The 69,704-nt window shown below is 40.3% G+C and overlaps 7 protein-coding genes across 14 annotated transcripts; 4 read left to right on the top strand and 3 right to left on the bottom strand.

Annotated features, from left to right (window-relative positions):
* The first annotated feature begins 6,016 nt into the window (after positions 1-6,016).
* On the top strand, positions 6,017-11,450 carry LOC111873923 (odorant receptor 13a). The gene is made up of 6 exons (XM_023869022.2): positions 6,017-6,896; positions 7,394-7,511; positions 8,107-8,206; positions 8,795-8,905; positions 10,277-10,432; positions 11,288-11,450. The coding sequence occupies exons 1-6, from the start codon at positions 6,017-6,019 to the stop codon at positions 11,351-11,353; spliced, it is 1,431 nt and encodes a 476-aa protein (XP_023724790.1). The 3' UTR covers positions 11,354-11,450.
* A 1,030-nt stretch (positions 11,451-12,480) lies between these two features.
* LOC111874323 (ubiquitin carboxyl-terminal hydrolase 35) lies at positions 12,481-26,942 on the top strand. Its single transcript, XM_023869720.2, has 10 exons — positions 12,481-13,124; positions 13,756-13,961; positions 16,681-16,904; positions 18,361-18,828; positions 19,759-19,917; positions 21,050-21,237; positions 22,043-22,225; positions 23,056-23,243; positions 24,349-24,617; positions 26,206-26,942. Exons 1-10 carry the CDS (start codon positions 13,024-13,026, stop codon positions 26,863-26,865), a joined length of 2,646 nt encoding a protein of 881 aa, XP_023725488.1. The 5' UTR covers positions 12,481-13,023; the 3' UTR covers positions 26,866-26,942.
* Positions 26,943-31,842: 4,900 nt separating this feature from the next.
* Positions 31,843-35,663, bottom strand: LOC111874355 (LITAF domain-containing protein). Of its 2 annotated transcripts, none has more exons than XM_023869799.2 (4): positions 35,493-35,663; positions 34,915-35,040; positions 34,303-34,459; positions 31,843-33,722 (listed from the first exon to the last, which is right to left on the bottom strand). In XM_023869799.2, the coding sequence occupies exons 2-4, from the start codon at positions 35,027-35,029 to the stop codon at positions 33,617-33,619; spliced, it is 378 nt and encodes a 125-aa protein (XP_023725567.1). In that variant the 5' UTR covers positions 35,030-35,040; positions 35,493-35,663; the 3' UTR covers positions 31,843-33,616. The 2 variants fall into 2 exon arrangements, with proteins under 2 accessions (XP_023725567.1, XP_023725576.1); XM_023869808.2 differs by lacking the exon at positions 35,493-35,663 and adding an exon at positions 35,253-35,449.
* Positions 35,664-35,925: 262 nt separating this feature from the next.
* Positions 35,926-49,813, top strand: LOC111874017 (nucleobindin-2). 2 transcript variants are annotated; one of them, XM_023869133.2, is made up of 10 exons: positions 35,926-36,094; positions 37,384-37,512; positions 38,181-38,291; positions 38,387-38,611; positions 39,120-39,293; positions 40,533-40,635; positions 42,072-42,252; positions 43,112-43,268; positions 45,180-45,284; positions 46,902-49,813. In XM_023869133.2, exons 1-10 carry the CDS (start codon positions 36,080-36,082, stop codon positions 47,616-47,618), a joined length of 1,917 nt encoding a protein of 638 aa, XP_023724901.1. In that variant the 5' UTR covers positions 35,926-36,079; the 3' UTR covers positions 47,619-49,813. The 2 variants fall into 2 exon arrangements, with proteins under 2 accessions (XP_023724901.1, XP_023724909.1); XM_023869141.2 differs by lacking the exon at positions 45,180-45,284.
* A 2,722-nt stretch (positions 49,814-52,535) lies between these two features.
* On the bottom strand, positions 52,536-57,330 carry LOC111873884 (glutamine amidotransferase-like class 1 domain-containing protein 1). Of its 2 annotated transcripts, XM_023868949.2 has the most exons (7): positions 56,867-56,952; positions 56,641-56,717; positions 56,294-56,399; positions 55,406-55,513; positions 54,508-54,605; positions 54,034-54,239; positions 52,536-52,836 (listed from the first exon to the last, which is right to left on the bottom strand). In XM_023868949.2, exons 1-7 carry the CDS (start codon positions 56,928-56,930, stop codon positions 52,812-52,814), a joined length of 684 nt encoding a protein of 227 aa, XP_023724717.1. In that variant the 5' UTR covers positions 56,931-56,952; the 3' UTR covers positions 52,536-52,811. The 2 variants fall into 2 exon arrangements, with proteins under 2 accessions (XP_023724717.1, XP_033611187.1); XM_033755296.1 differs by lacking the exons at positions 56,641-56,717; positions 56,867-56,952 and adding an exon at positions 57,249-57,330.
* Positions 56,968-62,532, top strand: LOC111873861 (nurim homolog). 5 transcript variants are annotated; one of them, XM_023868929.1, is made up of 5 exons: positions 56,968-57,051; positions 58,404-58,570; positions 59,332-59,499; positions 60,135-60,268; positions 62,243-62,532. In XM_023868929.1, exons 2-5 carry the CDS (start codon positions 58,457-58,459, stop codon positions 62,370-62,372), a joined length of 546 nt encoding a protein of 181 aa, XP_023724697.1. In that variant the 5' UTR covers positions 56,968-57,051; positions 58,404-58,456; the 3' UTR covers positions 62,373-62,532. The 5 variants fall into 5 exon arrangements, with proteins under 5 accessions (XP_023724697.1, XP_023724679.1, XP_023724705.1 ...); XM_023868911.2 differs by lacking the exon at positions 56,968-57,051 and adding an exon at positions 57,117-57,217; XM_023868937.2 differs by lacking the exon at positions 56,968-57,051 and adding an exon at positions 57,119-57,207.
* A 5,377-nt stretch (positions 62,533-67,909) lies between these two features.
* On the bottom strand, positions 67,910-68,574 carry LOC111873893 (COMM domain-containing protein 9-like). The gene is made up of 2 exons (XM_033755297.1): positions 68,454-68,574; positions 67,910-68,191 (listed from the first exon to the last, which is right to left on the bottom strand). Exons 1-2 carry the CDS (start codon positions 68,571-68,573, stop codon positions 68,048-68,050), a joined length of 264 nt encoding a protein of 87 aa, XP_033611188.1. The 5' UTR covers position 68,574; the 3' UTR covers positions 67,910-68,047.
* Between the last annotated feature and the right edge of the window lie 1,130 nt (positions 68,575-69,704).

Below are 69,704 nucleotides of genomic sequence, written 5' to 3'. Positions count from 1 at the left end.
TGAAGTGTTCGAAAATGTTCATTTACAATTACATGTATTAGTTTTTCGTGTGTCGCCTGTTTAGAAAAAATGTAGTTATCGTTGTAACACAGTACATTACAACAGCGCTTTTCGTTGATAATTTTCGATAATCCTAACCGCCTGTTTCACTAATTAATTCGGATAATTAGTGTTATACTGTACTTCAATTATACCACGATCGCTTCCTTTCATATCCCTTTCTATTCATCAGTCATCCTACCATTAGATGCTAATAGGGCCTCATCTGGATAAGACAGCTTCGCAAAATAAACCTCGTTAAGAGAATTTGTATCTTCTGCGATGTGACGCCGTGTGCTCTGGTACATCATCACAGACGTTTCGCAGTAGCGTGCTGTGTAGGCAGCACGTTCCTCTCAAACTGCGGGAAATCAGTCTGTGACCGCCTTTAGAAGCCCACGTCTCGCAGGAAGGCAGATCAGTGTATTCTGCACGCACTGGACGGGGTTCACGGTTTCCTGCCAAGCTACTGCGAGCGATGTATAAGCAGATGACATGTGCCACGCCGGGCTCGCAACAGTAACCGAGCCATGACGTCCATCATGGGAGCAGAGGGCACATGCCCCCGTGATCTCCGCCCCCTCTTCGCCCCGAACTGGTATCGGTCCGCGAGCTTCCACACAGCTTCCCCCTAAGCCCGAAGGCCGTTTGCGAATTTACAGCCCATCCAGGGGTGTAGCCCTGGATATAAAAGTGCCGGACCGTCTGGCACGCAGAAATTTGAAACAATTGTGACATGAAGTCTTCTTGTGTCTGCTTAACGGCGACTTTGCACCTTTACACGTGAAACTGAAGGACAGATCTCACGTACGTGAAGAGAATGCAACAGAGAGACAAAAACTTGCGGTGACGCCGTGTAATATGGTAGCTGCTAATCAACTTTTTGCAGAAAACTTTGACTTCCATCTCCATCATAGGAGAATAACCCGTGATATAAGGTGAAAGTGAGTGGTCGGTTTCACGCCCCGGCCGTTTTATCCCCGGTACCCATTGAACAGGAGACTGGGTGGGGGCCTCAGAGCCGGTCTAGACGACGCGAAAAATAGAAAAATGTTGCCCCTACGGGACTCTAACTCCGTCCCCTCGCTAACCAATGGGAGTGGCGTAAACTGAATGGGACACTGTGGCACAAGTAGAGAGGGGTAAGGCGCACTTCCTTTGTAGCTTATTTAACGACACTGGAAGGATCCCGAACTCTTGCACACTTTTACAGTTCACTATCATTCAGCCATTCAGCGTTGTGTGAGCTGAATTACTGACGGCGTCGGAAAACCATTTCGGAGGCATTGGCGGTAGGTGGGAGAGTAATATTAAAACGAATCTAAGGGAAACTGAAACACGGTTGGCAGTGCAGCCTCACTTCAGTGTCTCTCAACCCTCGACACCAGATGTCTCTGACTGGTTAGCGTTTTACTCGCGGGGTAAGGGCCCTCTGCGCCTGCTGAATAGACGAGCCGGAGAATTAGACGCGATGGAAAACAGAAAGATCTCTTCCCCCCCCCCAGGTCTCTAGTCACCTAGTCAGCGTTTCTCAGCCTTCTCTTTATAAGGCATTCCTTTAAAAAGTGTCTTTTTGAAGTAACCCAAACACCTAAGATTCTCTAAAAACCATCTGTATAAACGACTGAATTGTAACTGCTTGTTTGGAAAAAATTACGTACACGAAGTTCACTTGCCACCGTACTTAAAAAACGATACAAAAACTTAAAATGCAGACATTTCAGTTGCGTTCGCGTAAACCCCCCTCAAGAACATTCTCGCTTGCCCTAAAGGGTACGCGTATCACAGGTTGGGAAACACTGATGCAGCCCATAATGTAGTCACTAATCTGACTAAGCTATGTGGCTCATTGTTGCAGAAGCAGGGGATCTGAATTGTTCTTCTAAAATATTTTTGTTGCCACGTCACTCTCGTGCCTTGAGCAGGCAACCGTACGGATGAAACGTCACGTGTCTGGGGATGTCAGTTCCCGTCGCTTGTTGAAAGCAGAACCCGGTGACTCTGTAACAATGCGTTCAAGATCTACGTCACGGCGAGATGTTGATGCGACCGCAGTGTGTAATATGAACTAGATTCCGGTTGGTCAGGGCGCGCACTGGACAACCTCTGAACTCGCGGAACCGTATGTTCGTGCGGAGCGCTCTTCTGTCCGTCACACACAGGGATCGAGGATTCATCAACTCCGATTTTAGTTTTTCCGTTTGTGTTTTCGTGCGTAAGCTGAGGCCTTGCGCCGGGCCGATCGCCCATTCAAGGAGCCTACGGAAACGTCTAAAAGATTAATAGTTCCAGAAGTTATTTTGAATTGAATACGTTAGGGAAGAAGGGGCGGAGGGGAGAGGAGGATGAAATCCATAGACTCGCACAGGAAGGCTCTGTGTACATGGAGTCGGTCAGTGTATCACAGAAACCGCTGACTGTAAATCACGGTCGAGAATTTTCTTCCTTAAAGAAAGCAGTTCGTAGGAGTACGCAAGTAAACGCTTACCTTACGCAGTTACGACGCAGGCGCTGGAGAACTGTGACGGCTGCAGAGTTGGGCAGGCCGCGCGAACAGCGCCATGCTCCCCGAATAGAGGCTCAGCAGTGGGCCGATGGCCCACTTCCAAAAGACTGAGAAAACTTTAGACTTGTTTACCCATAACCCTGTTTTATTGATCAAAAACTTTCCTGTCTTCACTGACAGTTTGTTGTCATGCGGTTGCCATGGCGACGTTCTCTCTCCACTTTGTTTCGTGTCCATGGATACGAGAGCCACGTGGGGAGCTGACTGCGAGAAGAGTCACGAGATACTGGTGCTGATGTATCACATGAACTGGAGTGAACTGTTCTTGGTGACATGATCTGAAGCCTGAATTCGTACTAAACAATATTTAGAAATTTTGTTCTTATATTACCGTGATTCAAATACAAAGACAAATATTTTCATGCTGTTTACTGTGTCATACGAAACACATAAGTACTTTATGTGAATAAAATGCAGAGATTCCTGCACTGTTAAAGCGGGTGGCACACCTAATAATCATTTGAATCGTTACTGGAATCTGCAGTCAAATTCGTCATAATACAGTGAACAACATATCTCATGTATTACGAGTACATTGAATAAGAATTCCGTTTCCGCCGGATGCCAGTCATCAGATATTGACCGATCTAGAAAGTCAGCTCCACAATAAAACGACTGTCTTCAATTTGGGATGTCCCAACATGTAACATTCCGAAACCAGTCCGAGATATATCGACTTCTAATTCCGATAGCTCTATTCAGTTTACTCCCTTTATTTTCCTCACTCCCCCAAGGCGAAACAGGAGCCCTTGACAGCCCATCGTCTGAGAGTACGTTACCTCACATGCTAAAGTCCAGGAAGTGATCGGTTCAAATATGGGGCACGCGGTAGCGTAGCTGGTTGAGGCACTATGCTACAAGCCATAAGGTCGCGGTTTCGATTCCCGATGAGGCCATTGAATTTTTCAGTTGACCTAATCCCTCCAGCCCTGGGGTCGACTCAGCCTCTGATAGAATGAGTACCGGGAATCTTCTTAGGGAGAAAAGGCGGCCTGCGCGTAAGGCTGACAACCTCACCGTCATCTGTGAGCCGATTGTCTAGAAAATGTGGGTGCCTTTGCGTGGAAATATACAAATGACCATTTAGAGGCCTACGTTACCGTTGGATAAATGAAGAAATGGACAGAGCCACTGGTACCAGCTGTTCAGGCGATACTCCCGTTTCCTCCAGGGTTGATGTAGAATTATTTTCTGGGGCTACCCTGTTTGAATATTAGCCAAGTTACCAGATGTCCTGACTGCACTGCTAAACGATTTCATTTTCTGGGCCTGCCCTGAAGGAGCACCTTCTTATAGTGTTCGAATGCTGCTGGGGTGCTCCTTTGTCATTTACTATAAATGTTACTTCTCCGACATGTTTCTACCTTATAAGGTTATCACCAGGTACATACTCTTACGTAATTGCTGCGCTCTGCCCGTTTTAGGAGCGCTACAAGAAAGTGCACCTTCCAGGCTGGCCCTGTGAATCCTGTGTCAGACAAGGGTATATTGTGGTCTTGTAATTTGTTTATTGTGAGCTGGTCTTAGAAAATTAAAAAATAGATTGAGATCTTTAAAACTAGTGAGTATACTAAACTGATTTTGATTAGATCCCTATAACAGTTTTCAACAGTATCCGTTGACGATCAGACATGGNTCTGAACCTAGTTTTGTAGTATATAATTCAGTTTGAAAACGTTATACATATATTTTATAACCCATTTTCCAAAGAAAATTCATCAAGTATATTTGATGACCAGTAACAAGAAACATGAATCGGAACTTTTGTAATGTCATCTGCTGGAAGAAAATACTTTCAAGAAATCATAGCACAATTCATATCATATATTCATAAAAGTCGAAGTTTGTTGAGTCGTTAGTCTTGAAAAAGAGAAGACATATTTAATGTCTACCGAATGTTTCCATGTAATTAGCAAGCACAAAGAGCATAATACAAGAATACTTATTTGTGTTTGATGGCATGTTTCAACTCCAAAACTACACAACATATTTTGATGAAATTTGGCATTGGTAGCCAGCATTAAAAGTTGTCGGCAGATGTAATTCTACCTCAAATGAGTGCATTACTATTGCTACCCAAGGTGAAATCAAAAGTTCTTAGTTTATATTTTAGGGTTCTTACAGCAATGAATATAAAAATTATGCTTTTCTTGGATTTGAATCTGCTGCCTCCATCTTCAGAGTAGACTAAAGATGACTCATGATACAAAAAGGTCAATTTTCAACATGATTGTGTTTTGGTCTGTTCATTTTATAACCTAAAACTAATCAAGGATGGCAGGGTGTTAGAAAATCAGTATATTTCAGTTTGCCCCTTCTTAACCTATTGTTCACCATGGAAGTTCAAGATGTACTAGAGAGGGCTTCTCTCTAGTCTGAGCTTTGGAATGTTGACAGCTGGTGTTTTATTGTCAGTCCATCAGGCTGGGTCATAATATTTTCCATCTAAGTTTAGAAAACAGATTATTATACCAACCCCATATCAACTTGTTGGTTCAAATCATGGCCGCAATACCGGATGTCCTGGCTGAGGTTACACAGGTGGGAAGAATATTGCCCATGGAAAAATTCAAACATATCCCTGAGAAAATCGCAAAGGCAAAGAATACAGATAGACATTTCAACAGAACTGCAAATTGTGGTGTCAATAAAACCCAGAGACTAGATACAAAACCATAGCCTGTACACTGCAAACACCAGTCAAATTCTGAGGTACTGTGTCCAAAATTTGCTAGATTTGAGTCTGTCATGGTGGTGTGAAGGTTACTGTCTTTTGGGATGACACCATGCTAGATGGTTACCAGCATTTCGGAGGAATCTGCTGCCTTCATCTTCAGGGCGGAATACATATAGAATTTTGTATGAGAACGTTTGAAAACCTGAAAAGCACATGGAAGAATAATGGAGATTAATCTTAAGGAAGTAGGCTGTGAGGATTGAAGAGAACTGGCATTTGGCTCATGTTCATGTCCAGCGGTGGGTTTTGTCATTGGCGGTGTCAGACCTTAATGTTCCGCTATCTGAGAGGTCGTAGACAAACTTAGTTTTCTTTTTCTGTTTGGAAGTTCATAGGACATTACGGTGCTTATGCATGGGAAAGGAACATGTGGACTATTGGAGTTGTTACATTTTACACTGAATTCAGATATAAATTATTTAAATTAGGTGCTGGTATATTTTATGAGACTTATGATGCTTTTTCAGGTTATAACCTTGACTTGTATTAGAAGCAGAACACTGTAAGACTGTGGTAGCTTCTCTCCTATCTGATCAGATCAGCCATTAGCATTGGCAGGTAAAAACCTGGACGTCTGTGGTGAGATTCCTTTTATTTTACCAGATATTTCTGGTCTTTACAGAGATAGCAACAATTGAAACTTAGGTTTAATGATAGAGATACTTTCACAAAGAATGATTAAATTTCTGGGTGTGGAGGAACATCGTGGAGCAAAGGAATTGCTCGAGTTCAACCTCGACATGCTTCGTATTTTGGGAATCTGGAAATGGGATGTACCTCACTGGAGATTTCATCGAGCATTTGCATTCTTGACTATTATATCACTTATTGTGTTCAACTTGACACAAATTTGTGATGCATACATCTACATTTCAAGCCTAGACCATTTAACAAAATTACTTCTATCTACTGTAGTCACAGTCCTTCTTGCAGTTAAGAATATTTACTTAATTATTAGATCTAATGAAGCATGTGAACTTATCAATCAGCTACAAAACAAATTTTTCATAAACAAACGACAGCCCACACCAGAGCAGACTCTCATCTTGAACAGATATGCAGCAAGGGCAAAACTTTATACCATCATAAGAAGCAACATAGCACTCAGCATAATTACATTTTGGGTTTTATATCCAGTTAAAGAAATGCTTGAGGAATATGTAGACAAGTTTGATACCCCAGAGTATGGGATTGACATTAAATCTAAGAGCAACAAAACCACCATTCTGCACTTACCATTTGTTGCATACTACCCATATGATGTTCCAAACAATTTTCTTCTTTTTATTCTAACCTATTTATATCAGGCATTTTGTGGATATTCTGTCTTTATTGGAATGTCTGCTTGGGATATGCTGTTCGTTTCCATATTTATTCACACATCTGGACATTTCAAAGCACTGCAGCACGCTTTGATCCACCTGTCTGATGAGGCTCTTGGAGCGCTACAACGTGATGAGAATCAGCTTAAGCTGCACCGATTAGCAGAACAAACTGACACTGATGCCAGAAGTGTGTGGACAGTGGGACTTAACCCACAAAATCATATTGAAGGTAGTGTAAAAATGAAGCTCCTTCTCAAGTAGATGAATGATATTTTCCGGTGACATTCACCTCATGGGCATAAGACAGGGACTGTACATCCAGAATTTCTGTAGAACAGTTAGTAAATTTGAAGAGTAGAGTCTACAGGGCCGTGACATGCTGTGGTTCAGAAAAGGTCTGACATTTCAGAGGATCATATTACCATCTGCAGGCTCTGTTTGCTGTGTGCTTCTTTCTGCTTTTGTGCTTGGTTTTTTCTTTTGGCCCAGAAGTTTTGGACGATATGTTCCTCCAAAACATTGACCTCTCTCGAAACTACATGGCACTGCAACCCAAACCATGCTTTTCATAGTCACTGCTGTGAGAATCTCAAATGTAAAAGAGTTTGTAAATATATAAGTTATAAGGGATATTACTTTGATGCTTTAACATTGTGTATGTCTCTTATTCAGTGGATATGGAATGTTCTTTACAAATTAAGTTTGTTATCTGTGATAATTTTGCAGGTGAAGGAACTGAAAATGACAGAGGAGGAATGCAGGCAGAGATGATAAAACAGAAGCTAGAAGAGAAGATGCAGCACATTCTCAATAACTGCATCGAACATCACCAAGCCATTTTGAGGTGAGGCAGATGACAGATCTATAACCTATCAGATGTTAAGATCAGATTCTTCCCTGTGTGGAAACTGCAGAATACTGTAGGCTGCCATGGTATAGCACACTACAAGTTGCAAGCATGATCAATATACAACCACATTTTGATATGGGCTACTTCATTCTTATTGTCAACCTGAGTAAATGAATTTCAAGTTCAGGGACAAAGAAGTATATACTTATTCTACATTAAAGAAGGAGGCAACAGAGTTTTACCTAATTTCTATGTTCCAGCTGACAGTAGTCATATTTTAATTTCCCATTTCCAAAGGCACGGAAACTTTAGGTTTCATAAAAGCAGGAATTTTTTTTTACCTGCTGAGCAACAACCAACATTTCCAAGAAGATTCTGCACTATGGAGCTAGTTTCTGAGTTTTAAATCTCCAGATAAAGCAAATGAATGCATTACACTAAAAACTTCATCACATGTAGTATGCTACATCATTGTAATTGTCTTAGGTAAATTACATTGCATGTATTAGGGCCATATTTGCATGGTATTCTAACATGTATGCAAGGAGTTGAGCATGACATTGTGACATAGTCTACTAATATATTGCAGCTTTGTTATGAAACTGGAAGCTTTTCTGAAACCAGTGATGCTACTGCAACTTTTTGTCAGCATGGTCGCCTTTTGTGTGATTTGCTTCCAGATGTCAATGGTGAGTCTGATAATTGCACAACAAAATAAGTTTTCCATTTTATTTGATAGCTTGTATGAAATAAGCTGTTTTTTTACTGAACTGGATATTCAGATATTCATAACCAAAAACTGTGGCAGTTTCCTTTTCCAGGTCATTATTTTTCTGTGCAAGATGTGCTCATACTGACCATTTGTCTGATGATGTCATCTAAACAAGAAAAAACTTTCTTCACTAGTGGAAAATCATATTCTCACATTATGTTGACACTCAAAGTAAAAATACAAACATAAAATGTGATGAACTGTCTTGGCTCAAAATTCAGTTTACAAAACTGCGACACGATGCAAAAATATTGTGTTCAGATCTGGGATCTGTATACCAGAATTAACTGAAGGTCTATTTTTCCGTTGTGTTATCATACTCTTGTTGACTAGAATTATCACCAAGTAAGTCAGAATGCTGAATTCAAAATTCATTATTAAAATTTCACATCCATCATTTTTCTTGATGTTTATTTCCTCTAGATATAAATCTAATGTTGTCAGAATGTGATTAGTTTAATTTATCGAAGGCTTAAACTGCCTACAGTGTTGCTCTGTGTTTCAGATTCAGATCCATACTGATGCCACAAAATTCGTGAAGTTGTCTGTCTCGCTCGTCTCTGCCCTTATCGAGCAGGGGATGTTCTATTGGTTTGGAGGGAAAATGCTAGAAGAGGTAAGGGGACTTTGTGTATTACTGATTCTCAGGTTCATTCAGCTGATATTTTCATGACTGCATAATGGAACTTTCTTCAGAAGTTGTCTGATTATAATATAACAACTATAATGGACATGTACACTATTCTGGAGGCCCTGTCTCTGTCTTCAGGTGGAAGGAAACAAATTTCTCACCTGTTTTAGAGTCCATCAGCAAGTTGCAGTTTTATCTAAACCCTTCCATGCTATAAACACTGGATATGTATGTCTATTGACATGATAGGTTAGCTATGGTTATTGACTCTAGATGGCATTTGGTTGGGTGAATTGATTTATTGAACACTCACATGTCATAACTACAAATAATTATAACACTCTAAAGATGACTGTAACTATAACACATAAAATAAAGTCTTAAATGTCTGCTTCCTTAGTCACTGTTTGGTAACAAATTTTAGATGCTTATGTTATCATCAGACTACAAAACTGTTGAAACTGGTCCCTTCATTGCTTCAATGCAGCTCTCTGCCATGTTTTTTTTTTTCATTCTGCTGATATTCATAAAGTATTCTTGGAGTAAAAGAATTTGCTCTGTGGTAGATATCTCTGACCACCTTGTGGTCTAGTGGTCAAAGTTCCTGGCTACAGACTCAGAGGTCCCGCGTTCGATTCCCGTTGCTACCAGATTTTCTAAGAAGTAGTGGGTCTGGAATAGGGTCCATTCAGCCTCCTGAGGATAATTGAGGAGCTGTTTCAAGGAAATATCGGCTCAGGTCTAGAAAACCGAGATTAACTGCCATGGGGATCAGTGGCCACACCATAGCTCAAGCGGTTAGTCGCTGGCTTCCCACCGCGACAGCCCGAGTTCGATCCCAGGTCTGGCGAAGTTGGATTTGTGGTGGGCAAAGTGGTGCTGGGTCGGGTTTTCTCTGAGTACTTCGGTTTCCCCTGCCAATCTTCATTCCGCCAAATTCTCCATCATCATAATCACCTGGGGCAGGTACAATCGTTGGCCGCTGTTCCGAGTGGATCCAGTTGGACTCCACCCCCCACTAAGTGAAACGGCTGTGGGGATCCTTTGCGCTGACCACGCGACATACTCTATCAGCTAAAATTGGCACTAACTTCGCCTACAAGCAGCAGTCGCTTGGTCGGTATAGTTCGCTTGCAGCCTACAGGCCACAAAGTTTGTAGATATCTCTAATATTCCATGTTGTCATTTTGAGGTGATTAGTAGTCTGTAATCTTGTATCACTGTTAAGAGATGAGGTTCATATTCTAGGGATATGCATCCAAGTTTGTCGAATTTAAGCTTCTCAGTCAGATGTATGTTGATCAAAGTATGATATGTATAGGTGACCTGTGTTAAAACATCACAGTTATATTACAGAGTTTGAAGACCCTGAATGCTGCATATAACTGTGAATGGCACACTGCAAATAATAAATTTAGGAAACATCTTCACATATTAATGGAGAGAGCAAAGAGTCCAGTGAAGCTGACAACTGGAGGTTTCTCAACCTTGACTCTTGAAAGTTTTACTAAGGTATGTGCAGTTGGGATATTTCAGTCACTGAAGTGACTGACTCTAGACTGGAGTGTTGTACTTTTATTGCATGATAATAACTAAAAGTACAGATGACACCTGAAGGTGGTTGAATTTATTGCTGAATTGAGTGTTGGATTCTCACATTAGTGACTGTGAAAGGTATGTGACATAAGAACACGTGGTTTGGATATAGCCAGTTTTTTGGAGGAATATATGACCATCTTCGAGGTCAAAAAATATGCCAGGAAAGAAGCAGTAGAAGTAGTTATCAAGCTAAGCTGACTTGCCTGCCGCCTTTGCTGGTTTTTTGGTTGGCTTGCTCTTTGACCCTAAACATGGAGACAATATGTTCCTCTGAAATTTCAGGTTCTCTATGAACTACAGTGTATTACAACCTAAAAGACTGTATGTAATCTTCAAGTGAATTGCTGTTTCTTGGGTTTTGTGGCGAGTAATATAAGAAAAAGTGGATTCTCAAGATCAATCAATGATTAATGTAGAGAAGGTTTATTAAATGCAGGACTGTCAATAATACAAATAATGCATAAGTTAATCATATGTCATTAAATTTACATAACTTAACCCGGTCTATGAGTGTGTATGAGAATTTAATATTATCTTGCAAAACTTCTCTAGAGTTAACTTTCATTACCTTAACCACGTGACTATCTGAAGGTTACCATTATGCAAGGTACTGCATATCATGAGAGGAACAAGATTGCTGGAGAAGTAAATGTTAGAAAAGTAATGCACAACAAATTGGACATGATTATGGTGCAATGATAATTTAATGCCCACAGTTCTAACTGTTCTTTCCAGTCTCTTCAATATAATTCTCTTTTTAACTTGCAGGTAGTCCAGTCATCATACCACTACTTCACTCTGCTCAAGGCAGTGCACGATGAACATAGCAACTGATGCTTACAGCTGGAAAAAAAAAAAATTACAAATATTTATAAGTTCTGCAGTTTGAAGCAAAATTACTGTGATGAAAGTCTTATGGAGAGAAATGAATGCGGACTGATGACCCCACATGAGAATATTTATTACAATCTGTGTTAAAAAATTATTATTTGACATATGGCAAAGCACCTATTTAAGGTTTCTTTGTGGAACAAAGAATTTTAAAGTCAAACTGAAAAATGAAATAGTGAAGATTACCATCTTCTAAAATGTTGCGGCAGGTAGCCTTCTAGAATGTTACCAGCGTTTCAGAGAAACTTGCTGCATATATCTTCAGGCTACAAAGATAGAGACAGCACGTACCTCTAGAATAATAACATTCTACAAATTATATGATCTCACATCTCAGGTGACAGTAATTGTCATAGTTTCTGTCATGAGAACCTCAAACCTTAGTGAGGAAAATCTTAAACAAATGAAATTTAACACTAATATAATTGACTTTGGATCATTGAAACTAAATTTTAAGTTAGGAAAATCTTGATGTTTGAAGAAATGAAGTTAAGAACTTTCTCAAATGGCAATAGAACTGAAAATTTAGCCTTTGGCGAATCTTTGTGATCCTGTCTTTTTTCTTTCTTGAACCCCAGCCTTAATTTGGGAATTATAGGAAACTTACGTTGTACTTAATCTGGATATAACACATCTTGGTGCCAGTAAATTGAATTAAGAAAAAAAGTGAACACCTCTTAAGTTTTTCTTTTTCAGACACAAGTGAACCTTAACAGCACACTCATTCAATACATTTTTATCGTGGCATTCCAAAAACAAAAAAATGAAATCAATTCTACAGCTAACGTATTATGCATATATTACAATCTCAGTCCATACTATGCCAGTTGTGGAAAATAGGACAAGCCAAATGTTCAACCCCACCCCCCAACAGTTAGGTAAAGGAAATTACCAAATATTACCACAAATAATTTAAAGTANCCCCCCGCCAAAAGTCAGTTGTCGCTGTGAGGGAAATTAACCTCTGGCGTTCACATACTACCTCTACTAGCCTCTGCCAATGGTTTAACGATGATCCGTGCCCATGGATAATACCACGACAATGATCACGGAGGAAATCACGTCAGTGGGTATGCTGACAGTGACGACGGCGGCGACCTCGGCTTATATGAATGGTGTTAAGACCGATGGCTGTTCTGGAAAGTAATGCACAGTAATCCTCTAAAAATAGTGAGAAAGTGAAGTTCGTATTTGAATCTTCTGAGAGTGGAATTTTTTTGTGTGAAACAAATTGTAATGCATATGAGCAATAGTTAATTAGCGCAACGCACCCTCAAACAAACTGTTCGATTAAGAAGCCGACGAACATGAACGGAGTAGAAAAAAAAGAGAAAAGGTTTTTTGAGGCCTATACGTTGAGCATTAACGTAACCAGTTTCATCCTATATAATTTTACTGTATATGACATTTATATGTGTGTTGCTGTTGTATGAGAAAAAGGCATTTTTTGGCGGTGTTGTTATGGAATATATACTAATAGACGGATTTCTTTTCATGTGTGCCTCCCAAAATACAAATTTGACATAGTTTTGAATGGCATGACGTGGACTGAACCGAATTTTTCGTACAGATGTTGTTGCATAATGTTTTAGAACACATAAGTGTCAATAAACATGGCAGATAAAATGAAAAAAGTTTTAACAGCAAAAGCACTGCAGGCGATTCAAGAATTAGATCAAGAAGGTTGTGTTACCACCTTAGATATAGGTATAAGGTCTGTATTTTTTGCATACAAATTATTTATGTTAGTTCATAAACCTTGTGGAGATAAATGAAATTTAATACATTCAACATTTGATTTCATGAAATAACAAGCCTGCTCAAGAACTCTGTTCGGTTCCTCTTCTGTTACATATTAGTTTTGAATCATCATTAATTGTCTCTTTGATATGTGCAGTTGTGATTTGTAAATGATGAATTGGCAAGGAGGTTAAAAGAAACTACCTAAATGCTTGGTCAAGCTAGCCAGTCTCTGGGCTGAGATTTGAACCCAGGATGTCCCAGATATGAATCAGGATTACTGTAATAATTGTTAATGCATGTACTTCTGAAGCTTTCACAGATGAACTTTAGCTTCATGATCTGGTTTGATATATAAGGTGTTCATGACAGTGAATATTAGATTTATGGCCATGGTCTTCTGGGATGTTTCAGACAAATTTTCTGCCCCCATCTTTTACCCTGAAAATGGAGGCAACAGATTCCTCTGAAATGTTTGTATCTGCTTCCCACACTGCATAACATCACATCCCAGATGACTGTAATTTCAGTGATCAGATATGGTTACAATTCTGTTCAAAATTTGTGTACACTGTGTGTATATGATGGTCACAATTGGATTGTAGATTGGTTCTGGAGGGGTCCAGGTCAGCAATGATAGCAGAGGGATGGCAAATATTGCACCACTTGAAAGAGTTCCAGCAGAGGACAATAGCAGAGTTGCTGAATGTTGCCTTGATAGAGAAATTACTGGGACTTGAAACATCATCTCGTAATAGGGCAGAGGTGCCGACTCTTGTAGCGTGGAATTTGAGTGTCTTGTCCTCGCAAGGTATGTAAGGTTTTGTTCTTGTTGAGGTCAGCTCTTAAATCATACACAGACAACTAATGGAAAAATTTCAGTTTGCATGTTGCTTGTCTTAATTTATTCAAATGTATGGTCTAAATTGTATATTGTGTAAAGAATAAGCAAACTCATTATTCTTGTACAGTCTAGTGTAAGAAAGCCCAAGGGAAAAAAGTGGGAACTTCAGTTATGATGAGAGTCTAATTCTTTTCAGGGCTTTCATCTGAGTTCTGCATTTGGGACAGGGGTGGCATTGAACCAACAAGTGACTGTGCATTTTTCTATGGAAATGGGAACAGTGCTCATTAATTATGTACAGTATTTTTTTGCACATAAGAGAATCATATCAGCAGTTAAGAGGGTAGAGTTTGTTAGTGACAGGATATTGTACGTAATAGTAAGAGGCCACTGGTGTGATATCATCATTCTTAATGTTCATGCCCAAACAGGATAACATTAATGATGTGAAAGGCAGCTTCCGTGAGGAACTAGAATCTATTCAGCCAAAGAGAGTCTGTGTTATTATGATTTCAAAAAGCATAAGCCACGGTGTGATGAAGGATGTTCAAACTGTCATCATCATCAGTAATCTGTCAAGACGACAGGTCCACAGTCTCTTTCAAAACAATTCCTCCAATTAATGCGATCTAGAGCTTTCTCCTTCAAATGACAGTATCCTCTTCTGTCCCCAAGGTCATCCAGCATCTTCTTACGTCTTCTTCCTCGTCTTCTTGTCACTTCTATCCGCCCATCTATCTTTCCTTCGATAGCTTCTTTTAGAAGGCAGTTTCTGCGTAAAACATGACCAATCCAATTAGCCTTCCGTTTTCTTATTTCATGTAGGATATACCTCTGCTCACTGACTCTAATTAACACTTCTTCATTTCTCACATAATCGGTCCAACTGATCTTCTCCATTCTTCTCCAACGTCAGATCAAAGGAAATAAGCCAAGCTGCAGTGGTTACAGGTTCCAAGAAGACCTGTATAGAGGAATAAATTAATTTAAGAGGGGTTACTAACCTAGAAGGGGGGCATGCGGTAGCATAGTTGGTTGAGGGGCAATGCTACATGCCGAAAGGTCGCGGGTTGAAGTCCCAATGAGGTCATTGGATTTTTTTTTCAGTTGACCTAATCCTTCCAGCCGCACTAGGCCCTGGGATTGACTCAGCCTCTAACAGAAATGAGTACCAGGAATCTTCCTTTGGGGTAAAGGGCAGCCGGCGCTAAGGCTGACAACCTTACCGTCATCTTTGAGCCGATTGTCTAGACAGTGTGGGACCCTCAACGTCTCACAACCCTATGGGCCTTCAAGGCCTGGTACAGGGATAGCTTTTTTTTTTTTACCAACCCAACCTAATGGTAACTTAGTGAAGGATGAGAATGGTGATCTGCTTGCAGATTCCCACAACATTTTGAATAGGTGGAGGAACTACTTCTTCCAGTTATTGAATGTACATAGGGTCAGTGATGTTAGGCAGATAGAAATATGTACAGCTGAGCTGTTAATACCTGATCCTTGCCCTTTTGAGGTTGAAATTGCCAGTGAAAAATCGAAAAGTTATAAATTGCCAGGTAGTGATGAAATTCTGGCTTAACTGATTCAAGCAGGAGGTGAAATATTATAATTTGAGATCCATAAGCTCATTACTTCTATTGGGAATAAGGAAGAATTACCTGATTCAGTTAGGAGGAAAGTATTGTAGACTATTCTAATAGAGTTTGGAGTGCCCATGAGACTAGTCACGCTGATTAAAATGGGTTTAAATGAAACATAATAAAATCCATGTAGGTAAATATTTGATAATTTTTCAGTCCAAAAAGTCTAGAACAAGGAGATGCTTTATCACAACTACTTTTCAACTTTGCTTTAGAATATACTATTAGGACGGCCCAGGAAAAGCAGGTGGGACTGAAATTAAATGGGACACATCAGGTGTTGGTCTATGCTGATGATGTGAATCTACAGGAGATAACATAGATGCCTTAAAGGAAAACACAGAAACTCCAACCCAAGTCAAAGTCATGTTACAACTGACGGTCATTTGCCATTCAGTCTTGGTGTTAAGCCCGCACCTGGGGCCCTAGACCAGATTTTTGTTACTATCAAACAGTTGTGAGTTTGACAATGTGGAGTGCCCTCTGTGACAAGAGGAAGGTTCTGTCTTTTACCATGTTCATAGTTAGTAGCACATGTCCTCTTATCTGTATATACAATTTTACATGTCAGCATTCTATATAGTCAGCTGATGAAAGTCCAGTTCCTTGTGGACACCTACTAACTTGAACTGTCATATGCTTGACCGCCACCAAGCTTAAACCTCTTACATTTTCTATGCCAGGCTTTGCCTTCTCCAGTGTCTGAAACCTTTGCATCTTCACGGTTTTGTATGACTTCTGCTTGTTGCCTGCACCCCCAGTTACTTCTCTCTATATAACCTCACCATGGACTCAACAGAAAACACTGCCTCCAGTATTTCCTCTATTGTTGCATGCATATCCATTGCCACAGAAACATGTTTACTCAGCTGTTGCCTCACAGTGAATGCCCGCTTAATAGCACCATCGCATGTTTACTGTCCCGTAACCTGTCAGTGGAAAGCTTTTCTTGTTAAACTGTTCAAGCTTTCAGCCTGTCCATCACAGTACATCTTGCATCTAATCTCTTTTTTATATATTTATAGTTTCTTGTTTTGCTGTGCTAGCCATGGAAGAAGCTGTAGGAAGCCTTATCACCGATTTCTTAAGAGAGAGTGTCCAAGGTGATATCAATGTACTGATCAGTACGTCAAAGCTTCTGTGTGAATATCCGCGCTGCATTCCAGTAGATGATGAACGTACAAGGCTTTGTGAAGTAGTGATAAGAAATATTGCAGAAGTACCTGTGCCCAAGCCCCAGCCTGCACAAGTGTCACAGCTCATTAAACAGGTATGAGAAATATAAGATGAGGGAAGATAGGAGATAAATGCAATGAAGTTTCCTCATGCAGTCAGCCAAGTCAAGCAAAAATAGAGTTCTAGTACTTTGGAAGCTCACTGTCATCGTCATCAGGGAACGTCATTGATTGTCATCAATCCCAGTTGAAGGCAACAGGGATAGTTCCTTAGATGTGGGAAATCCATTCCATCAGGTTGATTCCCTGAGAAGACTTGATTGCAGGTATAAAAATGATTGGCATGTGTAGCTCTACATGCTGTCATGTCACTTTATTGGTGGAATCACCATCTAAATGCATGTTATATGCCCATTTTGACAGTATAGCAGAAGTTTGGATCTAAGGGAGCCTATTTTTTTTATTGCTAGTGGGGTGGGACTAAGTCCCTTATACTGCAGCCACTTCTGGCCTATTGTACTGGCCCCAGATGATTGGTGAGGGTGATTGTGGATCAGTTGGTGGAATGAAGATTGGGAGGGGAAACCGAAGTACTCGGAGAAAACCTGTCCCAGCGCCACTTTGTCCACCACAAATCTCACTTGACCAGACCCGTAAGGGAACCTAAGAGAAACATGGAGAGATTACTAGTAGCCAAGTTTTTGTTGTAGAGTTAAAAAATGAACAAGAAGGGAGCTGAAGTCAGGACTTTGATAGGATCTGAAAGTAGAAATACTACAAGAAAAGTTGGTCAAGTTGAGGATGCAGAAGTACAGGCATGTGCAGCGATTATCAAAATGGAGGTATGAGATAGGTGATCATTTGGAAGACAGAATGAAATACAACAACGAATGAGTAGGGAAAGAATGACTAGAGATAAAAGAGTATGCTTTTTGAGGACAGAGCTGCAGATGGCTGTAGCCACTGATGTGCCTTTAAACCTACTCACACTCACTCTCACTGGAGAGTACAGGTAAAATCGCTTATGCACCATTATCAGTGTTCAGTAAACACATTTGTCTGCTCATCCATATTGAGTGAAAAATTGAAAGTGACCAGTGAAAAAACATTGAATTTGTTTGTTAATATTCAGTCTCATTTTCCTTTTGTTATTTCTGCACTTTTGTTGAACAGTAAATTATATTTTATGTACAGTATTTTCTGTATAATATGTAATATACAGGACAGCGTTCAATATGTCCTGTGTGTCACATAACAGTTAGTAGTTCAGTGTTCAGCAATTGCAGCAGCATGGGAAGTGTTGGTTTGTCTTGTGACTGACAGGTAGAATGTTTGTATGACTGGTGAACTGAGCCAACATTTGTTGTCCGGGTCATTGTTTACAGTGACTAATTTATTGATGAGGAGAACAGTCTGTGTTCTGTAATTTTGCTGTAATGCTTCTGGAAATTGTTGCAGATCATGGATCAGAGGTGAACCTCACTTGTACGATTCTAAATTGTGTGCATCACTTCATGAAACAAAAGTATGTATGTAGCTTTTTTGTTCCAGATGCAGTGCATTGGGGATCTGTTAGTCAGAGTTTGGAAAGACGAAGCAGGAAAGAGCAGTGAAGAACTCGTGTTCAGATCCCTTGGAGCCCTGCATGCATCACTGATTGACCTTCCAACTGAGCCCTGCCCCGCTTTGGCAGCTGTACTGCATTTGGTGGACCCACATCTCATCCCAAAGTGCGTGAGAGCTATTTTACAGGCCAAGCAGGGCCATTCTCGCACACTCCGCACTCTGTGTGACTGGCTTCTGCGGTGGCATCGTGCTGCCTGCCTGAGTCCCTGGGTTCTAGCCCTGATGGATGGCCTGGAGGCTGAGCAGCAGTGGGATGTGTTGAAGGAAGTGACACTGGCAACTGTGGAAGGCTTGTTTCTGGCTGTAATTCTTCCTGCTGTCCGAACTGGTGTCATAGAAGTTGTATGGCGTATGTTGGCATCGTCCAGGCACTCTCCTCAGGTTTTCCACAAGGTAACGTTGTTTGGTGGTGGTCCGATTCTCGTCCTTTTGCATCTTGCATCCCACTGGTCGTTTATCAGATATCTGTGGTCACACTGTAGTAAGATGAAAACTCCTTTTCTTTTTTCTGAGAAATATATTTGTACAATTATGCACATTTTAGAATCAGTGACATATTAATCATTAATGGAATTTATGAAGAACTTAAAAGATTGTAACAATTTTTGATAATATGTTGTGTTACTCTAATTATACAAAGACAGCATAGTTTGGTTACCAGAAGTATGGTCATAATGCAACATTGATGAGAAATGTGTGCTTACAGTGCAGGATAGTTCTTGTGTGACTGATTTAATTGTTGTTTTGTGACTTCACATCCCAGACAGCCGACCATTGTGTCCCACCAGTGAGGTACATCCCGCTGATTGAGGCATTGGGATGAAACCCAGACCTGAAGTCAGTGAGTGGCATACAACTGTAGCATTCAGAGAGCTGTATGTTCACTTGTGATAATTACCACTAAATTTGAAAATTTAAACAATACAAGAATAGTACAATACTAACAACCAAAGGCTTAGGAGACACAAGCAGAACAAATTCCTAAACGCTGTGTCTCTTAAGGATGGTGATCCATTAGAGAATGTTGAACATTAATTGTAATATTGTTGGCACTGTGGCTTTGTGACCTGTGTGTGATAAGTGATAAGTGTGATAAGCTTTCTGAATTTAGCAGTGTCACGCACTGGAAGTTGTTACTACATGTTGCCATATGCTGCAATTGCCATGTTCTGGGTGGCTGTGGCCGAAAGTAAGGCCGGAAGCATCCGTACGCTGCAGTTGATGCTGAAATGGTGCAAGAGTTGTGACACACTGCAGCAATTCATAGAAGCTGAAATTGCACATAATTATAGTTAAATCATGCATTATTCTTGTTTACTGCAGGTACTTAATAATCTCCCTACTGTTATGGTGCGGCTGCTCCAAGAAGGCTCGGAATCAAGCCGTGCCTGTCTCCAGATGGTGGTGAACATGACGTGTGCCATGATGGCTGCCTTTCCAAGGAATGATGACATGTATAATCTGGTGATAGGAGCAATGAAGGTGCCCTTATCTTAGAATCAGTTTGCTTTGATGTGATATTGTCAGATGATTGAGTGTGACTGTAGATGGGGTTTAGATTGGTAATTTGATTTATTGAACACTTACAGATTGTAACTACCAGTAACTATAGTGCTCTTGTGATTCACACTCTGCAATTCACTGCAGCACATGCTTAAGTCTTCTCAGTCTGCTGTCTTCACCAGATTTCTGGTAATGGCTTCCAATGGCAGACGTTCCCCTCAGTCTGGGTTCCTGAAGTGTCCCCGTGCCTCAATTACCAGCTTTTAACAGCGGCAGCTCACAAGGACTGACTCACAACAGTTCTCTGACTCACTCACTCTACTCCACTAACTCTCAGGCAGGTGGCCATCCCACACCAACATCCTGCCGTTCTCACTACTTTCTCAAGACTCTAGACTCTCTTGTAATCACAGCTGCCGTTTGTTGTATAGCCTCAGCACAGACCGCACAGAAAACACCTCTCCCAACAGTTCTTCTGTTGTTGCATCACGAAGCTATTGCATGGACCACGTAAGAACACTGTTTCCTAGTTACTTCATTGTTGTATGTTACGAATCTGTTGCCTAGCAACAGGCGCGTTTCAGAACCGTTCCCTAGGAATGGCTGTCTCTGCTGGCTTCACAGTTCTTGCCTTGATGAAATATGCCAAAATATGTTTTTGTTTTCTTGGGGGTGGAGGACAAAGTGCGTGAAGTGAATGCATGTAGTCGAGGTAATGTCCATCTGTTGCTTAGCAACAGGCGCGTTTCAGAACCGTTCCCTAGGAATGGCTGTCTCTGCTGGCTTCACAGTTCTTGCCTTGATGAAATATGCCAAAATATGTTTTTGTTTTCTTGGGGGTGGAGGACAAAGTGCATGAAGTGAATGCATGTAGTTGAGGTAATGTCCATCTCTGTGTTGACAGGTTTCATCAGTGAAACTGGTAAATGCAGTTTGATGTTGAGAGTTCACGTTGAAGACGAACTTGCACTGAGTCACCTTAGTACAATCCTTACTTTGCATCAATCTCAAACTGCATTTGTCATCTCAAAAAAGGCTCAAGAATTCATATGTATCAGTTATATGTGAAGATATGTTAATATAACTGTGTTCTCTTGGCTTATGTTGGCAGGACTGTTCATCTTTCTTTCCTCCGGGGCAGTTTGTGTCTGATGACATGCCGTCCTGGTGGAATGAGCTAGATTACACCATGAGTTGTAAAGCAAAAGAGCGTTCATCTTTAAGCCGTGTGGGGTTAAACAACTTGGGAAACAGCTGCTACATGAATAGTGTGTTACAGGCTCTGTTCATGACCCACAGGTTAGAAGCAGTGATTTTGTATTGATTGGTGATTTCATTGTTTTAGTAAAAAAAAGCAGTGAAAACAGGCTCCATACTAACTGCATCCCAGAGCAATGCAGTTACAGAACTGATGATATCTTGTAGCACTGTTAGGAGGAGAAAGCATCATGCCCATGTGTGTGTTGGATTGCAGGAGCCAAAACATTGTTAGGTTATTCGAGTCTGATGAGTTGTCAGCTGCATTTTTTTTATTGCTAGTGGAGTGGGACTAAGACCCTTGTACTGCGGCCACTTCTGGCCTATTGTACCAGCCCCAGATGATATAGGTGAGGATGATTGTGGAGCAGTTGGTGGAGTGAAAATTGGCAGGGGAAACCGAAGTACTTGGAGAAAACCTGCCCCAGCGCCACTTTGTCCACCACAAATTCCACTTGACCAGACCCGGGATCGAACCTGGGCCGCCGCGGTGGGAAGCCAGCGACTAACCACATGAGCTGTGGCGGGGCCTTCCTGTCAGCTGCATTAGTTTGACAATGAGACAAAGATCATGCATTGGTTTGAATGTGTTTGCTTGAATACACAAAATGAGAATGAAAGTGATGTGGTACATATGTTACAAAAACTTGCACAGTACCTCAACATCAAGCATGAAGCAAATATGGATACACAGGTCCAGTACGGAATGAACCTAACGAAACAGCTTGGTGGAAACACATCACACTCATTTTTAAATGGAATGGATAAAAAGTTAGTCTTTAAATTTGTAAAATAGAAATGTTGTCACTTTCATACAAGAAAATTATATCTGTGTTGTTGATTGCAGGTTCTGCTATGCAGTTTTGCAGAGTGATGTGCAGTCACAGCCATTACTCTCAGAGCTGCAAGCTCTGTTTGCACTCCTCCTTCACTCCCGGCGTCAGGCCATCTCCCCAACCGCTCTGCTGGCAGTGGCAAGACCACCAGGCTTTCAACCCGGCTTCCAACAGGACAGCTCTGAGTTCCTTACGTGAGATTTTCTTTCTTTGTGTAAAAAATAGTTATGTAAGCATGGGATTCATCATTGTCAGTACGAAATTTCAGGTAACCATAGCAACAGATTGTGGAGAATTAAATGTTGGCTCAGACATGTCATTCAGTAGTATGTGGGCCCCTAAAGGAGTGTGGGTAAAGCAGAGGAAGTTACCAGTATGAAAGTGTATGTAACGAATGAGGAGACTTCCTGTTGAATTCTCAGTGGGTGTTTCACTAGTACGTAAGTTCCCAGATTTTCACAGCGGCAAGAGTTCAGGTTATGGTCTTCTGGATTGTGATACCATGTAGTATTTTACATGGATACAAATGGTTTGGAGGAACATATTGCCTCTGTCTTCAGGGTCAAAATGCGTAGGGTGAGGATGTGGTCAAGACAGGTTTTGCAAGGTAGATGGACACTCAGATATCTATGGGAGGGAAGAGACATAGAGCCTGCTCCCCCTGCTATGGATCTGAGTGTCCACCTTCCTTTCAGCCTGCGCAGAAGTACTTTTGCTGCACCCTCACCACATGTTCCACCTGAATGTTCATATCCATGTACAGTATTGCACGTTGAGAAGATTGAACGCTGCTGTGTGCAAACAAGCAAAAGCACTTGTTCCTCAACTGATATGCAGTAACTTTTCCTGTCAGCATCACAGCATATAGTAGCTAAAACTGTATAACACTCAAACACTCAAACATAACACTCAAATTAATAAATTTAAATAAAAATTACTTAAAAAGAATTTGTGATTGGAATTTCACTATGTGGAAGTCATGGACAGACAATGCGGACTGTGTGTCAGTGTGTTTCAAATGTAGGTATGTGCTGGATGTGCTGCACGAGCAAGAGAAGCTTGTGACTACCGTGTCAGACGTTGCTGTCGTAGGAGGCAGACAGCATGAGGGAACTGAGGGTGGAGTTATGACACGCTGGACTACAGAAGAGGATCTCTCGAATCAGAACATCCTGCAGTGCAAGGCTACCTCTCTGGCTGATTTCACACAGGGTACATAATACAAATTCAAAATGCTTAAACCCATTTCTCCCCAGCTTTGTCTGCTGGTAGCAACATTGAAAGTGCATAACTGGTCTTTTGTCTTCCCGTATGCTATCTAAATATGTAGATTAGAATATGCAGATGTATGGACCGCCTCTCTGGTTTAGTGGTCAGAGTTCCTGCTTACAGATCCAGAGGTCCTGGTCCTGGGTTCGATTCCTGGCGCTGTCAGATTTTCTGAGAAGTAATGGGTCTGGAACGGGGTCCACTCAGCCTCGTGAGAATAATTGAGGAGCTACTAGAGTGGAAAAGCAGCAGCTCCGGTCTAGAAAACAGATTAACGGTCGTCGGGATCCATTGCGCTGACCACGTGACACCCTCTATTCGCAAAGTTGCCACTAACTTCGCTGACAAGCGGCGGTCACTCAGTCAGTAGTTTACTTGCAGACTACAGGCCACGGAGTTTGTGTTGTTTGGCTGTTTTTTGTATGGGTGTGAAAGTTGTTCCCTGACATAAACTGAGCATGTTTCAGAACAGGGTATTGAGAATATTTGCACATAACAGGGAGAGGAGTCTAAAGAAAATTACACATTGAGGAGATTCATAAGTTGTACTCCCTGCCAGATATTATTATGAAGATGACATGAAGGGCATGAAAGAGAAATGCATACAAAGATTTAGTAGGGAAACTTGGAGGAAGAAGAGCACTTAGGTCTTGGTATAAATTGAAGGATATTAAAATTGATCTTAAAGCAGTAGGGTAGGAGAATGTGTATTGGATTCATCTAGCTTAGGATAGGCTTCAGTGGCACACTGTTGTGAACATGGTAATGAATGATTGGATTTTATAAAATTGTGCGAATTTTCGTCAGTATTTGAGCCACAAATTAGCTTGTCGGGGTTTCTGCTTCATGGTTAGAAAGTGCATAACTGACGTCAGAGTATTCCTTGAGACCAAGGTCTGCATGGATGTGACACTGCATGCACTTCCAGAGATAGGAACCAGTGTTTATGAGGAACCTTCTGTCTCCACTTGAGTGTGAATGTGGAAGCAGCAGGTTCCTGTCTACCAAACTATACAGCAGGGCTCAGGAAAGATGTGTTCTGTCGCAGCCACAGGTGATGACGTGCATCAGCTCAGCAATTCTCACTCCAGCTCAACAGACAGCGGGATACAGTCGGTGTGTGGAGACGAGGTGGCTGTTACGGCATCTTCCCTAGTTCCATATGAGAGTTTGGTGCAACAGTGTTTCGGTGGGCGCTTGCTCATCAGCTTTAAGTGCCTTGAATGTCAAGCAGAATCAGTGCATACAGACCATTTCCGAGACATCCAGCTAGCATTCCCTCCTGGCTGCAGCCCTGATCATGAATTGCATATTCAGGTACTTGAACCCTTTATTGTTCCTCACAAAACTTACTGTCAGATGTCCTTCACTAGATATGTATGTTTGGCTGAAGGTGCAGGACGCTGATCCACAGACATCAGTCGGGGTCACAAAGGATAATCTAAAGTTTCTGACTCCTCCATAATGAGAAGTTACAGGAATACTTTTATTAGCTTTACCATGTGTGTGTCTGGAAATCTGTCCACGAATAATGAAAGAGAGCGACTTACAGTGAAGGGTCACCTCCCGTTCTACATCTTGTACGAGGAGGAAGTCCCAGATGGCAAGTTAAGGCATTTCTTGCAGGTTGTGCAACATTTGGATCAACCTCCTATCCAGTGGGTACCAGGGGCTCTTTCCCTGGGGCATGAAGCTGACGACTCTCCTCCAGCTAGTGCTGAGGTCAAGAAATTGTGGATCTATTCATCCACTTCCCCATATGCCTTCATGGCATAATGCTTAAATTTGTTGAGCTCAGGGAAAACTTTACCTTTTTTGCCATAGTTAACCCATCCATTACAGTTGTAGTCCAATAATTGTGACTGCGTGTTATGTTTCATTTTGGGCTTTTTAAATGTAAACATAAATCTGTTCTGCAGGTTGCTGACCTGGCTTCAGAACAAAATTATTTGTGGTGTAGCTGAAATGAAAGCTAGAAATCTAAAGATTGCATTGCATACCATCTCTTGTTTGTCATTGAATTTATTGGTAGTTAACGGCTGATAAATCGCAACTCTGGAATATGTGTCTTGCACACACCTGGGTAATTTGAGCATGGATGTCAGATTTCCATCTGCTACAGCTGCCTAAGTTGATGAGCCACAATTTGAATGTTCTTATGGAACGAGAATATGTAAAATTTAGAATCAGAAATGGCTTGGGAGTTTCTGGTGTAGGATCAACTTCATGACCATTGCTCTTTTTTTGTAGTAATCAGACCAGACAGGTTACATTTGTCTATGTTAGGTAGATTATTGGAAGAAACATGAACTCTTTGTAGGAAAGCCTCTTGTTGTTATGAATCATTTAAGATGAATGTAGTTACCACTTGACTGTCTGAAGTTTTCTATGTTTATCGTGTTAAATGTTAATTAAATCAAAAAGTGTTCCATATAAATGCAATAGAAAAGTTATACATGTACTTCAGGAGCTGTAGTTCTCAATATATGTCAGGATTAGTTTTCTGAGATGTGATGCCATATTATTTTGTAGATAGGTAACCTGCTCATGAACTCATACCCTGAAGATGGAAACAGCAGGTTCCTCCGAAACATTGGTACTTATCTACCCAGCTGCTGTAAACAATGTCACATTTGAGAAGACTGTAATCTTTACATGTATACTTTCAGTGTATCCTGTGATGTTCTTGAAAAACTTGATATTTTAGCATGAAGGAGTTTTTGTGAATGATTCAGGATGTATGCAGTTATGAGTCTGGAACTGTGGAGATGGGCCTTTACCAGAATATAGTGATAGCAAATCACAGAGTTACTCATATGCTGTGAAAATCTTTACTGATGTACGGGTTTCTAGACTATAAAATCGTAATGATCATCACTCATAACTGTATGATTTCTGCGTTCAGGATCTGCTGGATTACTTCGTATTACCAGAACAGTTGAGTGGAGAGAATCAATACCATTGCGACACGTGTGGCGGACTGCAGGATGCTCAGCGAACGATACAGATCCTTCAGTCCCCATCTCATCTTGTACTCACACTCAAGCGATTCCAGTTTAACTCAAAGACAGGACAGCGAGCAAAACTTCTTCACTGGGTTCAGTGCTCAGAAAGAATTGAGCTGTCTCAGCAGTTGTACAGATTATATGCAGCAGTAGTGCACTCCGGATCAAGCATGGACACTGGTCATTACTATACTCTGGCTCGTGACGAAACTCTCACGTGGCGGATCTTTAATGATTCATTGGTGGCACCGTGTAATCCTCCTCCATGGAACCCTCCAGATGCTCCTTACATCCTCTTCTATGCTCGAACTGAAGAAGAGCTGCAGCCCGCCGTTGATATGTCGGCCCTGCCTCCGCTCCAGTCGCACCTAATGGAACGTGTTCACTCTGATGATGTTGAGTGGCTGAAGGGAGAGCAGAGTGAGGAGAAGAGGTGCAGAAAACGGCGTAAGCAGCGTCCTTCACATAGTCCTGCCCGGGACAGTGATAATGGAGGAAACCCTCCAGGTGGTTGTGGAGGGGGCAGCATGGATGTTTCTCATAACAGGTTTGTGTTTTGATTCTAGTGTTGCTGCTAGAGCTCTAACTTTAACTGTGTACATGAAGAAACTGATGAATAAATGATGGTGCTGTAGATTATGGTTGTTATGCTATATGATTGCATTATTTATAAATGAATTTTGTATTATATGTATAAACAATACAGTTTTAAATTTGTATGAGTTGGAATTTGAATGTAATGTTATTCACGTGGCCCTTTATAACACACCTCTCATTTTCGTGGTGCCTTTTCCTTTCTGAAAGAATCTTCCAAATGCTGACTTAATCCCTTCATTGCATTACTGCTGTCTGGGTTCTCAGTCAATCTTGCAGGTTTTAGAATACTTTTCAAAATGTTCTGTAGTTGCCCTTCATGCTGCTGTAGCCAGGATCTCATAATGCATTTCCTTTCCATTACTCCCTCGTGGAGCTGAGCCCTTCTTGAGCGGCCAATTCTGCAGCTACTCGAGAATTTCCCAGCATTTTATGGAACCCGAAGGTTCATCACCGTGTTCACAAGAGCCCTCCACTGGTCCCTATCCTGAGCCAGATCAATCCAATCCATACCATCCTATATCTCCAAGATCCATTTTAATATTGTCCGCCCACCTATACCTTGGTCTTCCCAGTGGTCTCTTTCCTTCCAGCTTTCCCACCAATATCCTATATGCATTCCTCGTGTCCCCCATTTGTGCTACTTACCCTGCCCACCTCATCCCCCTTGATTTGATCATTCTGATTATACTTTGAGAAGAGTACAAGTTATGAAGCTCCTCATTATGCAGTTTTCTTTAACCTCCTGTCACTTCATCTTCATTTCCTTTCCATGGGAAACTCTTCTGGTCTTCTGGAATGTGACACCTGTAATGTGTTGGATAGGTACCAATATATTGGAGATAGCATCATCAGGTTACTACAGCCTGCAATTTTGATCCCAGGGGCGAGGGCAGATACCTCGTTTGCCCGCCCTACCAGCGCCCACAGTTCAGTACACATGAGTGTGAAGAAATTCTACATCTTTCGGTTTTTCTTGAAAGGAAAGTCCAAATGCAAACTGCATTTTTAAGATTCTTGTCACAGGAGGAAATTTGATGGTTCTCTGAAAGATACAGTACTAAATTTACTGTAAATTTGCATGTATGGGGAATGGAGTTTGCCGGTTACGTAAGGAACCCCTAGAGAAATCCAATACAGTTCTTGCATGAGAGTCTTCACAGGTAACACAGTGGAGTGATACATACGCTGTAACAAAATCACAAATTCAACTAACCTCTAGTGTGGCCACGCCATAGCTCAAGCGGTTAGTCGCTGGCTTCCCACCGTGGCGGCCTGGGTTCAATCCCGGGTCTGGTCAAGTGGGATTTGTGGTGGACAAAGTGGTGCTGGGGCAGGTTTTCTCCGAGTACTTAAGTTTCCCCTGCCAATCTTCATTCCACCAATTGGTGCACAATCACCCTCACCTATCATCTGGGGCTGGTACAATAGGCCAGAAGTGGCCACAGTACAAGGGACTTAGTCCCACCCCACTAGCAATAAAAAAAACCTCTACTGTAATCACACCTGTAAGAGGAAGAATGGGTAGTGCTGAACACGTGCACTGCAAATTTGCTTTTGAATAACTTAAAAAACGGTAAATTTTCTTTGAATTCTTTTATTGGTAGGATGAGGATACTGGGTAACTGCTGTAGCTTGATAATGAGGTCTGAATTTCTCATAGCAGTGACTATGAGAATGCTATCATCTGAGACCTGACACTGTGCAGTCTGGTAAAAGGTACTGATATTTCACACTACAGAACCAGTACTTTCTACCAGAGCATATATTATCACATCCCAGAAGACGGTATGTTCTTACAATTATACAGTTTTAAAACTCTGAATTAAGAATTAGCATAGGTAACGAAGAGTGCGGTCTTCTGGCATGTGCCACTCTAGTTTGGTGGACAGGGGCCTACATTTTGAAGGAGCCTGCTTATTACATGCCAGAAAATTAGATAAATGCAAATCTGTACAGATAATTATATTTTATAAACAAGTGGTTAGACATAGAATGCAACTTTAGTTTAAAATCCAAGCAATAATACATTACACCTTACAGCTCAATATATGTAAAAGCCAGTACAGCGTAAGCATCCTTCTGTCCTCATTCACATGTCACCCATCTTAACATTTTCCAGCCTAACCTGCTTCTGAAATAAATCGATGAACTGCCTTCATCTCAGACTCAATACAGTTGATATTTAATTTATAGTGACACCCCTCCCCCCTAATGTTCTCTGCTTAAGGTTTTCCCTCATTTAATGACACCAAGTCTATAACAGCTAAATTTCCTCAAATGAAAATATTCTTCAGTATAGTGTTCAGACCCACTGTTCCCCGTACATTATTTATTATTATTATTTTGGAGGGGGTGGGTTTCCCCATGAACTGCGACCAGTTGTTGATCTACTGTGCGTCCCCCTATAATTATTCTGCTAGGCGCCATGCCCTTCCAGTACTGGTGCTCACTATCAGCCCTGTTCTGCCAGCGAGGTCGGCCCTCTCTGGCAGTGGTCCCCAATACTTCCCCATCTACCGGAGGAATTGGAAACTACTTGGGCGGGAAACTGCCTAATTTTGCTCAGAGGTCTCCTAGAGACATGAGGATCTTTTACGTACCGTAAATCTATGACACGGGACACACGGAGGACTTGTTCCCTGAATTTTTCTGCCCTTAAAAATTCCACAACCTCCGCTGGGTTTGAACCCGCGTACCTTGAGTCATGAGGTGGGAACGTTACCCCTAGACTACGGAGGCCGCTGTTCCCCATACATACAACATAAGCTATTAGAAATTGTGGGTTTTAACTGTTTCATCGTAATCATGTTTAATAAATATCCTGTGAATTAAAATATGGTCTACCATTTGAAACAGGGCAGAAGTACAAATGTAGTTATTTTAACAGCAGTTTTAAACACAACGCTATAGTCCCTGAATACAAGTATACGAGGGTGTACCCAAAAGAAACCGAACTTATTTTTTTTTAAACTTATTTATTCAAATTTTAAGCACAAACCTTCAATCTCCTTCAAAGTACTCTCCATTTACACTAATACACTTGTCTAGTCTTTTATTCCATTTTTCAAAACATTGTCTAAATTCATCTTTTGAGATGCTTGACAGCGCCTCCGTCGTTTTTCCCTTCATCTCAGCAACATCAGCAAAATGTTGAAAAAAAGTTTTGATCATTTCGGGACTCTTCTTTCAAAGCACAGCATGCTTCCACGCGACCTTGTTTTTGTTCAGCAGTCGTGGCACGAATTTCACAGCCACCCTTTTCATTCCCAAATCTTCTGTCAAAATTCGCTGAACTGAGCTCCAAGTCACTCCCGGCAGCTCCACAATTTCTTCAATGGTCCATTGTCGAGCTTCCTTGATGATTTCACGAATTTTTTCAAAATTTTCATGTGTTCAGGCCATTGCAAAAATGACAATCACACAAAACAGCTGTCACTATAAACTCTGCCAAAACTAGTCCTTACCTTCTGAAGCAACGGTAGTCGGCTTATCGACTCAGGAATGTTAGCTCTATGCGCTCATAGCGGCAAAACGCGGTACTACAAAAGCTTTGCCCACAAAAAAATTAGTTTGGTTTCTTTTGGGTACCCCATCGTATTACAGCCACTCTCCCAGTTGTAAAGCACATAAGACTTGGCATTACAGTTGAATGCTGGAACACCAAATTGTACTGCTTAAAACTACCAGACTGGAAAACGATTTAACAGTGTGCAGTACGGGTGACCTGAGGAATTTACCAGTATGATAATACTTTATTCTTCAAACATGGTTTTGTTTGTGAGATGACACAAAAAGAAATTATGTCTAAAGACAATAAAAAGACAAGCAGAAAACTTGCTTGATTTATGCAATAAGGATGCGTCTGCTAGAGAAACATAAGAACAGTTTTTTTTGGGATGCAATACCGTTCGTTTGGACAGAGCCCACTATCTCAGAGGACTATGTCCCCCCTATCTTAAGATCTAAAAGTTTGTGATAATGGTATATTGCTACAGGTATTAGGTTTCTGGACATTATCCATTGTCTTGTCTATTTTCTAAAAACCGTCCTGTTTCTTTTTGAAAAAACGTTTCGGAGACTGGATTCTGTCCCTGTCCTCAGGTAAAACCTATTCAGTTTGTTCCAACAGGCAAGACGATGGATAATGTTCAAGAACATAATACTTGTTGCCCCTGTCTTGCTTCTTACTAAACATTCTTAAACCCTGAAGGTGAAAACAGTATGTAACCACAGAAAGTTGGGCTGTCTCTGCACTGCACGTTGTTACAACCCAGAAAAAGATACTCTATAAACAATTACTGTGTGAGAATCTCAGATCTAGTGGAATCAGAACTGATCATGGATAAAAATGAATTCAAAGTACAGAACATTTACACCATCCAAGTAAATGGAACAGATGCAAAACAAAACTGAAAACAGTGGTCTCTCACCATGAACCATATTCCCATATTTTTACTTATCACCAGGATTTTGTATCCGAGAATACTGATTCATTCTGAAGTTTACAGCACAAAGTTAAAGCCATATACACTTAACATAAAACATCTGTCCAAATTATTAAAGGTACATTCTTTAAAAAAAAAAAAAAAAGGCACGATGGCAGTGTTACTGAACACTTTTCGGATCTGTTCCTTTCCCTCAGAGTGAGATTTCCTGTTTGCTTTTCAATGGCAACTTGCTTTCAGTGTCAAAGTATCCGTTATCATGTGTTATAGAAGCAACAAGATACTAAGACTTCCTTTTTAAACCTCATTTATACGTAATCCATGCAGAGAAAAATAAATGCACATAAGAAAGTTGTCATGTCTTTCATGCCCTTTCAACATGTAGGGCAATGTATATCTCTCGCATGCTTCCCTTATAAGGCTTTACTGCCCTGGGTTCAGGATCAATTCACTAGGACACCAAAGTAGCCACCAGTCAGCAATAACTGCAGTGTACAAATTGGAAAAATTTATGGTAAATGATATGTAAGTTTTACAAGCAAAAATAATCATATATATAATATATACATAAAGTATGTTAGATGTATTTAAATGTTGCTTTATTTTATAACGTGATTATGCATTCTGTCAATGCCTTTATTGTTGCATATGTGTATTAGAGTATTATTATTTATATTTTACACCTTAAACAAATAGACAAAACATAATATAGCAGAGAGTAATGAAATCGCTTGCAACTGGAAGAGCACATATTGATCTCCAACAAAATTTCCCCAAATTATTAAGTTAAGCAAACAGACTGTCAGTAAGCCTCTTAGTCCGAAAAAGATATGCATAAATACTGGCTATGGAAAATGTCATTTCTGAATACTATATACTCCATTCTAGAAATAAATTGTATTAAAATTTTATTCACTAACAACAAATCTCTAACGCAGACTGATCCAAAAGTGTATATTTAATTTAAAATTAAATTTTACCATCACAGAGTCAGTCACAGGATCCAATTTCGTACTTTGAACCACAGAAATTGTTCTTAAAATTTATTTTTTTGTATATAAATACATAATTTTCTGTTTTGTTCATGGAATTCGGGACTCAATGCAGTCAAGGCATTTAGATTTAACACTGGTTACAGCTTCACAATTTTGTATGCAACCACATTTCGGACTTCTAAAATACAAGTTTTTGTTTATCTAGAGAATCATGTCTTATTACAGTGTTTTAATTACTCTGCACATTTAATTAATGACACTGCTGTTTTACAGATTAAGTTTCAAACAGTAACTCTTAAGTCATGAGTTATATGTTAACAGAATTAGAAGAGGTTCAGATGTGTGAAAAAGGATAGACAGAAGGCACATCAGTTGAAGGGAAGAGACTTGTGGGATAACAAAATGAACCTGGCATGTACTGGAAGACATCTTAGAAGATGTGACAATAAATTGGAAGGAAAGATTAGAGCCTTATCATCCACTGACCTGTATAAAACAAATTATGCCAGAAGAAAAAAACTGCAAGGGAAGCATTTGAAAGTAAAATTTAACAGCACAGACCAATACATATTACATGCCAAGATCTTTCCACATAAGAAAGAACTCATGTAGAATGTATCATAAAAACTTGTTTTAGCTACTGCAGTGGCGCTGCAAGCTACATCAGGCAAGAGTAAACTACACAGACTGAAAACAATGCAATGAATGTAGTGTGCAGTATCACCCTGCAGAAGTAAATGCAGACACATACATAATTATTACATATTTGGGAAAGAAGATTGTTGTCTGCTGGGATGTGAAGTTGTGTAGTCTGGTACATTACCAGCATTTCAGACGAACCTGCTGTGTTCTTCTAACATGAAGATGGCATCACATATCCCACAAGACAACAACCTTCATACTCAACACTATCAAAACCTCAAAGTCTCAAGCTTTGTAAATATCATGACTCAGTGACGGACACTTGTGTAACTTTAGCAGTTTGGATGACCAGTGAGAATTAGAAAATGTGGTATAAAAGGCTGTGTTCCACCCCACAAAAAGTAATATTAAGAGCCCTTCAGGAACCATGGAATTCTTGCTGCATAAGGCACTAGTTGACTTGAACACAGACAAACTGCAAAGAAAATTCATATTGTGGCCTTCTGGGTGGCTGACACTGCACAAGTCAGGTAGGTGGGTTCCTACATAACAGAAGACCACAATGTGAATGTTCACTGGTGGGAAAACCTCGAACATGCAAAGAAAATGTCTGCCGAAGAGCCAGAAACTGTCTACCGCCGATAGCGACCCAGGTATGCTTTGCAGTTGGGGCAGTTGTGGTGTACGTCCATGCACTCGTCAATGCAGCACGGAATAAGGCAGCAACCAAGCCAACAGCTACAAAGGAAAGAGAGTGATATGATATATTCTTTTTTTAGTTGGTATTACTGCCCTCTTTGCTAACTGATAATGCCAGCCATTAAAATTGAATATGAAAACAAACTGAACTGCTCCAGCATTAAGAAAGAAAGAAAGAAAGTGCCACTAATCACAATGCCTTAAGAATTTTCATTAAGCAATTTCTAAATGAATAAAAGAAATTACAAGAAGTTTGTGGATTACAGCCCAGTATCTCCATCAGCACCAAGCTTTCTGTACTTGTCATGCAACCAAAGCACAGGAGCCCCTCAACGGGGGACATATCTGTAATTACCAACATCCATCTGGAAAATGACTGCATGACATGGAGAAACTGCTCATGACATGCCCATTTCAGCAGCCTCAGCTTTCTGAATTCTGACTGAAATATTACAGGGGTGGAAAACCACTGCCAAGCAGATTTAAAGATGACTACATAAGAGTGGCTGAAACATTCTTTTTGGCTATGTAAGTTAGTGTGACCACAGGAGATGGGAGAATGCACTTGCAAATTTAACACAGAATATTTCTGAATTTCAGTTAAGCAGACTGTACTCACCCAAGAAGAGCTATCACGACACCAGAGATGTAGGCAATGATTCCTGGTTCCGTTTTGGTGGCAGTGTCAATCTCAGCCTGACAATATGGGCATATCATATGCGTGGGCTGTGGGCCGACTGGTACTACAGTCGTCACAATCGTTGGTCCACCAGACACTGCATCCAAACAGCTCTGTTAGTCTGTGTTAATCGTCAAGTAACACAAGGTACATAGTGGAACACAGTGAATGTTCCTCAGCTTAAAATTTATTTAGGCTGCCTCATATTTCTGTATTCAATCAAGTCTTTTGCAGATTTAACAGTGTCAAGTGATCAAATTCACAAGTTTGATGTCTGTGTCCAAAATTCCACTAGTATGGAGAGATAGAAAGTATATAGCCCGTGGGTTAAAGTGGCTGGAGCATAATTCTGACCACTCTGTTGAGTTAGGAAAGGGCAAAGCTTTGCCCCTGCAATACCATGGAGTTCAATATGGCATAACTACACTAAACAGTACATCTGTTCTATCAAATTGCTGTGATTGAAAGCTTTTTAATATATAATATAATTTTTATTTAATACTGAAAAATAATCACACAAATTAAATTTTCTGTTGGGCCATGTTTTCTTACGTGACTGTCCAGGTGTAAATGGGCTTGATGGTGGCACACCACCCACAGCCTGAGAATAGCTTGGGGGTGCAGCTGGTGGGGGACCATATGCTGGAGGAGCATTATGCTTACTCATGCTGACTATATCTGTAACAGAAATTACAGCTGGTGTATGGTGATGCTAAACCACAACACTCCTTCCTTACTACACCAATTTGCCTTGCACATTTTCTATGTTTCCAAAAATATAACTTTACAAGCTGAATGACGCAATCCTGCTGATTAACAGCACTTGTCCTTATCGTGCTCATTCACACACACATTCATAACAGCAAATTCAATATGAACACTCCAAGTACCAGCTCAAATGTGTACATGAAGCAAAATAACCTCGTTTACATCTGTTCGGTTACGCCTCCTCTCTTATAGACCGTTTCACCCACTCCAAAATAAAAAAAAAACTATAAGTAGACTGAAGGCCTTCCGACGTACAAACTGCCAAGCCCATCACCTAATTTTAGATTCCAGAAAGCTACCATGTAAACAATCCAAATTTTGGGCAAAATAAATTCTCATCTTTTAAATAGATAATAACCAACCTATGTTACTCCTAGATAATACGAAACAACTGTTAACACCCAATGTAAAAGCAGCGGATATTAATAGGAAAAAGTAACACTAATCCTCTTCAGCTAATCACAATCATAACGTTGATAACCAGCACTCCGTGACTATGACGCAATGCACCATTGATTGAACAGTCATGCCAAAACAGCGTCCGAGATTTATTTAGTAAGAATGCTTCCGTAACAATTTAATCATTGTCTTATTATTCATTGTATGAACAGCAATAAGTGATAACAAACACATATAATGACGTAGTGGTTTACTGTAAACAGTATTGGCATACGTCATATGCATTAACAATTTCCAGTTAATTTTACATGTACGTGTTTCTTAACCTGGGAATTAAGCACGACAGTTGGAACTCCTGGAAAGCGTTGCGAAATGAAGACCGATGCAGACGATGCAGGCCGACAGTCACAACCCGACACAACAGTTAACGTAGTAGGCAGTAGTGGTTTAGTGATCGTTTGTACGTATGATTTCACGTAATTTGTGGACATTATTGTGAAATTTGCCCAAAGATTTTGTCATAATCGCACCTTAAATTTCTGCTCACATCATGCGTTTATATTCTGTAAGTGTAAATCTATATTACTTTCGAAATATACGGATTACAGTTTAGTGAAACGAAAGTACTGCTCAACATATGCTCGACCTCCACGTCATGGTTTAGTTGCTTCGTATTTCGTGTCTTCATTTAAGTTTGCAGACTGAATCGGTAGTGGGTAAATTGCAGCCTTTTAGAAAGAGCATTGGTGTATATCTTGTAGCAAATCAGAGTCTTAATATTTTCACGTGTTAGTGACTATTTCGGATTTATAATTGTATGTTATGAAGGCTTTAACTCGTAACTATAAAATAACAGTCACGCCGATTTACACATTCAAATTTTACCTAATTTTACTACCTCAGACTCGAGACTCCCCAACCTGGAGGGCCAGGCCCCTGTATTTATAACCTGCAGGGACAAGGTGACCCAGTTATACTCCCAGGCATTTGGTTCCCTTTTCATCACCACCTACAACTCGCAGGGCTAAGGTGGAGGTATTCGAACCCTTCTCCACACGGGCATACAGTTGGACTCAAAGTCAAAGTCACATTGTGACTGATGGTCAGTCAGTCAATCAGTCTTGGTGTGGAGCCCTATGTGTGGCTTATGACCAGATATTTATTCCTGTTTGATAGTTATTATCTTGTTATTGTGGGTCGCCCTCTCTGACTAGAGGACGGGTCTGTCTTTTGTCAGAGTCATTGCAGTAGTAAGTCATTTGTCATAATGTAAAGGATATTTACATTTTACATGTTAAACATGTTAATAAATGTATATAAAATATACAGGGCCTCTGTCAGTCCAGATAATTTTTGGAGCATACAGTAAACAGTTAGTTACAGTGATTGTTTTACTTTGTGTTGTCTTTCTGCTTTGTTTGTGTTATACTTCTGACCTTTTCATATCCATTGTATTATGGACTTTTGTAATGTGAAATGTATGTATGTATGCAATATTTCTAGTAGCTTCCATTACAACAACAGTCTGTTCACTTTATACTCAGGCTTCGCCTTGTCCAATATTGCGAACATTTTCGTTGTCATGATTTTGTATGACTTCTGCTTGTTGCCTGTTAACTGTTGTTAACTGTTGGACTGTACCTTAGTTCTCATTATATGATCTCAGCCAAGACTACACATAAAACGTCCATTTCCATGGTTTCTTTGTTGTTGCGTGTTTATTCATTGTCACAGAAATGTGTTTGATTTGCCTTGGAAACATATTTACTGGCTATTTCTTAGCAATGGGTGAGTTTTCTTGTTAAAGTTTACCAGCTTTTCAGCTGTCACATCACAATGTTTTTCTTAACACAGGGAGTAGGAAAGGTTCTGCCCTTCGTGCTCTTCTTAATTATCCTGCAGGAGGCAGTGAGCCCACCTGTGACTCAAAAGAAGAAGGGCCATGAAGACAACAAGATTGATGATACAGATGAAGAAGACCCAGTAAGTCCTGAACTTTGTAGCAAGCACACTCCTTATTAACAGTTATTATTAAGTGTTCATTTTCTGGAACAAGGAATGGGATTTGACCAGTGGTATCAGTAAAAAGTAAAGTAAAGGTATCCCTGTAACAGGCCGTGGAGGCCCATAGGGTTGTGAGATGTTGCAGTTCCCACATTTTTTAGACAGTTGGCTCATAGATGGCAGCAAGGTTGTCAGACTTATGCGCTGGCCACCCTTTACCCCCAAGAATATTCCTGGTACTCACTTCTGTTAGCGGCTGAGTCAACCCCAGGGCCATAGGGCGGCTGGAAGGATTAGGTCAATTGAATAAATCCAATGACCTCATCGGGACTTGAACCCGCGACCTTCTGGCTTGTAGAATAGTGCTGTGGGACACGTGGAGTGAAGTCTTGAAAACTTCCATGTATGATTAATGTAATAATAAAATGTACATAATTGTAGAAGAAAATGCTTCTTGGAGAAAGAAAGGATTTGCTTTTGCTGTGGTGGGACTATAGGTTATTTTTCTTTGACCAGTGGGATTCAAGATACAAGAGGCTGAGGAGTGCTGGTATTGAGGATGCTAGAACTTCAGAACCATTTTTCATGTTCCTGCATATCATGTTTTAAATTTTTGTAAATAAGATGTCTGTTAACATCTGTTTTAGGGTGGCCTTCAGATTGAATATAACCGATACCTGAAAGAAATAGTCACAGCATTGGAGAGTGACCCAGAATTCAAATCAAAGCTGGAGAAAGCTGAAGAAAGTGATATTCGGGTGTGTTACAATTGTGACTTACCATTAACTGAAAATTCAGATGGAAGATCATTTGGTCTGACTGCTTGGTAAACACTACATATTGCCTTTTTCAGTCAGGGAAGATTGCTAGTGAGCTGGAATATGTGAATCATCATGTTCGAACCAAGCTTGATGAAATTAAACGTACCGAGTTGGAACGGCTCCGTCACCTTGCTACGAAGGAATATGAGCTGCGCCATGGAATGGACACAGAACACTTGAAGATATCGCCAGAGCACCTTGATCTTTCAAATCCACATACCTTTGAGATTGAAGATTTGCGGAAACTCATTTTAAAGGTTACATGCACAAACTTACTCTTATGTATGTCTACAAGTATTCAGCATTTTTGGTATTTTGCTGTGGCTGTCATCTTATCATTGTGCATGTTCTATCATGATATTGGTTGTCCTAAATGCCTGCAGACCAGGCATGATATATGGGAAATGTGTGAATTTAAAAGAGGTATTAGTTATTGTGACATACTAATTATGTTAATATTTTCTCTGTATTCATACCTTCAAGAGTCAAATTTTGAATACCAGGTGGGAAATTACTCACCAGCAAAAGAATTTTTGTCACCCCTGATTACAAGAAAATCATAATTTTCAACCCATGGCTTTTTCTTTAATGCAGCTGTTATTGTCTCTCTGTAGTTTGTTAAATTATTTCTTTTATCTGCTTCATTTTATAAAGATGTCCTAATTAATGTTAGAACTGGATTTCAGGAAAAAAATATTTACAACTTGTATCAGTTTTTGGTGACTTGGTGACAGGCATCACATATAATGCTTTGTACCATTACAGACAACTGCAGACATAGCTGAGGCTGACAGAAAGCGCCGTGAAGAATTTAAGGAGTATGAAATGCAGAAGGAATTTGAAAAGCAAGAGAAACTGAAGGCATTGGATGAAGAGCATAAAAAGCAGATGGTTAAGGACTTGGAGGAACAAGAACAGAAGCACAAGCAGCACGAGCCAGTAAGTACCGTATCCGTATTGTTTTAAGTGTCTTTAGTATCTCATGATGGGGTTTTCGAAATTTGTGACACTCCAATCCCCTAAAGTAATAGATAGATTTATGTGACTTTCGTCTTTGCCAGCCAGCAAAGAAGTACAGTTTTGTCCGTTTTTCAAGGTCTCTATCAGGCTGTATGGTGTCATCAGGAAACTGAGTAGCTTTTCAGCCACTCAACTCCCACAGTAAGCTGTAAGAAGTGTCTATACAATCAGGAAAAAATTCATGAAATATTTCGCTGACTACATTTTCTGAAAGCATCTATAAGATTATTCTGTCTTACCAGAACTGTGTGTGGATACAACTGTATTTTAAGTAATTCTTGAAAACTTGGTATGTGTATGTGTGTCTCCCCATTAGAGTGTTATGACTAAGGCTGAAAACCCACTGATGTGACTAGTCACGAGCAGCTAGCCGCTCTGTCGCGCGTGTCTGTTAGTTGTACATATTAGGTGTGTGACAGCTCTGCTGTCTGTGTGCCATGTTCCAAAACTTAACCGCGTACGGCTCATAAAAGCAATACAAATAACAGCCGCGAGCGACAACACTCGACAAACCGTGCGCTGCTTGTCGCGTCAGTGGGTTTTCAGCCTAACAGTCTGAGAAGCCATGTCATGTGAGATTTGGGGTTCCCACAGCAGTGAATATTAAGACTACATTGCTCTGGGATACTCCGCTTTGTAGATTGGTAGATGTTAGAGCAGTCAATCGAGTCTCTGTTTGAAAATATGGAAAATGAAGAGTGATGCAGCGTGCCCCAGTAACATCACTTAGAAAGGGAGACAGGAGCAGAGAGAGAAATAAGCTCTGAAGCTAAGCTTTTCATTTATCCGGTGTTGTTACTTGATGTTTGTGCAGGAAAAGGGTGCAGAGACTAGACTGACTGCTAGTACTGTAGTTTGTAGTATTTTGGAGGAACCTGCTGCCGTCAACTTCAGATCAGGAAAGCCACTTAAACTGTGTTCAAGTTAGGACTTCAGGAACAACTAAATAATGAAGTAACTGCTTGTCGCTCACCTGGTCAAGAAACCCACCATTTATGGAGCTAGAAGGCTCAGTATCATCTTCATAAGAGCTATTGTGACCCAGTTGAAGTGAGATAACACTCTTTACATCTCACTTCTCTAAGGTCCATTTTAGTATTATCCTACCATCCTACCAGGTCTCCCAAATGAGCATAGTTTGTATTACTGTGATTTCAGCTACACCATCCAGGCAGCAAACAGCAGCTTGAGGAGGTGTGGGAGAAGCAGGACCATATGGATAATCAGGAGTTCAATCCAAGAACATTTTTTCATTTGCATGGTAAGTATTATACTCATGCTGACTTTAGTGAGCTCCTCTGGTAAGGAAAAGTGAATACATTCTGTCATCAGTAGCTAATTGAATATACTGAAATGCAAGTCAGAAGTAGCCAAGCAAGTTTCCTTAAATTAGACCATAAATGTTGCTTCCTTCCTTATCTTTTCAAGTCTACTTTCATCCGTTTGTTTGTTGCACTGTTCAAGTAGTCAGGAATACTGACCATGTCTTCAATATCCTTAGACCAGTTTCCACGAACTTTGTCAGTTATCAGAGATCTTGAAGGTGCATAACTGAAGCCAGATAATTTTCTGGGATATGTTGCTGTATAGTTTAGTTAACTGCTGTTTTGGATGAATTTGCTGGTTCTGATTTTGCCTTGAAGATGGAGGCAGTAGTTTGCTCCAAAACATGTACCTATGTACACATTTATGTGGTGTCACATCATGGTAGACCATGATCAGGATTCTCACTACTCCAAGAGCTTCAGTTCTGACGCAGCATTTCTTATTTGGTGCATTCAACTGTTATCAGTCTGATTGTCTTTCATTCTTCTTCTCCTGCTCCTTCTTAATTGTCTTTATATTCTTTATTTTGACACATGAGTTTCAGGAATAGGTACAGTGCAACTTTGATTTCACGCCTTTTGAAGGGACCACCAAAAATTTAAAATTGAGGATACTGTAAAATCAGGAGTTGCAAGCACTGTATTTTCAAATCACACTATAGAATTTAAGCAGCTTTTGAGGCACATTCACAAGAATTGCAAAACAAGCACCTGTTGGTGTCTTCCTGTCTGTTTGTCCATCCACCTGTATGAAATCGCTTGGATTCATTTGGACGGAGTTTTGTGACAGTTTGTAATGGAGGAATTGTACTGAAATTTATCAGGTAAATTAAGTTTTGGTTAAGGCCACACCATAGCTGAAGCGGTTAGTCGCTGGCTCCCCACTGTGGTGGCCCCGGTTCGATCCGGGTGTGGTCAAGTCGGATTTATGGTGGACAAAGTGGCGCTGGGGCAGGTTTTCTCCAAGTACTTCGGTTCCCCTGCCAATCTTCATTCCACCAATTGCTCCACAATCACCCTCACCTATCATCTGGGGCTGGTACAATAGGCCAGAAGTGGCCACAGTACAAGGGACTTAGTCCCACCCCACTAGCAATAAAAAATAAACAAAAAACTTTGCTTAAAATTTGACAAAAATAATGGAACACTTTATACCAAGACCTCCTTCCCCTTTTAAGTATCCTGATTCATCAAATATTCCATTGATGGCTTCACTCTGGGGTTGTTGCCGTGGGAGTGAAACTGTGGCCATTCTGCTAATTAATTTCATAGATTATATATCTGAATGACCCTTCAATGTTACATTATATGTAATTTTCCTGTGTTCCTTTGTTGTGACACCAGACTCACTGGTTTGGATCTGTTGTTACAGATTTAGATGGCAATGGTGTGTGGGATGCAGATGAAGTAAAAGCACTGTTTCTTAAGGAGCTAGATAAGATGTACACTCCGGGTGCATCAGAGGATGACATGCGTGAACGCATCGAGGAATTAGAACGTATGAGAGAGCACGTCTTCAAGGAGGCTGATACAAACAAGGATGGACTTATTAGGTAACCTGGAAATGTTTTACACATGGCTGCATGGAAGCTTGGAGTTCAAGTAACAGCCATTTTTGCGCATTTAGAGGGAATCACAACAGAGACATTGCATGTGCGGTCTCATATGCAGTTGACCGTGACTGCATTACCTCAGAAATTAAATCGTTCATTGCTTGGTAGATCATGGTCTGTTAGCGAATACTGTCCAACACTCAAATCTGTCTGCCAAGTAAAGCTGGTTTCAGAAAAATCAAAATTTTGCATTGGGACCGCTACTACACATACTATTACTTTTCTGATGATACCATCCGCAGAATTTAATTAGGGGCACATGCTCCATAAATGTGTGGATTCAGTCAAAATCATTGTACCTGTTTTCAAGGAAAACACATTTTTGTATTTTGGGGCCCTTTCTGTAGGCTCTGGTTAGTATAGCTAGGTTGTTAGTATTCACTGGGCACTGACCTGTAACATATTTCCATAAATACCAAATATAAATAGAATCCATGGAGAAAGAAGGCTGAAGATAGACAAGAATGACTAGGAATAGTGAGAGAGGCAAAGGTTACACTTAAAAGGACCATATAGTCAAAGGAGGTAAAGAACAGAATGCATGCAGATGCTCAGATGCCAGTTGGGCGCACATACATACATTTTTTCTCTCTTGTGTGCTTTAAAATGTGATTTCTGAAAGCAGTGGTTATTAAGATGCAAAAAGAATTGCCCTCTCTCAAAAAATAGAGTTTATGTAACTTTTTGTCTATGCAACTACATTTACCACGAGCAGTGTCGGTGTTTCTAGTGTGTGTGGTTCTGTGAAGGGATTTGACACTCAGAAGGGTTGAAAAACAGTTCTGTCTTGTGATTGAAGCTATGAAGAGTTCCTAGCACAGACCCAGAAACCCGAGTTTGAGAAGGATCCTGGCTGGGAAGGTCTGGACGAGCAGCAGATCTATACCCAAGATGAGTACAGGGCGTTTGAGATGAGACGACAGGAGGAAATACAGAGGTTGATAGCCCAAGGGGTGGTAAGTTACCTGATCTGCTATAATAGCATGCCTTGTTCTGCACTCCACTTGTTACAGTTTCAATGTCACAGTGTTTATGTACACTTGCAAGTTTATGTTATCATTGTCTCATAGTAATTTGTGAATTAGTGCTAGTTGCATCGTGTATGTAGTTGCTGGGATCCTCATTTCTATCACATTACCCGTTTCCAAGGCTCAGTACCAGAAGCCATATTTTCCCAAAGAAAACCGGGTTTTATTGCAAGCCTCCATTGTACCAAAGATTGCTGTCTCTTGGGATTTGATACTGTATAGTTCTGGGGAAATGTTATTGATGTTTTGGGAACCTCCTGCAGGATAGAAACAGAAGTCATGCTGCAAAACAAGGGTACAGATGTAAGGAAAGGAGGAAAGGAACTGAGGCTGTGAGTGGGCCCTTCCAGACCCACTTTATCTCAGTTGCCCTTCTTCTCTGTATCTCTACCATCACTTTCTTGTTTTATCCTGAAGATGGAAGCAGGAGGTTCATCCAAAATGTTGGCAACTTCACACCACACTACACATCGCGTCCCAGAAGACTGTAATCGTCTTTTATCCTGTTTGTATAGCTACAAGATAGTTCAGTGCAGCCTCAAATGGACCTGTTGCACCAGTCCGAAATGTTAGATGGGAACGGAGCATAGGTGGAATGATTAGTGGGAAGGGAAACTGGAGTACTGGGAGAAAAACATCCCCATGCCATTTTACTGGCACAGATCCCACATGGGCTATGTAGGGCAGCTTGTCAGTTAACTTCAAGAATCAAAACTTTCTAATGAAATTGTATGTCTTATTATTAAAGAGAGAACTGAAAATATGCAGCATTTTAGTTCCTGTCCCAGGAAATAACGCTAACATGCCACGGATCTGTGATTTCCAGCATTTCATGTGTGTTTAAGATTTACTGCAGGAGTCCTGTAGTTCTGAAACAACTGCTGCATGTGAATGCATTTGTGCTTCATCTTGCTACACTGTCAGCATCTCACACTATAAAGTGTCAAATGATGAGGTGACTGGTGAATAATAAATTTGAAAGAATTTGGAAGGACCTAATCAAAATGCCATCCTAGCAGTTTCCTGAAGAGACTGAGGAAAACCACAGAAGCCTCAGTCAGGATAGCTAATGTTCCAGCTGAGATTGGAAGTGAGCATCTCTTGAACACAGTTCTAGACTCTTAGCCACTACACCAATATGGTCTTTCAATCATTTTTAAAGTCAACACTAATATTTTTAATTTAACAGATTCAACTTTTCATATGCATAATGTTAAAGAATCTTCAGATAGTGGTCTTGTGGGATGTGACGCCAAACAGTTTGGTAGATAGGTATCGTGTTTCACAGGAACCTGCTTCATGTATCTTCATGGTGAACAAACTTCCACTGTACACAGTTGTCACATGCCAGAAGACAGCAACTTCCTCATGGTCTTTTTATGTTCATTGTGTCCGAGTTGGTTGCCCTTCTGCTTTATATTTGGTAAGTCCCCAGATTCGAACCTTGGCCTGGAGATTGGCTGTCCTGACTGAAGGTTCTTCTTGTTTTCCTCAGTCCTTCCAGTAAATACCAGGATAGCACCCAAAATTGGTCATAACAGCTTCCTTCTATGATGTTCCTAAACCTCTATTCATTAGTCATTCTGTTATTCAGTTACATGTAGTGTGAGCTGTTGATGTCATCATCAAGCAAACAGGATAGTCCAGGAACTGCTTAGGAAGACTGTAATTTGCTACATGCTCTGTGTTCTGCATTTGAAACTAATGCAGTGGTTTCTTGTTGAAAGACACAATAGGAAAGACATTTTCCAAGATTGTGATGCTGATGGTACATTAATGGTGGAGATGAATGTTTGAAAGCAGGAGCTTAGCAACCTAATACATTACTGTGTCATATAGATACCACCCTATCCCAACGGCATGCCCCCACCACTGCACGGCATCCCCCCACCACACACTGGATACCAACAAGGTGCTCAAGGGCAGCAGTACTACCAACAGCAAGTAGGTATTCAGTATGTAACTTATACAAGAAAACTACAGTAGAATTTGTGGCAAACTTAACTTCTCACTCTGTAAGCAGCGAGTGCTGAGTCAGAGTTGAAGCCCCCAAATTAAACACTGAGAATGTAAGTAATGATGTAAACAGTGGAATGTTGACTAGCACTGGAAAACCAAGGGAACTTGGAGAAAAACATGTTCCGCGGGAATGTTATGCAATGTCATCCGGAATTGAACGCGATGATGTGGGATGAGAAACCAGCATGTAACTGCCTGAGATATGATGCAGCCTCTCTAACAAAGTTATACAGAAAAATAAAGCATTTAAAACTAATATTTGTCATTGAGAGAATAGCATGCCAGCTACTTAGTATGAATTTTGAGTGTTTTGTTTCATTCTGAATGCAGTTAATTTGCTTGAAACTTGCATGAAGTTTCTGTGTGGTGCACTGTGCAGAACAGTAAATGATATGTGGGGAAGAACTTGAGAGTGGGTAGTCAGATGTAAATGTGTGCATTATCCTTAGAGAGCTTGAATGTAGGGAAAGAAAATTCCAATCCAGAGTTAAGACAGCAGAAGCTTACAGTGTGCCGCTTACATCCTGTAATCGCTGTTATGGTGTGCACAGAATTATGATAAAGTAATTCAGTGTATAACATTTCACAGCAATCTTACAACCCTTTGAGGTACAAAGTTCATATAAATAATATTTATATTTAAAAATTCAGTGCCTGTCTCACAGAAATCACGTCTCTTTTGCAGAGACGAGCTGAGTGATGTTGTTTATTGAAATAATCGCAGTTTATTGTGAGAATCATGTTAAACATGTAAATACACTGTGTAGGGAAAGCGCAAAGTCTTGAATAATAAGCAGGTGATACATATAGTAGCCACTATACTTTGACGGGTTCCCACACTAAGGCCCACCATTTCAGTGCTTCCAGTGCTCTGTACTTTTTTTTTTTAATTACTGTCATCAATAGATGCTATAGGTTTTCTGGATTGACCTCTTCAGAACACTATTGTATCATAAGTTTCTGTGGTTTCAGTTTAGGTGTCATGTCTTTTCAGATATGTTGAGATGAAACAGATCCTAAGCCACTTGTTTCTAAGATGGTAACTTAGGAAAGAGTTGATTGGTGGCAAAGCAACTGAGCAATAACTTGCAGACAGTATTCAGATAATTGATAATGAATCAGTCATTATTATTATTACTGAGAATGTCATTGATATGGTAGTGGTTATGTTACGAATGTGAGTACTTGAAGAGTTTCCTTGGACTTCATTACTCAAGCATGTGGATTAATTTAGGAAGTATATATTTTTGCATAATGTTCCTCCTAATTGGCAAAGAATCAGAGCCTAGCCTTTGCTTATGCAATCATTATGATACTAATTTATCTTACTCCAAATGACCAGTATCCTATCCACAAAATCCAGACACATGGACCACACCACGGGTGTTCGGAAACTGCAGCATATGAGGAGATGAAATACATCATGCAAAATGTAAACTCTACAGATAATATAGAACTCGGTTTACTATGTGGTAGTGCTTCGTAACATGCCACAGATGTCAGTTACTGCATCCCAGTTAATTGCATTATGTGTGTTTTCAGTTCCCCTCACAGCACCATCCTGGTTCACAACAGGTACCGCAGTATGGTGGCCACATGTCTCATCCTAACCAGGTACCACAGGGTCAGATGTATGCTAACCAGGTACCACAGGGACAGGTGTATGCTAACCAGGTACCACAGGGTCAGATGTATGCTAACCAAGTGGCACAGGGTCAGATGTATGCACCAGGCCAGATGTACCCTGGTCAGGTACCACCTCAAGTTCATCCAGGACAAGTGCAACCCCAGGCTCAACCTGGAGAAGTTCCACCCCAGGCTCAACCCAGACAAGTGCCACCCCAGGCTCAGCCCGGACAAGTTCCACCCCAGGCTCAGCCCGGACAAGTACCACCCCAGGCTCAGCCCGGACAAGTACCACCCCAGGCTCAGCCTGAACAAGTTTCGCCCCAGGCTCAGCCCGGACAAGTGCCACCCCAGGCTCAGCCCGGACAAGTTCTGCCCCAGGCTCAACCAGGACAAGTGCCGCCCCAGGCTCCACCTGGACAGGTGTCACCCGAGGTTCAACGAGAACAAGTAAATCCGGGCCAGAAATCAATACAGCCACCGCAGAGACAAAACAGTAATATTAATCTGCTGCCCCAACATGTGCCCCAGCCAGCTGAACATTTGAGGGATCCAATTGATGTGAATCAGTTGAGGCAGGGTGAAGGTAATGCAGCTAACAATCCACCACCACAGGCGCAAAAAGTTCCGTAATCCAGCGCTTTTGTGCATAGTTGTAGAAATGGCAGTATTGTACTGCATTAGGCAGCATGTATTAGTGTCAGATCAAGTGTAAACACCTCATCCTATGATTGAGTCACAGCAAAAGTGGAGGATAGATCATACAGGGATTAAAAGAACCTTTTCAGGGTCATGAACACAAATATTTGCCCTGTCGCAAGACACTCATAATGAGTCATGTGTCAGTTTCTGCCACATAAACATCTTTTAGTCCCCTATATATGTTGACAAGTGGTCAAAATCCAAAGCTACTGCTGTGTTTTGTCTCTCCCTTGCAACTACTTTGAAGAACGTACCATGAACAGACAACCACCGGAATGACATGTAGATAATCATGGCTGCAGCTTCCATTTCTACGTAAGCACATTATAAATGAACTGCAGAACATCTTATGAGCAGTGAGTGTTAGAGCATTTAGAATCCTTTTCTCCCTCTCCTCTTCCTGTTCTCTCTAATGTTGTGAAATGCCAGACCCGACGGGTACATGAACACAGAACTGTGAAAAGATTACTGTTCTGGACAGTCTGTACTCCAGCAATGGCACTTAAACATTAGGCATTTTGTACAGTGTAAAAAAAAAGAACTCCTTATGTAGAAGTGATGTTTGTCTGTCTGTCCATCTGTGACATAGTATCAGTGCAAAGACTGGTGAACAGATTTTCTTAAAATCTGATATGCTAGACTTTCACAACAAGTTGTCAGGCAATTCCAGTTTTGGGCATATTGATTTCACAACAAAGCCTAGAGTACATATGGTCAGAAATTGATTTTTTCCATGTATCCCCAAAAACCCTTAAATAGATTTTGTTTAAATTTAATATAGGAGGCCAACTAATTTACATTTCATTATTCCCATTTTAAGTAAGATTAATGCCATTGGTAATATTGTATACCATCTTGTCTTTACTTCTGAAACGGAAATGGACAGTGAATGTGACAGAGTGTTCTGTCACATTCTGACATGTGACTTATCTGGTGCTATTACATTAGTTTTGGTGTAACATTCTACCAGAGGTGATATAGCTCATTCAGGTAATGTGAAATCATTCTGTGAAATGAGTGAGGGTCACAATGGGTCTAGAATGGACTGCATAAACATTAGCAAAGATGGTAGCTCTTTCTCTTCAGTGTTAAATATGAACAAGGTGCTTTCTGAAATTTGAAAAGTGTGGTCATCTAGATTGTAATGCTGTGTATTCAGAGAAAGCCCATAACTTCTGTGAGGAATTGAGACATCTTCCCCCTTTAATTCCTTGACTTATGATCCATGACTTGTTAGTGTTCGCGCTCCTAGTTGTTGCATGTTATTTGCTGGGCAGTAACGACGTTACCTCAGAAACTGGATAAGCTTCATTGAAGGTTCATTACCAGGAATGTCCTGTGTGTGAAACACTGCATAGGAATATTCTTTGACATTCTAGTGAGAGTTAACACAAAAGGACAAACTGTGAAACAACTTGTTCCACATTCTGTGTTACAGTTACTTGCATTGTAGTTACGTCGTTGAGTAATAAAGTGATGTTGCAAGAATACGCCTTGAGGTCTTATTTCACGACAGCTTCATAGGAACATAAGCCTCTGCCTTCAGGGTAGAAGCAGCTCAGCTTGCTGCTTGCTTCTTTTGGTTTCTTGCTTGGCTTATTCTTCTACCCTGAAGATGGAGGCAGTATGTCCAAAATGTCAGGCTGCCCCTGAACTACTGAACTGAATGCGCTACTTTTGATAGTCACCGTCATGAGAACCTCAAATGCTTGAAATTTATATTCAGATATAGAATAACTTCCAGTGGCACATTAGACTACTTACAAGGACAACAGGCATCTCTTCAAATTCCATATTACCTGGTAGTAACAAAGATGTGTTCTGTGGATGTGGTACAGATATCTTATGTATCCTTAATAAAATAATTTTGAATAATGGTGGTGGATTCTTAGCTTACTCCAGAAACATTAATATATCTGATATGAGTGTTATGACAGGAAGATGACAGTGATCTAACTTTGAAATTTGGGTCCCCAATCATGACAGTAGTTCTCAGACCATCTACGCTCGTACAGGAGCCGCTGGCTCGAGATGTGGTTGTGATGTTTCATTGTTAACACTGGGTTGTATGCAAATATTACATACGTATATTGTGATGTGAATAAAAGGAACGTCAATAACCAGTACATTGCCTTGTGAATTTGATGCTACAGAGGTTTCCTTGAAACATTGGTACTTTATTACACTCAGTCCTGAACCAAATTTCACTGAATACATTCACTCCTCACCTAAGGTCCATTTTAATATTATATTCCTGTCTGTCTTTGCTTAAAGTTTTACAACAAAAATTCCACACACTCCCTATCAGATTGAAGTTCACACAAATATGTGGTTCAGGCCAAATATGGCCCAAAGGTCCAGTACTGCCAATACGAAAAGTGACAGTGGACCCAGTTTTTTCAGCATGTTTGCCATTGTCTACTGAATTTAATCAAGGCAACTGAAATTTAGCTTCTGTGATCATGTCAATAAAGGAGTAGACTTGTCATATATACTGTTGAAAAATCTATCATCTTTATGTATTAGGCCCATATGTAGGCTGTTGAATCCTGGGGAACAGTGTTCTGCCACCTCAGTACTGGTTACTCCCCACTCTCCTCGCTCCTGGTATAGACTTGTATGGTAAGATCTGTTTCCATCCATTCCATTCCATCTCTTCATGAGATGTCAGCATTCAAATTCCCAACTGTTTTCCACCTACTCTTCCTAATTTGATATCCTGCAACAATTATTACAATTTCTGTCTTGGTGCTTAAATATTCAGTTTTTCATTCTGTTTCTCATCGATATGTGAATATTGATACTGTCATAGGTCTATAAAATTTTGTGTGTTGAGCGTCATGAGCATTTTTTTGCAACACTAGGTCACTAGAAACAAAGACCAGTCACCAGAAGTTCAGGTTGGAGCTAGTACAGGCACCCATGTGGAATATAGCAGTGGGTGAAACAGAAGTGGCAGGGAGACAGTCTACAGACATAACACTGTCCTAACTAATTGGAAGACATTTTGCAGAACAGATTCCACCAACAGGTAAACCAAGGCTGACAAAGAGAACAAATGGAGGGAGACTCTTCTGGTGCCACAATTGTGAGGCTTCCTCTTTATGGGAGGCATGCTAAGACTTGCTGTGTAAAGATCGACTAGTAAGGTAACAGTTTTATTGTCTTTCTGTAATGTAATGGCTTGGAGAAAACTGCATAATGAGGAGCTTCATAACTTGTACTCTTCTCCAAGTATAATTAGAATGATCAAGTGAAGGAGGATGAGGTGGATAGGGCATGTAGCATGAATGCATATAGGATATTGGTGGAAAAGCCAGAAGGAAAGAGACCACTGGGAAGACCAAGATGTAGGTGGGTGAACAAATTAAAAATGTATCTTAAAGAGATAGGATAGGGACCAGTGGAGGGGTCTTGTGAACACGTAATGAACCTTCGGTTTCCATAAAATGCTGGGAACTTCTATAACATAATGTGTATTGAATATTTTATCTAAGTTGCACCGAAATCAAATGGTTACAAAAGTGATGCATAAAGATAAAATTTAACACTGTATAGAAATGTTGTCTGGGACTTGTGACATACAATGACAGCACACCCACAAGATAACAGTTCTTAGTTAGCCTGGAATTTTATTATAACTTTGCATTCGCAGATGGCAAGAGGGTAGCTTTTTGGTATCATTTAGTTGGCATATGGTACAGTAGTTGCTATCTGTGTATTGTGTTTCTGCTCTTTCATTTAAAAGTACCACTAGTCGTTCCCTGGTGCAGATTTAAAAGATTGCCGCACATGCAGAAACACATATAAATGCCAAGACAGAAAATTCTTGCATGGCACAGTTTTGGCTGAGTGTTTAAATGCCTCAACATTGAAGGGTTAAATATCATGACATCATCCACTCCAAGTGAGCCACATCACATTCGAAGTTTCTGCAGTCTGAACTTCCACATACTTTTAAATGTACAAGAGATACCCCGAGGTTCTCACAGCCACAAATTGAAGTTTCAGGTTATTAGGTGTGTCAGTGTGGAATACAGCCGCATGTCTTGGAGATTACTCTGTCCTTACCCTCAGGGAGCGCTGTGACACAACTGGTGTGTCTAGTTCATCTCATTTCCTATCAGCTTGAGACAGAGCAATCTTGTGACACTTACTTACTCATGGAGCTGAGCCCTTCTTGAGGAGCTGCCAATTCTGCAGCTACTCAAGAATTTCCCATCATTTTATGGAACCCGAAAGTTCATCACTGTGTTCACAAGAGCCCTCCACTGGTCCCCATTCTGAGCCAGATCTATCCAATCCATACCATCCCATCCTATCTCTCTAAGATCCATTCTAATATTGTCCACCCACCTACGCCTTGGTGTTCCCTGTGGTCTCTTTCCTTCTGCCATTCCCACCAATATCCTATACACATTCCTCGTCTCCCCCATTCGTGCTACATGACCTGACCAGCTCATCCTCCTTGACTTGATCATTCTAATTATACTTGGAGAAGAGTACAAGTTATGAAGCTCCTCATTATGCAGTTTTCTCCAACCTCCTGTCAAATCTTGTGACACTTCTCGTTAATATTTATGAAAAGCCGTTATCTGAGAATTGCAGTACCCATGGCATCGAATGTAAGATTATGGTCATCTGAGATCTGATAGTGGCAAGTAGCCTCATAGACAGGTAACAGTGTTTGCATTCTTCTATCCCCAAGGTGCAGCCAGCATACTCCTGTGACATCTCTGCACCGTTATATTGGACCAGCACTGAAATTTCACGACACAGTTCCTTTGTTTGAGAGGTTTCAAGAAAATATTTATTTGTTCCCGACAATGAAGCAGATAAATATAACAATACTGATGCTACCACAATACTTTATTGATATTACTCTTGTCTGAAAAGCATTAATGTCTCATTTATTACATACAATATATTTCCATCTATAATGCAATTCAATTTTAATGTATTCATAATTTCTGACAACTTATGTAGCACTTCTGCCCATTCTTCAGCTCTGATATGCGAACAGTTTCTCCAGTGTTCAATTTAGACAGAATCAAAGTCTGCAGCAGTTCCACACTGAAGGTCTCCATGGAATATGGTTCAATCTCCCGTCACAATTTTTTGTTCTTATTTGCCACTTGATTTCCCCTGCCTGTCATCAAAACGAAACAATCAATAAAGACAGATTCGCACAAGTACATATTAAGAAAGTATAGTACAGTGGACTAACAATGTAACACTTGAAACAATGATACTACTGGTAACAGTCGTAAAGAAGTAGCCACAATGAATATTCATAACTAAATGCCAGGCATAGGATGCGCCATAGCTCAAGCGGTTAGTCGCTGGCTTCCCACCGTGGTGGCCCAAGTTCAAACCTGGGTCTCGTCAAGTGGGATTTGTGGTGGACAAAGTGGCACTGGGGCAGGTTTTCTCCGAGTACTTTGGTTTCCCCTGCCAATCTTCATTCCACCAGATTCTCCATCATAATCAAATAGGCCAATCAGTGGGTGCTGTGCCGAGTGGACCCAATTGGACTCCACCCCACACTTTGCAAATTAATTAAAAAAATTCCAGGCATCACTTATTATAATATCCTCTTGCTCATTTGGGACATATTTAACAAAGATTGATCTGTTTCTGTCACCAGATATAAGGGGGGTAGGTAACGGATCCTGTCCAGCTGAACAATGGACAGTGTATGACACAATATTGTAACAAATCAACCCACTGTCACAAGCCTTCAGACCGCGATCACTTATCTTAGTTTTTTTAGAAAGATTAATTGATGAAAGTCTCTGAACCAAGCAGTAGCATGTGTTACTTAAGTTCATTCATCACCTAAACTGTCATTGCCTATTAACCTAAGCCTTTTCTTATGCTTCTGCAGTCCGACCAGGTACAGATTAAACTGTAAGCAAGCTAAAAAAGAAAACTTCGGCACGGACATACCGTATGACCTGCCGTCTGTTGTTCCTGTATGCCAACCACTGTCCTGCTTATGTTGTCAAAGAAAGTAAAGAGTGAAGATACAGCACTCAACAAACTCCGTGAATTTAGTCTGCAAGTAAACTATACTGACTGAGCAACCGCCGCTTGTTGGCAAAGAGTGCCAACTTTTGCGGATAGAGGGTGTTGCGTGGTCACCATAACAAATCCCCATGGCCGTTAATTTTGGTTTTCTAGACCAGATACTCAACAAACTATTTTTAATGTAGCAGTGAATCTGTTTGCTTGTTGTCAAAAGGGATCTTACGTTGGATGTGGATGGGAAAATTCTGATGTTGGGAACCTTCCAACAGAGGATAGGAAACAGCTAGAGGGTTCCTAAGGAATGATGAACTCATACCTCTGATTGCACAGCAGAACTAGGTTCTGAACAGCTGTGAGTGTAGATGCTTCATTCTGGCCTGTGACCAAATGCCTGTCGACCACAACGTGCACAGAGTCAGGCTCACTGGCTGTGAAGCTTGCCCCACGATCACGCACTGCATCTTCAGGTATGACTGCCAGATCTGCAAAGTCTGGCAGTCGAGCAAGTTCAAACACTGATGACTGAAAAGAAAGAGAAGCCAGCGTTACATGGACTTCTGTGAATCTTCCGCCCTCATGTTGAAGGCATTGGGTTCCTCTGGAACACTGGTAAACATGCTCAGATAAACATTTACACATATGAATTGTATTATAGATTCTGTTCAACTCAACCAGTTCTCATGGCATTGCAATATTTCTGTCCCAGTTAAACTGTAAGCATTTCTGAAGTACTAACTTTACATATGTAGATGCTGTATAAATCAGTGTATAAGCTGTAATTTTGACTCACCCCTGTTAATGAGTAAGTCTTGAATCCCCAGCTTGAATGCTCTTCAGCTTGTGCGGACAGCAACCCTGCTACACCAAGGCCTATGGCACATATCAACTCTGAAACAAGGAGACTGATTCGAGGTGCTGCTTTCTTGTTGAAAAATATAAATAAGTTGAGAGAAGCGTATTATAACCTCTCAGTCCTCAACAACAGCAGAAGGCACAAAGGGACATTACTAAAGAATAGGAAGTGGTGAATGTTTTCTTCAGAGCACCTCTTTACATTGCATCTCATCACCGGAATGTTTCGAGTTTACTCCATACCAATGTCACTTTCCCCTACAGATGTTTCACTTAGTGGGGGGTGGAGTCCAACTGGGTCCACTAGGCACGGCGGCCACTGATTGGCCTACTGTACCTGTCCTGGGTGATTATGATGATGGAGAATTTGGTGGAATGAAGATTGGCAGGGGAAACCGAAGTACTCAGAGAAAACCCACCACTTTGTCCACCACAAATGCCACTTGACCAGACCTGGGATCGAACCCGGGCCACCGCAGTGGGAAGCCAGCGACTAACCGCCTGAGCTATGGTGCGGCCTCCTACAGATGTTACTCAAATGCAGAGAAACTGTAAGTGTTGCTTGTTAGAACTTGAAAGAGTGGTAATACGAGTATATAGCAACTGTCGTTTTCCATTTGTTTTGAATACATGAAGTTCAGAATCCAGGTTTTCCAAAAAAAAACTCCATCAGCAGCCAATAAAATCATGGTATAAGGGCATGCCAGTGAATGTGATAGAACCACCTGCCATCTTTAGGGATGTAACGTCACTAGATGGTAACCATCCATGAGACTACATCTCAGAAGATCAGAGTTAATGCCATGATAAACACAAAACAGTATGATTTATCTTACTTTTGTCCTTAATAAACTGTAAAATGATCTGGCCCAGGTCCTTGTTGTTTGCCAGGTCCACTGCAGCTCCAGGAGCATGAGGAATCAGCACACAAGTGTATCTGTTGGCTGAAAGTCCAATGTAAGACATGTAATTCTACTTACATCTGATAGTTTGATAATTACAACTACTGGTATTCGAGAACAACTGTAACAAATTATACATATGATATTCACAATTAAATTAACAGCAGATTAACAACGAGAAGTGTCAACTCGAATTCCAGTCGTGTCAAGCTGCCATTTTAGGTTGTCAGAGCTGATCTTTCATGGGTAAATAATATCAAAACTCCAAGAGAATTTCAAATGTAGGAAAAAATTCCTTCCAACCCTGTCAGGGGGGGTTCAGGTAAATTACCAACAAATATCACATGCTGTCAGATATAGCAAGTTTAAAGGTCAAGATTATCAGTGCTTGACACTTTTAGGGATTGACCAAGTTCTAAATATTTACTGCTACCATTCAGTTAAGAATCTTTTATCTTTCCACATTTCCTTAAACATTTAACTTAATATAGTACATGCTAGCTTAGTAGCCTGTCCATGTTCGTATGTTTGAAACATTTCTGGAAGCCATCATAACATCCTAAAAGTATCAGTGAGTCATTCATCCTCACAAAGAGGTACAAACTGAATACTGTAACACTAAGTACATTTCTTCCATTCTCAGTTTATTCTTCTACCTGAAGATGGAGACAGTACAGGATCATTCAAAAGAGAAATGATCTACATTACATAGGATCACTCCCAGACGACAGTAATCTGCACGAGTTAAATTTAATTCTAAAGGTTTACATAATGCTAGTTTATAAGCAAACCCTATGTCTGGTCAGCTGATATGAAACTCACGATCAATTATTTCCAAACTCAGGGGAACAGCAAAGGATTTTGTGCGGAAATCATTCAGCCATCGTCGACTCTGATCATCTTGGTTAATGAACTCTGGAGTTTTTCCCTTAAAATTACAAAAGAAAATTGGTAATAAGAACATTGCAGACACACAAACATGTTTGATGGCAGTGAAATTTACACACAGCCCTTAAAATAATGCATAGCAATAAACCAACAAATGTATAACTTTTCTGCAGGATATTAACATGAGGCTGCATCCTAAATGTAACATTAGGAACAAGATTTGTATGACTGGAAGTCTCCAAAAAAGAAATTGGACTTCATGAATTCTGTCCAGAACTTACTCCAGGTGTAGCCAGCTGAACAGTGAATGCTGAATGAGTCAAAGTAAAACACTGGATGAAAGACTGTGCTGACACACCTGAAATTAGTAATTATGCACAGATCACATTTACTTGTGTAGCTGGCCCACGTCCTCCAAACATCACGTGATACTACTCATACTTCAAACATCGGTAATGCCAAATCCGCACATTCAGTAACCTAAAAGGCCATGTCTGGTAGGAGTACCTTCTTTACGGCTAGGCAAGACGATAAGGCAACTATGCCGCCCAGTGGTCGAATTAACAGCCATATTAATTATATGAAGGGAGAGTGGGTGTCTTAACTTTAATATATAATTGTTATTGTATAATATTAAAACTGGAAATCAACCTCCCAACCAACACACACAACATTAACCTTCGTACAACTGTGTGAGTTGAAAAACAACAGCTGCAAATTGATTAGAAGGTCGTGACGGTCGTGACCGTCGTGACGCCATGTGGTTTGGTAGACACCAACGTTTCGGTGGAATTTCATACCTCCTTCGGATTTCAACAATCAGAGGGATGAGAGGCACTGCTCAGAAGGTTTCTACAGGTTTCTACGACATATCTGCATATGTCCGTACCGCTATGAAGGTCCAAAACGTTTCACCTCCCATATCATGTCGATTGTAGATTCCTCTAATGTATAAAAAACTTGGCACGTTATTGGCACTGTAGATTAACAAAATTTGTTGCAATACATAGGAAGGAGGCTAAAATAAATTTAGGCTTCGTAAAAAAAAATACGTAAAATCACTGTGTAGGAGGTAGCAGATGCTAAATAAAGAATCGGATAGTCACTGTGGTCACTGTTTAGTTGATGAACAGTGCGTGGGTGTGAGGTTGTGCAGATGTTCGTAGAAGAGTGCGTTACAAAATGATTTACAAGATCTTGTTCAGCGTATTACTGGTGTTAATCTCGGGCTTCGGATTCATATTTGCATTTGTAACTGTAGGCAGTTTGATATCTTTTCTTTCATATATCCCATCGCCGAAAGTGGATGTTTCGCAAATTCCTGGTAATTTTACGTTGGCAGATATAACCTATTGTGTGGAATGATTCTGATGTAGGGTACAGTTGGGAATGACGTCGATGATTGACCTGATGATTTGGGTCCCCTCGAAACCAAACAAACTGGGTGTGATCACGTGTTCAGGATTAGAAACCATAGGAACATGCTTGTAGGGGGATCTATATAGTAATTGACACTTCAGAGATTATTTTTTGTGAAATTCAAATTATATTACTCTATTTTCAGATATTACTAAATCAAACAGTGGTAACATCCAAACTTTTTTTTTTCTGATATTACATTTACTGGAGATGGCTGCACACTTTTTAGGGAGCTAATATTTTGTATGCTTTCATGTGGCATCCTCCATTATCATGTACCTTGTTAGTGATAAACATTTCCAAGCATGTCAGTTAACTTCCCAGATTTCTTTTTTGCTGTTCCAGATAATTGCTTATATTAATATATAATCAACTGAGTGAGAATTTGTTGGTTTACTAAACTCAAATTTTGAATATTCTGATAGTTGTAAGGCCAGATATTGAATACTGAAGTGTCAGTAATATAATTGTGGATGGCTTGAAAGCAGAATTATTGAGGAGGAGGCTAACCAGTCCTCCCAAACCTTAATTTACATCTGATTTAGAACTGAGCTCATGATGTTGATTTTTCTCTTCTTTTAACTATATCACTTCCTCAAGTTGGTTGTTTATTTCCTTGTTTCAGAGACCACAACATTATGGGCCTTGACTGTGAATACATCACTATTGTGCCTTTTCATGTTTCAACATTCTGCTATGACGAAACCACTTTTCAAGAGGGCACTAGGTTCTCTGGGGTTACAAGTTGCTGAGAGAAGCATTTATGTGATCGCAACTTCATTTATTCTGCATGTAAGTTTATTCTTTAAGGTCCTTAACCCTTTGAAGCAATAAGTTTGTATAATGAGTATTTAAAAATTCACATTCTATGCCAGAAAACACACTGCATCTCTGTTACAAGGACTGGTCAGTTAATGCTGCTAAGGGAAAAGTCATTGATTAGTATTAGAATTGTACAAAACACATAAATAGACTGTGTAGGTTAGATGCAGTGTTTTTTAATGTTCAAGCAGGTGGTACATATAATAAACACTGTATTTAAGTAGTTAATAATAATTCTCGTAGCAGTAAACGCGAAAGTATTACGTGAGGTTTAAGGTTCTCATGATAGTGACTATTACTACATTGCCGGATGTGACAGTATGTAGTGAGGTATGTGTGTAAGGTGTGGGCCATAAAATCCAGCCCTTGCACTGCGATCTTCAGTGATTTATTGTGCTTCCCCTTTGGATTAACCCTTTATTAATCCCACACTTTGAATGAAATATAGAACTTTATTTATGGGAGCGTCATAAAAGTCCCTTGGTTCCATGAAGAACTGACCCAGGTGATGAAATCTTAAGTAAGCTGTAGCCTCACAATCACATAGTCATGTAGTCAGGTAGATCCGTACCAATGTTTTGAAGGTACCGACTGTTTCAGTCTTCAGGTGGAAGAGTGAAGGATGGAGGGTGTAAGTTCCTCCGAAATAACGGTAATGGTATACCAGACGACACATTGTCACATCTCAGAAGACATTAATCTTTACAGAAGTGTTAATTTGCTGTTTGTAGGCTCTAATTCAGTTCTGGCAGCCTATTCCATGGATAAGTCTGTGGCACATAGACACAAGTGGCACAGCACTGTGGACTGTGTTTACTGCGGTGCACTGTGGTGCTTGGTGTATTATTTATATCGGCGCCATCATGATGGACCTTGGAGAAATGCTTGGCATTAAACAAGTAAGAAGTCTCAAGTCAGAATCTGCATGTAGTTTTGAAACTGTAACTTAAAGTGATCCTGGGGAATCGAAATTGGCTCTGGCCTTATTGGCTGTGAAGTTTTATTATTTTTTTTATTATTATTATTGCTAGTTGGGTGGGACTAAGTCCCTTGTACTGCAGCCACTTCTGGCCTATTGTACCAGCCCCAGATGATAGGTAAGGGTGATTGTGGAGCAATTGGTGGAATGAAGATTGGTAGGGGAAACCGAAGTATTTGGAGAAAACCTGCCCCAGCACCACTTTGTGCACCACAAATCCCACTTGACCAGACCCAGGATCACAATGGACTTAATCAGGAACCAAGGCCAGAGGAGATCTGTGCTTTAGCGGTGAAACGACTGCATAGCTTTCTCAAATTTCCCTGGTGTTTTGTTGAATGTACATCGTAAAATGTTTTGATAACACAGAAGAGGCACAATAGAAATGAATAACAGAATTGCATTCAAGTAGAGGTGATCACATCAACGACTATGAAGTGTATCGTCATGTGGGATGTGATGTGATGTATACTTTAGGAGAAGTTCAGTCCACCAGGATACACAGGATCGCATCCCAGATCAGAGTTTAACAGGAATACGTTTGAAATCTTTCAGGTTTATTATAATTTACGTGGATTGCCTGATCCCATAACTTTCAAATCCAGAGAATTGCAGAGACTGTACCTTCATATGCGTCATCCAAGTTTCACTGGATTCTGTATCTTGCTTTGGATTTATCCGTTCATGAGGTAAGTCTCTTTAGTTTAATTCTTGTTCAGTCATTGACCTTTCATGCTCTGTGTCTCACTTAAAATGAAAGTATTCCATATGAATGTATTACCATGGTTCCTCAAACATTTTGATTTGTATGGATCGTGTGACAATAAAAATAGTAACCAGTGCCTTTGTGACATAACTTGAATGCTCAGGACTACTGAGACCACTACTGGATATGATCCTGAGCCAGTTCTCTGAACCCACTGTAGCCCTGCAGGTCCATGATCCATGTTAATTTTATCCCATCTTCTTCTTAATCTTTCTGATGGACATTTTCCAACAGTCAGCACCACCAAGATTCTGTATGCATTCCTTGTTTCTCCCAGCTTGCCTAGATGTTCTGTCCATCAGAAAACTGTAGAGTTCACTCTCCTAATGTCCTAAATTGCTCGCTTTATTCATTCTCTGTTCCGAACATTTTTCAGAGTACTTTGTTTTTAGACCCTTATGTTACGTCACATCCATACAGAACAAGTGGCAACATCATAAGAGGTTGAACAGTTCCGGCCAGTGTGACTAGTAAGGATTTTTCTTATTTCAATCCATCGCTTACATGGTTCAGTCTTTACAGGCCATCCTCAGAGGGACATCAGTACAATCAGAAGCCACTATTACAATATGTTTTTGAATGTTAAAATATATATATATAATGTTGATAAAGTACAATGGGCATAAAATCTAATGTTTTAACAACTACAGTGGCTGTCTTAATATGTAAAAATATTTACAGTTAGTTTGTTAAAATTTTGTTGGAAATCGTAAACAAAGTTGGTTCGTGTCCTTTCTTTTTATTTCTTCGCTTGAAAGAGGCCTAACGTGTACCACCTTGTAGTTCTGTTTTTTTGAGAAGCAGATTCTGCAAATATAGTATTATGGGTATATTGTAATATTTTAGCAAACCCTATTCTGTTGTTTTCGTCCTGCCTTTAGTGTCGTCTTGTTGAAGTTCGTGGCGCGCTGTTATGTTATACTGTTCTAGGGTGTGCTGACCCGTGTATTTATACTCCTTGTGTCTATGACGCTTGTGTGTTGATGTATTACCATGTCGAACACGTTATGCTGGTTATCACTTTCCCTTGAATGTTTTTGTTCTTCTGTCAATGTATTGAGTTTATTAAAGCGATACATATGGAAGTTTTCTTTCATATTCATGATGCTCCCTTTTTTGGCATTTTCAACCATTTCCATGATTACTGTCATAGGTCCATATTGGCGCATTCCTCTGAGGATGGTCTCTAAAGACCAAAACATGTAAGGGATGAAGGATTGAAATAAGAAAATCTTTACTAGTCACACTGGATGGAACTTCTTAACATCTTATGATATTGTTAGTGTGATGGACCAGAATGAAACAAACCAGTAGTAGCAAGAGCTCGTTTTGTATATCCTGATCTCCAACATTCTGGAAAAGTAAATGGCATTTTAACAGTTTTCAAATTGAATAACAAGTGTTCCCATAATTTATTATTCTCCCAATGTCATCACGAATCTCGTTTATATTTGTTGATGAGTCATATGACATGCAAGCATTGCTGCCAACTTCTGCTCTTCTTCGTAACACATGATATCATAATTTTCATTGGGCGCAGATCCTGTTGTGCTTATTATATAAAATTCTTTATTAGGATCCGTCATAACACAACAATGAATTGGTCTAGGTCAATATCACTTTAGCTACATGTTTCGGCTTTTAAAGTCATCATGAGGCAAATACATGGTTACTACACTCACACACTATTGAACTGCATTTCAGTGACAGTAGAGCTGGATACTTGACAATTGTTACACTATAATAATACAACAAATATAACAAAAGTTATACAATAAAATATGGTTAAAAACTGTTCATGTAATGCTTCATACTATGAAGATCACAACAACTGACTTCATAGTATGAAACATTACATGAATTTAGAAAAAATGATGTTTTGCAATTTCTATTTCAGCCTAGACCGAGTATTGCTAGCTGGTCTGTGGACTCTCTATATGATGGTAGCATGGAATGTTGACCAATTTGACTACCAGTACCAGTGCCATCAGCTGAGGAGAAAGCATTCCAAACTGACCTATTACTAGTCCTTTAGGTGTTCATCTGTGACAAAGAAGAATTATTTCTTCCTTATAACAAGTTTTATATATAAAAATATGCAGGGCTCAACAATGTCTGCTCATCTGTGACAATGGAAAAATGTTTGAATTTATTCACTCTCTGTTTTGATTTCTCTGCAGATGTCCAGCAGTAAATTAGAACTGTAAATGGTATCCTGTATGCACATTATACAGTATAAGGTGTAGCATTTGTCATGCCCTGTATGAGCAATTGGAGCAGCATGGGTAGGGGAGTTTGTGTTGCAGAGAAATATCAGGAGTGCAGAATTCTTGTCTGACTGACAAACTGAGCCAACATTTGTTGACCTCTGGATATATGTGTGAGTGTGTGTGCGCATGCATGTGAATGCTTAACCCTGAAGACTTATTAAATTATGTTTTCTCCTAGGTTACTGAAAGGTTTTGTGTGTACTTTGACATTTCAGTCACTCTTGATCGAAGGTAATGAAGCCTAATATGTTGTTCAGGAGCTTCCAGATGACACCACACATAACTTGTCTGCACACAGCGCTCTCTAAGCTGCAGCTATTTTAATGGCAGCCACATTGAATGATTTTTGTAAACTCATACTGCTAGGCGTAAATATTTTATATAATTTATTCTGTGTTAACTGTGTAGCGCTTCACTACAACTGAATAAACATAGCAGAAGTAGACATCCTTTTTAATGTGCAGAATAAAAATATAAGCGTGGGAAAGGAATTCAGGACACAGTCTTATTTTAAATAGGTCTGTGAACAATTATAAATTTTCATAAAGTCTGAGTTGGCAAAATTAAAGTAATGAATCTCAGGTGATATGGTGACGGGCTACGAGCTGGATTGCTTAGGAATTGAGGTTCAATTCATGACAGGAACAGGAGGTTTTGATAAGATCAGTACCAGTTCTGGGGTCCACCCAGCCTCCTATCTAATGGGTATCGGGTGATCTTTCCCCGGTGGTAAAGTGGCTGGGAGTGGAGCTGACCACTCACCTTCACCTAATCCCTAAGTCAAGTATGGTGAAGTTACGCATCCACTCCCGCAGTATGTCTTCATGACATAATGCTTAATTAGTTAAGCACCAGCACGTTTTTACCTTTTTAAATAATTCAACCATTAAATGGACTTGCAAGTTAGATATTTTCCATCTTGTTTTTCCTTAAAAGAAAACTTTCATAAGCGGGCTCTGCGTCTATCATCAGCTAATAGGATGCAACCTATTATGTTGGGTCCATTAGACATGTTAGTCTCTGTCTCCAGACTGTGTAATTGATCCATTCTACTAAGTTTCATACTTTATATTATCGGTAAGAAACTGAGGCAGAATGAGACAATGGAAAATGTCAACTTGTCAGTTTAAAAACACATGTTTAAAATCAGGATCTCTTAGATGTAGTGCATGATTGTAAGAACTAAAAGTTTGCTGACCCTGTAATTGATTGAAGCTTTCATGCTGACAGCATATAATGAAGTCTATTCAGGCGATCATCCATATCAGGCTGGAGTTGGGGTTCAGCACTTCAGAGACGTTCATTGCATCATCTCAGATGATGGACACAGAGAGAGTCTCTGAAACACTGGACACTAACCACACGTTCACATGGTTGATCACCTGAGAAGATTTCATTGAACCCTTTAACTGCAACATTTTTTAGTGCTAGGCTGGCCCCATTACTGTTTTTTTCTACTTTTCATGGTTTTGTATAGTCAGAATATGATTCCATAGGCTTCTTCATTCCCTCCATAGATGGTATTGCATGGCATTTTTATCTCCTTACAACCAATCAACTCTTAAGGCCGCACCATAACTCAAGCAGTTAGTCACTGGCTTCCCTCCATGGCAGCCTGGGTTCAATCCCGGGTCTGGTCAAGTGGGATTTGTGGTGGACAAAGTGGTACTGGGGTAGGTTTCCCCTACCAATCTTCATTCCACCAATTGCTCCACAGTTACCCTCACCTATCATCTGGGGCTGGTACAATAGGCCAGAAGTGGCCGCAGTACAAGGGACTTAGTCCCACCCCACTAGCAATAAAAAAAATCAACCCTAAAATGAGTTAATAAGGAAGACCATAAGTTGATTAAGTTGATGCTACTGTAAATAGTGTGTAGTAATAAAGGGACTAAAAAATCTCAAAGGTTTCTGACAATGGTGTATAATACTCAGAATTACTGGGTTTTTGCACTTTGTCCGTTGTCCAATATTCGAGAAACTATAAAACGCAACATTTTGGAAACTGGATCTCTTTCAGTGATTGAGGTTAGCTCTTTCTAAGAGACCCAACAGAGTAGGTGTCTTCCCCCCCACCTGAACATGGAAACAGAATGAGTTTCTGAAACATCGTGTTTTCTAGTTTCTAGAATATGGGACAATGGACAAAGGCTGAAAACCCAGTAATTTGAAGGGACTAAATGCTCGTGAAAAAATGTGGGTCAGTTATAAATTGTTCTGAGCCTGCAACAATTGAAATAATCTCAAAGCTCCTATTAATGTTACAGTTCCAATATGGCATTTATAAAGAAAAATGTACAAAAATAATACTGTGCGCTAATTTGAATATGTGTTGTATATCCTTTTCTTGCTGTTATATGCACATATTAGTTTTTTATTCCATAATGACTTTCAAAGTTAACTATTAAACCACAGGTATGGACCATAAAATATGATGTTTTATTTACTCCAGTTAGAGGCTGTAGATAATAATGTTACTGTATTTGAAATATTTTAGCAGACATATAGCAGTTCATCTTGCTTGTTTACATGCAGAAATATGACAGAATCAAAAGGGTGAGAAAGGCCCATCTGCTGCAAATAGCCAGTATTTTCTGCATGGTCAGTCATGTATAGAAATGTCTCGTGTTCATAAACTTCCTTCAGCAAATTGATAACAATTCTGATTTGTATTTGTGAGGTGTCAGGTTTGGATCTCAGCTTAGACATCAACTTATCCTGGCTGGGATTTTTCATGCTTTTCTTCAGCCTCTCTATGAAAATCTTAGGTTAGTACCTTGAATTAGGCCAAGGCTCCTTCCAGACACATCTTTTGAAATTCAGAATTTACCAACTGTCCCACAATGTGACAGAATTTTAAATAAATCCATAAACTTCTCTGCAGAACTGTAACATGTTCAATTATATTATGCATCATCGTTACCATAATATAGGCTGTGCCAAGTTAAGCGTGCTGTGAAGTTAGATCTTTATCAGAGTATCACTGCTGCTGGATTCACAGCCATCATAACATTTGTGATGCTGTGTTGTCACATAACAGTAACATTAACCTTTAACGACCGAAAGTCCGGTATACCGGACGGTACCTGTGACCTCGAAGATGCCGAAAGTCCAGTATACTGGACGCAAGACACGTGCTCACTTTAGAAGTGCTGCCGGTTAGACGTTGAGTTTGAAACCAAAACAAACACATGCAAGTTCAAGTCAGAGGTCCAATTGTTGGCTCTGAACAATAAAACCCTTCATCATGGCACTGGGTTCGATTTCGTTTACATGTAGGTAAGACTGTTTGTGACTTGGTCAGCCAAACAGAGTGGAAGCTTCTTCACAGAACAGCTGACCCAACATTCCTCTGTGCGGGCAGATCACTGCTTCTGTAGCTCTCAAGGAAGTGTGACGTGTTTAGTGAGTGTCTGAATTATCAGCTTGTGAGTCAGTGGCGGACTGTTTCTCTGGGGAAGCCAAGATTTTTCATTGAGTCATCTGGAACTGAACATTGACAACACTGTCCGGCCAGCCAGATAGGAACAATAACTTCCTGTTTGTTCGCTAAGCGAGAGACTGAACCAGATTGTCTACCAGCGTATGAGAAGTGAGGTCTGTGTGACCTTCACATCGCGCTGAAGCAAACTCTGCCTCTCCGCGCTCCCGCACGCAGTATCTATAGTAGCGTAAACTTACACGACGCAACGAGTTGAAACTCGTGTACAGTCTGACCAAACATTTTGGTGTATAGTGTCAATGTATTTTGGATATAACGACGTCTCAAATTTGAAGAAAAAATTATGGGTAAGACTTTTGGAATTTCATTACAAATATAAAAGAGATTATATTTTGAATTTCATGACATAACAATCACAGTTAATTTTTATTTGTAAAAATTGCCTTAGGTATATTGTAGGAAATTTCATTCTCTTTCAGGCGGTTTTTAGTTCGTAATTCTAAGCTGCATAGAACGGAAAATATGTAGTTTTTTCTGAAAGTCTATAATATTAAAAGGGCAACGTCAAATTAACTCCGGCAGCAGCGCAGTCGTGGGGGGTTTAAATGCCGACTCTTAAAGGTTAAGTATGGTTCCTGACCTTGACAGTTAGTTTACCACAGATATAATCATTCCTATTACTCCAGGAGCCAGGATAGGGTAGTTGATATAGTGACTGGCTATTGGCTGGGCAACCGAGGAGTCGGAATTCAAGTCCCAGTAAGGTCAAGAATTTTCTCTTCTTCATGTCGTCCAGACTGGCTCTGAGACACACCCAACCAACCCAATGGCAACCAGGGGTTCGTTCCCTGGGGGTAAAGCGGTCGGGGCGTGAAGCTGACCACTCACCTCCAACTAGTGCCAAGATCAAGAAAATGTGGATCTATACATCCCCATACGCCTTCATGGCATAATGCTTCATTAGTTAAGCACAAGGAAAACTTTACCTTTTTTTTTATTACTAGTGGGGTGGGACTAAGTCCCTTGTACTGCAGCCACTTCTGGCATATTGTACCAGCCCCAGATGATAGGTGAGGGTGATTGTGGAGCAATTGGTGGAATGAAGATTGGCAGGGGAAACTGATGTACTCGGAGAAAACCTGCCCCAGCACCACTTTGTCCACCACAAATCCCACTTGACCAGACCCAGGATCGAACCTGGGCCGCCACAGTGGGAAGCCAGCAACTAACCGCTTGAGCTATGGCGTGGCCGAACTTTACCTTTACTATTACTCTAAATCAGCAAGGTGTGAGATGTTAAGATGATATGTGGGCAAGTGGATTAGATTTGGAAACTTGTATTTTAGTTACATGGTGCTGATCTGTGCTGATCAGGTGACAGCCTGTGGACACGGCAGAATGTGGTGTTGATATCTCCCATACTACAAGAGGTGCGCATGTGGAACTGAAATAGGCGCCTTCAAATATGTATCATGGTTATGAAAATGTTAACTCTTAAACACTGACTGGGTTCACAGAGTGGTAAGTCTAGACCCATATCTGCGAGGTGCTGTGTTTAGATCTCTGGCAGCACACCAGCCAGCGTAAGTTTTTTCTTGGTTTTCCTCAGTCTCCAGGCAAATGCTGGGATACCACCTCGATTGGGCCACATCGTTTCTAATTCATAATTGATATATCATTCCTGCTACTCAACTCTATATGCACATAGGCTTACTAATGGCAGTGTTGTAATATAGCTCACAGAAGAAAAAAAAAGCACTGAAGCACAGCATATTTTATGGACAGGTGTGCTTTCAGTTGCAGGGTGCAATGGAGTAATTGTTAGAAATGAAAGGAAAGTTGAAGATGGTCGTAACTTAACTGAAACATGTCAGGGTATTTAATATAAATATATAATTGAGTCACACTGGACAGAATTGTCATTACTCATCCTACAACAAATATATCACATGACTGCAAATAATGACATCCTTATTTCTCAAGTGACAGTTCATTTCCTTCCTGCAACACTTGACAACTGGTCTCGTATCCTTCTCATTCCATCCAGTAAAGTATCGAGCGTTGGACGTGACAGCTCAGCTGTAATGGTGGACACAGATGGCTGTTCATTGACAGTGGTTTCATTTTCCTGTATCTGCACAAACAAAAATAGAAGACTGAGGATCTCAAAATAAGGTTGGGAACAGGTAATGGTGGGCCAAACCATGTCTGGAAGAAGACGACTTGATATTCTTTTTAGGAATTAAGGAATTCAGCTCTTGAAGAGCTTCACAGCATGGGTGTTGGTTCACTGTAGTTTCTGCCATAATTTCCATAGACTTGTGCACATGCATTAGTAAAACTATCATAAATTTTACATGTAATATGTATGTAACACAGTTGCAGCTCAAACTTGCCTTAAGCTGAAGCAGACATGAAGTGGTGCTATTTCCTGGGTCTGTTGCTGGGGCCTTAGAGCAGACTTGACATGAGAAGTCCAATAGACGAGGTGGGCCAACCAGAACCTTAGAGTCCATCCTATACAAACAGAAAAAAATAAAATATCTACTGATATTAAGCTGATCACAGTGACTGTGTGGTCTAAGGAACGAAATGTCTTTGCTCACTCAAATACTGGAATTGTGAGTTCAAATCCCACTTGAGGCATGGATGTCTGTATAGGTAGCGGCCGTGTGATGCGCCGATCGAACAGCCTATCTCAATAAGGTAGAACAGGAAGGATAATTATTTTTAAAGTAAGAATAATGTAAAAAACGTCACAAGGTTGTAAATGGAAGTTGGATCATATCTAGACGTACCCTCAATTCTTGTATTTATGTATACATATATAGAATCTGCAAATACATCTAACCTTTCACTGCTTTATTACAAAATAAAGTTATGTTTTGTGGGTACAGTTAACCTATCCACTTTCTGTTCTTGCATAATGATTATAATTTATAGAAAAGGGTGGAATATTTCATCCAATATCGATTTTGAACTGCAGGAATCAGTGATGGATTGCCTACTTCTCTACTACTCGCCAGAAATTTACAGATATTTGAACTAGCACGGTCATCTCTTATTTATTGACAGGACCTGAAAAATGGATTTGAAAAAAAAAATCACCTTTTACTAAACGTACAGTTATATGTCACATTTCAGGCACAGGCATTATTAACTCATGGCAATACCTTAAGGATGATGCCGTTACTTGTGATATACTGTGCACACTTAGTCAACAGCAGACCTATAAACAAATGGAAAGTGAGACAATTTGACCAAAGAACTGAACCCTATGAGGGTCTCGTGTGCTAAACAAATACAGAGACAAGAGTCTGCCTTTTACATTCTTATTAGACTCCCATTATTCTCTTTAACATGGTGAGCTCGACCAGTTGGTATACTTAACCTAAAATAAAATAAAAAATCACCGTGTTATTATCGCCTATATATCGTATTAGGTTCAGAAAACAATTTCTCAGATGTACTTACTTTCAAATTATTTAAAACGACCAATTCTGTGGCAAGGGAAAATTATAAATTATTAATTACATGCGGATCTTTCCGTGTTACTTCGGACTTGTTCGGACGCCTTCGCCCGCGCGGGGGGAGGAGTGTGTGTGCGTGCGTGTGTGCGTGCGCGTGTGTATGTGTGGTGCTTTTTT

The sequence above is a fragment of the Cryptotermes secundus genome, unplaced genomic scaffold (genome assembly GCF_002891405.2).
Source record: "Cryptotermes secundus unplaced genomic scaffold, Csec_1.0 scaffold47, whole genome shotgun sequence".
NCBI lineage: Eukaryota > Metazoa > Arthropoda > Insecta > Blattodea > Kalotermitidae > Cryptotermes > Cryptotermes secundus.
The sequence above is the reverse complement of the archived record's forward strand: the minus strand, read 5'-3'. Positions and strand labels throughout refer to the sequence as shown.

Coding starts and splice junctions, on each gene's coding strand:
- LOC111873923 (XM_023869022.2), top strand. CDS start 6,017: ATGATTAAATTTCTGGGTGTGGAGGAACATCGTGGAGCAAAGGAATTG. Junction 7,512..8,106: donor CATCACCAAGCCATTTTGAG/GTGAGGCAGATG, acceptor AATATATTGCAG/CTTTGTTATGAAACTGGAAG. Junction 8,207..8,794: donor TTTGCTTCCAGATGTCAATG/GTGAGTCTGATA, acceptor TCTGTGTTTCAG/ATTCAGATCCATACTGATGC.
- LOC111874323 (XM_023869720.2), top strand. CDS start 13,024: ATGGCAGATAAAATGAAAAAAGTTTTAACAGCAAAAGCACTGCAGGCG. Junction 22,226..23,055: donor GACAGCTCTGAGTTCCTTAC/GTGAGATTTTCT, acceptor TTTCAAATGTAG/GTATGTGCTGGATGTGCTGC. Junction 24,618..26,205: donor ATCATGAATTGCATATTCAG/GTACTTGAACCC, acceptor TTCTGCGTTCAG/GATCTGCTGGATTACTTCGT.
- LOC111874355 (XM_023869799.2), bottom strand. CDS start 35,029: ATGAGTAAGCATAATGCTCCTCCAGCATATGGTCCCCCACCAGCTGCA. Junction 34,460..34,914: donor ATTTACACCTGGACAGTCAC/GTAAGAAAACAT, acceptor GTTTGGATGCAG/TGTCTGGTGGACCAACGATT. Junction 33,723..34,302: donor GTCGTGATAGCTCTTCTTGG/GTGAGTACAGTC, acceptor TTTCCTTTGTAG/CTGTTGGCTTGGTTGCTGCC.
- LOC111874017 (XM_023869133.2), top strand. Junction 39,294..40,532: donor AGCACAAGCAGCACGAGCCA/GTAAGTACCGTA, acceptor CTGTGATTTCAG/CTACACCATCCAGGCAGCAA. Junction 43,269..45,179: donor GGTTGATAGCCCAAGGGGTG/GTAAGTTACCTG, acceptor TGTGTCATATAG/ATACCACCCTATCCCAACGG.
- LOC111873884 (XM_023868949.2), bottom strand. CDS start 56,930: ATGGCTGTTAATTCGACCACTGGGCGGCATAGTTGCCTTATCGTCTTG. Junction 56,718..56,866: donor CTTGCCTAGCCGTAAAGAAG/GTACTCCTACCA, acceptor TACTAATTTCAG/GTGTGTCAGCACAGTCTTTC. Junction 55,514..56,293: donor GAGTTTGGAAATAATTGATC/GTGAGTTTCATA, acceptor TTGGACTTTCAG/CCAACAGATACACTTGTGTG.
- LOC111873861 (XM_023868902.2), top strand. CDS start 57,542: ATGATTTACAAGATCTTGTTCAGCGTATTACTGGTGTTAATCTCGGGC. Junction 58,571..59,331: donor CAACTTCATTTATTCTGCAT/GTAAGTTTATTC, acceptor TGCTGTTTGTAG/GCTCTAATTCAGTTCTGGCA. Junction 59,500..60,134: donor AAATGCTTGGCATTAAACAA/GTAAGAAGTCTC, acceptor GAAATCTTTCAG/GTTTATTATAATTTACGTGG.
- LOC111873893 (XM_033755297.1), bottom strand. CDS start 68,573: ATGGACTCTAAGGTTCTGGTTGGCCCACCTCGTCTATTGGACTTCTCA. Junction 68,192..68,453: donor CATGTCTGCTTCAGCTTAAG/GCAAGTTTGAGC, acceptor TTGTTTGTGCAG/ATACAGGAAAATGAAACCAC.